Source organism: Canis aureus, chromosome 4 (genome assembly GCF_053574225.1).
Source record: "Canis aureus isolate CA01 chromosome 4, VMU_Caureus_v.1.0, whole genome shotgun sequence".
Taxonomy (NCBI): Eukaryota; Metazoa; Chordata; class Mammalia; order Carnivora; family Canidae; genus Canis; species Canis aureus.
In genome coordinates, this window is record NC_135614.1 from 81,561,606 (window position 1) to 81,633,694 (window position 72,089).

The 72,089-nt window shown below is 34.4% G+C and overlaps 1 long non-coding RNA gene across 1 annotated transcript; it reads right to left on the reverse strand.

Moving 5' to 3' along the window:
- Positions 1–4,453: 4,453 nt before the first annotated feature.
- On the reverse strand, positions 4,454–58,501 carry LOC144313059 (uncharacterized). The gene is made up of 5 exons (XR_013378758.1): positions 54,384–58,501; positions 53,719–53,785; positions 51,074–51,447; positions 4,957–5,079; positions 4,454–4,664 (listed from the first exon to the last, which is right to left on the reverse strand). It is a non-coding gene; the product is annotated as an uncharacterized LOC144313059 (long non-coding RNA).
- Positions 58,502–72,089: the final 13,588 nt, after the last annotated feature.

Sequence of the window (72,089 nt, forward strand, 5' to 3'; positions counted from 1 at the left end):
TGTGTGTATGTATTTTAAGGCAGAGCTTTAGCTCAGGTTTTCAGGGAGTAAGAACATGTCCCTAAACACCCTTCTACTTTGTCCTTTCCACTGTAAGATCCTTATATAAATCTGTGAAGGTGACCTGCAAAGCTATAACTTGCTGAAATGAGCCCTCAGAGTCTTGCTTAGAATCTAGAGCCCACAATGAATGATTATTGATGTTTTCAGCAGAAAAGCTGTCAATTAGATGTACAGTTTACCATAACAGCTCCAGGGTATAAACCTGAACTCTTCTGTGAATTTACCGGAACTTCTGTGCAGCCACAGGGCCAAGCACACAACTCTCCATTTGCTTCAGGAGATCCAGATGTTCACCTTATTTGGTACTGTGCCGGAAATTGGATTGTGAGTTTGATGTATTTTTGTCTTATAGCATTTCAGGGTTTTAGTCTGTTTATTTTTAAATGTATGTTTCTTTTTTTCTGACTATGAAATAATACATGTTCAATGTAGCTAATTTAGAATGTATGAAAAATATGAACAAAATTATAGTTACTTGTAATTCTACAACATAGTGATAATAACTGTTATATTTTCTGTAGGTTGAGAAAACTGCTATTTTCATTAACTTTGCTTTACGATGTAATGTTTTAAAAGCATTTTGTTCTCCCTGTCTCTGTTCCCTCATTTATCATTCACACTTCTCAATGCACTGCCATCTGGCTTTCTTGCTGTCAATCCATTGTAGCTTTGTTGCCAAGGTCACCAATGGTTTTTTGTCACTAATTTGAATGGACACTATTTAGTCTTTATCTTACTTGAATTCTCTCCAATAGTTCAGAATCCTGTCCCAGCACCTAAAGAAGTTTATAAAAGCTGCTGAGTCAGACTGCTTCCAAATTATTGTTTAAGCTTCTGGGACTAAACCCAGTTAACTTTTTGTGCCAAGAATGAATTAGGACTAAGTCTATTTGTCTCATATGCTAGTTTACCTCAAAAATTTCCAAAAGGACAAATGTATTTGCTCAATTCCTATAAAACAACTATCTGTAGCACTGCATTTTGCTCATTATCTCCCCATGGCTATCTTATCTCCCAGAACACATCACTCTGGTAAGGCAGTCAGTCAAATGGTCAGCTATAGCCAATACCAGAATGGACATATAAGTGGGGCACCTGGTGGCTCAGTTGGTTAAGCATCTGCCTTCAGCTCAGGTCATGATCCCAGGGGGGATCAAGCCCCACATCGAGCCCCACATCAGACTCTCTGCTCATCAGAGACTCTGCTTTCCTTCTTCCTCTGCCCCTCCCCCTGCTAGTGCTCTATTTTTGTCTCTCTCAAATAAATAGATACAATCTTAAAAAAAAAAAAAATGGACATAGAACTCACAGCAGTCTTTTTGAATTCCAGTTCTCTAGAGCAATGGTTTCTACAGATGCAGTTTGAGCCCTGAAATATAGCTAGCTCTTGGTATTTTACTTACAAGAAGCCAGTAAACTACTTGTCCTGCTCTCTTTTCCTCCATACCAACCTACATACCTATCTAGCTAGATAGCTAGGTATCTACCTAATCAAGGTGCTAAAAGGAACTGCCCTAAACACTGATCCTAATACCTTCACATAACTTCATATGAACCAACTCCCATCTCTCTCCTTTTTATACTTCATCTGGAAATCCATAATTTAAAAAAAAAAGTATTTATTTTAGATTTTCCTATTCATTTCTTTTCTAAGAATTGGTTGTTCATTTGAGGACCTGAAGTTGCCCAAACTGCTTGGTTTGGCCTATACTGGAATCACCAGGATGGTTTATTAAAATACAAATTGCTGGGCTCCACCCCAGAGTGTCTGCCTATTTGTTCTGGGGTGAGACCCAAGAATTTACATTTCTAAAAAAAAGCAGTATTACTGCTGATCTTGTGACCAAAGTTTTACTCATTAGCATTATTAGGAAAGAGTGAGGACTTCCAAGTTCTTGTAAGCCAGACCAGGAACCCAAAGTCTAAGTCAGACTTTATCAGATTTGTGTGAAGGTTTACCAATGATCTTCTATTCTCTGAAGATATACTATAGAAATGACCACAAATAGAAAAAAAATTCATAAATACAGTAGCCTTTATAAAACTAAAAAATAATAATTTGAACATAAGAAGTTAAGCAATCATCACATTATTTTAAATCGAATATAGAAATTAAAATGAAAATTATGATTCTGTCAGTAATCTGAAGACATACTCATATATTAATAAAACATGGCCTTTAAAACTGATAATATGACTAAACTGTACCTAGCAATACATACCTGTAAAAATAACATTGAAAGTGCTAACCACCTCTTAGGTTTTGTGATTAGGATATTTTCAAATGTAAAATCCTTATATAATTTCCAAACTTTCAAAAAAAAATCCAAGCTTTCTATATTAAGCCTTTTGCTGTTATACTAACAATTATTTCTTTACATGTTAGGAAAAAAATAATATAGTAGGTATGATTGCTCACTCCTTGCATATCTCCAAGAGAACCTGGAATCATGATTGGCCCTTGGCCAACTTCTGGGAACGTGGCCTTTAGGAAGTTCTTAATGCTAGTGATTGATGATTTCGTTATTTAACTGGAACAATATACCGTGCTGTACCAGTTTCTCAGGCTTGCTTTGTACAAACCTCAAGATTGATGATGCCTACTTTGTTTGGTTGTTGGGGGTCCTGACTTTCTGTTGCTATGGCTGAGAGTATAACACCATGTGTCTATGTGATCTGCCCTGAATTAATCCCCAGATTCTTAGACTTCAGTGAGTTTCTCTAAGCAGAGACATTCCACACATATGCCTGTAGTATGCTTCTAGAAAGAATGTTCTGTGTAGCCTTAGGTGAGGAAGTGGGAAGCCTGCGCCTTCTTTCTGGACTCCATTCAATGTGCATTTGTTTTCTGCTGCTTTTGCTCAATATCTGTTGCTTTTATAAACCTTGGCCATGAGTATAACTTACTATTATATAGAATCACGTGTGGTCTTCCAGTAAATCATCAAATATGAGGCGGTCATTTAACCTCCAAACAATAATCGTGTTTGTGTAAGTGTCTGTGTGTATGTGTGTGTGATGAGTACACAACAAATGATTATCTAATAGTTTATTCTCTCTCTGACAGGAAAATTAAATGCTTTATTAGAAATATAAAGGACTAAGTATGCAAATTACTAAACAATTTAATCAGTCACACCTGTAAGTCCCCTGAAAATTCTCATTCATTTATGCATGCATTTACTTATCTAACAAATATTTAACAGAAATATTTGTTAAATATATATACTACATGCTATGTGTTTGATATATAATAAGGAAAAAACAGTCCTGTCTTTACTTTTAGTTCTCGTTTCCAAAGGAAAAAGACACATGCATAGAACACTGCAATTCAAAGTTAAAAGTTACGTCAGTAAAGGAAATCATCACCCTCATTATTGTTAGTGCTAGTCTATATACGGTGAGCAGTTACTCCAGCCAGTCCTGTTTTAGCCCTAAGCATTACTATATAATATTCTAATTAAGGTCATAATAATGTATCTGATGATATCCAATTATGATTCAAATTTTGCAGGTGCAGAATTGAGTCACTAAAAAACTGAGTAGTTTATAAAACATCACAAGGTCAGTAATCTGGGTACTGTGATTTGAACCCAGACAGCTTATTCTGATCCCAGAACCTATATCATTACTACGTCAATGCCACAAGGTGCTTCAGAGATGCAGAGAGGCTTTGAAAAGGCTAGCTGAAAAATATACCATAGATTAATTAACCTGTATATTTGAAAAAAATAAAAGTATGGCTAGAGCAAATTTTACAAAAAGTATTGGAGTTTATAGGAAGGAAGAGGATAAGTATTCCAGGTAGTTGGAAACTCAAGAAAGCAAGGATGGCTTCAGGGACATGTTCTTAAAAGGTCCCTACAATTGGTTATTAGTGATCTAGCATTATCATTCTAAAATGTTTAATAATTTGGTATTTGAATTGTGTTTTAAGAGAAGTTTGCTGAGACAGTGTTAACATTTGATGTGGGCTCCCAATGCTACTTCCCTATCCAGAGTCCAAGACACCTCAATTAGCTTCCCTTTCACAGCCTTGAACCAGTGAATTCTCCACACTTAGATTGTGGTGGGGGCCAGGGCTTTCATGCAGGAAGGATCGGGATTGGCAAGGGGACAATCCCCTGCAGCCAAGGTGCACAGCATGCTGATAGCAGCCATCTCTGCCATGGAATAACAGTGACACAGACATTCCCAGAGTTGCTTGGTGGAAGTCGGCCTGTCACCCATCACCAACCCAGGTATGTGTCCTGGCATAGAGTTTCCAATCTCTTGGTTATTTCTCTGTGTACAGGAAGGTGGAATCATAAGAAAGGGAGATGCCCATGGGTGAGGCAATTTGATTTTAAATAGCAAATGAAAAACATCATGATGGATTGAGAGAGAGGCCTTAGAAGAAAAGAAAAATGTTTATATGTTAATACGATCAGTGGGCATTGTTCACTGGCTTTTGAAGAAGGCTACCACACTCTTTCATTTTGCGCCGAGCCCTCCAAATCATGCTGTGATCCTGTGTGAGAGTCCATGGTATGCCATGCATTAGTAACTGAAAGAATTTCACTCTGAGTGTATCAGATGGCATTTAATGACATGACTGAATTCTAGGGTGAAAAAGAAAAAAAAAACAAATTAATACATATCAAGAAGTTATATTCTAATGGCAATAAAGAGTGAGTGAGGTGTTTCAGGTATAAGAATCAGGTGAACGTATTTGTAAAATAAACGGCTAATTCTCACATCATTGAGATGGATTTTATAAAAACAAGTCTATGATCAGGAAGGTTTATTTGAATGCCATTACTCTCATTTAGATAATAGATTGTTACAAATTGAATGAAGTAATGACAATAAAGGAAAGAGCTGGAGTAACTTAAAAAAAATTTGGAGGGGTACCTGGTTCAGTCAGTTAAGCACCAAGGGTCTTGGGATAGAGCCCCACATTTGGGCTCCCTGCTCAGCTGGGAGTCTGCTTATTCCCCGCCTTGCCTCTCTCCCCAGTTCGTGTGTACTCTTTCTCTAAGGTCAAATAAATAAATAAATAAATACATACATACATACATACATACATACATACAATCTTTAAAAAAAAGATTTTGGAGATGTAATAGACATTTTTGAATGAGAAGATGTGGGGGAGGGATCTTGCAGTGTCAAAAAATAAAATTGTGGCAAAATCTTACCTGAAGATATAGTTTGGAAATTAATTAATAGAAAAATAAGTATTTAATAAGCAATGGGAATAAATTAAATGACCTGGGAATGTGTGTTATTTGAAAAGATAGGAATGACAAGTTATTACCTCTAAACTCATGTTGTCCATTACAGTAGTCACTAGTCATCTGTGGTTATTTTCTTAATTAATTAAGAACAATAAAATTAAAAAATTACTTCCTTAGATGAACTAGTCACATTTTAGGAGCTCAATATCCACATGTGACTACCGGCTACCCCATTAGATAGCACAGATTATAGAACATTTCCATCACTACAAAATGTTTTAATGGACAGCACTGCCTAAAACCTCTGGAATTCAGGGATAGATCAAAAGACAGCAGCTATCATACAAGAATAAGACTCGGTAACTAAAAAAAGAAGGAGAAAAACAGAGAAATGATGGAAAGCTTTTCAAGGGAAGAATGGTCAACCATCTCATATGCTAAGAAGAGTTCAAAAATTAGAAACTAAACTGTCCTTACTCAATCCCAAAACACTTAACTGGTTTTATTACTGATCTTCAAATCAAGCATAGTAACAGGATAAAAGGTGCTTAGGCAAATGAGATTTAGAAGGTAACTTCTGACAATTTTTGCTTCCTCACTAATTTTTCTACACTTACTAACCACTGGTGTTTATACACTTCCAAGAAGATATGAACAGAAAAATACAAACTGTTATGTTTACATACTGACCAGATTTTCCAAGATTGTTGTGTTCCTCTAAGCAGATTAAGATACATGTACAAAAATCCCATTTCTAGGAAAAATTAAGAATCATAAATATTATTAAACAGAAATAACACTTATCATAAAAGTGAGGCTTACATACACACGTATTTTCTTTCTACACTTTAAAAATGTTGCTACAGTAGAGGCTAAACTTCTCATCTCTTTCACTTCAAAATATTGATTTGAAGAAAATAGTTTTGAGAGACACTAAAGTTATTCCACTTGCTTTTATTTTAAGATAAGAGTTCTTGAAAATGCTTTGCATACCTCTTATTACACATAATTGTTTTATTCCTAGAGACTTTTGTCCCTTTTTTATTATACTGATAGTATTTTATTTCCATGTGGGCTTTACATGTTTCTTCTTTCAATATATAATATTGAGTATATCTCCTTTATTTAATATTTCATACAGAATTACCTTCATAGCTACCTGTGAATGCCAAATTCTCCTGACATTTACCAACCATCTCCATTTTTCTCCCGCCTCTAAGATCTATTTAATGTTAGGAAAATATTTTCACATTGTTAAAATGGTAACTTTCTGGGAAAGAACTGAATGTGTAGAAATAAGACAAGCCACGGAAAAGGAGAAAAAAAGAATTAAGAGCATATTAACATATACACAGCTAGAAGCAAAGAAACCGATGTTTATGTATATGTTTATGTACATATACTTACACACACATAAATACATTTAAAATCAACATAAATGAAGACTGAATAGTAGTGATCCATTTCATAAGAAGTATAATAATCGTAGAAGTTCTTGAAGACAAAGAAAATGCAATTAGGCTTCTGGAAACAGATTTAGGATTTATAAAACAGAATTATAATTCAATAAAATCTATATTTATGTGACACTTATTAAAACAGTCTATGATTTCTAGAAATTAACTTGTACTTAGCATGAAAGTGAAATATTAAAATTAATAAAATTATAAGTGCTTGTGAACAATCATTCTGGAACTGATATGCCAAATAAAAAGTAAAAGCTAATAAAATGATATGTATAATCTACCATGTTTGACTTTGAAAAAGTTGCTTAACTTAATCAACATCTTGTATTCTATTAAAACTTTCAACCTGTTTGTTTATGTACATGATTTTTTAAAGTGGAAATTACACACTTTTCACTTAAGATAAACTTTATAATGAGAAAAGACGGCCATAGAATGAAATAATCAAAACATTTATATAAGTCTATATTTCATTATTTTTCTTAGTTGATTTTCCCCTTATTGACATGATGGAAGAAACAAATACTATACAATATTTATTAAGCCAAAATGTGTTTTTTAACGCAGTACTACCTTCAACTGAATATATCTAAAATATAAATATTCTATACAGTATTATGTAAAAATTAGCAACAGATAAAAGCTAGTAAATATTTTTTTTAGTTCTCTTTCAATATTTGTCTTGTCAGTTACTCAGATAAAAAAAAATCTAAGAAAATATCCTTTTGAGTACAGTGCAACTTTCAGTACTCCACTCTACTGTACATTGCACCCTGGAAATTACAGGGTTAGTCTCATATCCTTTGGCTTGCTACAATATGTCTTTGGGAAAGTTTCTTTGCCTCACCTGTATCATTTACAAAGGAAGGACAATAATGCATAACCACTGTTAAGATATTAAGCAATAATACACTTAAAACATTTAGTACAGAATGTTATACTAAATATTTGTATGTCATTTCTCTTGGTATATTCAAAACATGTGCAAATTAAGCTGGTAGGCTTTGACTTTAAGGAATTGTTAAGCAGGCATTTTTCCTAGGTCTAGTGTATTTTTACATTGCTTGCTATTAGTAACAGCAACACTTGTATGTAGTAAAATGTCTATACTATTCATGAAGGATACACTTGTAAAGTGCTAGTGAAGATAGAATATATCTGCATAAAATGGTGATTATTGTGAACATTTAAAAACATTTATAAAAAATATATATAAAAAAATAAATAAAAACATTTATATGATATCATCAAACAATAAAGTTTAACCATATTTAAATTATTTTTTATTCCTGAAGGGGTCATCCTTTTTTTGAAAAAAAAACTGGAGAGGAAAAAAAAATATTAAACAGAATTTCATGAAGACATGATTTCCCAGATTAAAATTTGAATTAGAATGAGATAAGTCACCGAGTTTCCTTAGACTGTCCTTTTAAAAGAACTGTTCACTATCATTTTATATTCATAAAGCAATCCAATTTAATACTGAAAAAGGAAATCAAAATTCTCAAAGGTACAAGAAAACAGATTGTTGATGAGGTTTTTTGTGTATGAAACAGAATATTTTCTGCTGAACAGAATAATCCTGATTGTCTTTTAGTACATAAAGTGTTTTCCTTTGTATTATCTGAATAACACATATATGCACAAACTAAAGAAAACTCTTTAATCACTACGTGATTATCAGATGTACTCACTTTGAAAAAATGATATAATAAATAATCCATTAATTTTCAATATCCCTGAATAGTATGCTTGCTTGAATATATACACATATTTTATTTTATTTTATTTTTATTTTATTTTTTTTTAAATGTTTTTTTTTTTTTTAATTTTTATTTATTTATGATAGTCACAGAGAGAGAGAGAGAGGCAGAGACACAGGCAGAGGGAGAAGCAGGCTCCATGCACCGGGAGCCCGACGTGGGATTCGATCCCGGGTCTCCAGGATCGCGCCCTGGGCCAAAGGCAGGCGCCAAACCGCTGCGCCACCCAAGGATCCCTATACACATATTTTATATATTTATGTGACATAATTTATGAAACATCAATATGAATTCCTAATTTAATCATTCATTCTTTAGCCAGTGTCATGAAGAGGTTACATTTACATTCTCCAAACTCTGTAACATTTTAAATAGATATACTTAGGGAAAAAGAAAATTATCTTGACAAACTATATACTTTGAATTGAGTAACTTGTTACTGTCATATTTTGTATAATTGTTGAGATTATGATATAAAATTAGCATCAAAAAATAATAGAAACATTTTTATGAGATATTCAGGTAAGTAACTTCTAATGTTTAGATATAAAATAATTTGTAATGAAAATATTCAATGTGTTAAAATAAGAATATATGAATGTAAAGGGAATATTTAACAAAATATTAATAATTACTTAATATTATTATTTGTGTTTTAATTTATCTAATATACTGAGAACTTTCCTTTGTAATAGATGTATCTAAACAAAGATCCTATTCAGAACAACATTTCATCTTGTCATTGTGTCTTTTGAGTCTCTTTTAATTTAGAAAAATACATTTCTTTGCAGATACTTGATCTGGTGTAATTTACCATGTTCCAGAACTTTTACAATCTGTACTCATGGAGTCATTTAGCTACTCTTCTCTCACCTCTATTACCTACTAAGCAAAATTTGTATCTGCCAGCATTTTTTTTTTTTTTCTTGCCAGCATTCTTAAATCCAAGTGAAACATTTTTGGCAATACATCTCATGTGATATTATGCATATGCTGCTCACAGAAAAACTAATATTTTTGTTCCATTATTTGTGTCCTAACAAATTTATTAGAAAGGTGTAATTTTTTCTCCCTTGAGAAAATTGTTGAATTCCTCATCAAACATATTGGATTTAATATCAATTGATAATACCTGTGTGAAATAATATTTCATTAGATTTTCAAAATGATTCAATAATTTCTCATTTATTTGTCATTCTTCTAACGAACTCTAGGGTTAGGAGATCTGTGTCACTGTATGATTTTATTAAATTAAAATTTGTAAGTGAAACACACTGTGCAGGATGGTGAGCCTCAACTCAACAAAAAACACAAGAGAAACTGAAATAATAATTTTCTGACTCACAGAGTCTCAGAGACAGTAAATGGCACACGTGGAGGAACCACAGGGGCAGGTGAAGTCAGGGTGCAGGCATAAAGGCCCACAACTGGGGGCATGTGATCCGATTAGGACCCAAGGTGGAGTGCTTTGAGGTTCCCACGCTAGGCTAGATAAGTCAGTTCAAACCAAAAAGAGTGGGTTTTCATAAGCTTCAGGGGGTCCTACCTAAGAAGTGCACGTGGAGAAGGTGCTGGGAGGTGGAGGAGACTGTTTATCACAGGTCTGCTGTAGTCACGTGAGAAAATTACATTAGCTAGTGCTTCTTCAGGCTGTTCTTTGGGTACCTGCTGGCAAGAGGAGGCCGGTGTCCCTTTAAAGCACCCCTGCAGGCCGCTAGATGCCAAGGCAGCAAGCTAAGTCTACATAGTCACCTCCTGTGTCAGCGAGCTTACTACTGTCAGTGTGAACGGCTCATCTCTTTGTCTCCCCTAGTGGCAACTCTAGAGACAACACTTTGAGATGAGAGATGTTGATGGCAAGCAGATCCCTGAATCATATAATCAAAGTGGTTTAGAGGAGTCTTCTATATATTCAAGAGGATATGTCTTTCTCCCTCTCTTTTTCGGTAATATAAGCTGTACATACTTTTTCTAAGCTTCTTATTCGTTAACCTTTTATTTTGTAGCTTTATTTTTTAATCATAGAAAAAATTTCATCTAGTAATTTTGGTTTAAATTTTTTACATTCAAATATTTCATTTTTTAGTTAAGTCTGGTTATGTTATGAGGCACAGATTAAATTAACATTTCCACATCTTTGAGATAGACTATGCAATTTCTATTCTTCTACTAATTCATCTGAATATTTATGTTAATAGGTTTTCTAATAATCTAATAGTTACTAATCTTTTAAATCATGGAATATACATTCTTGATTATGTGTGATAATTTTAAATGCAGTTTATTGTGTTTGAGAGTAATATGGGCATTCTATGTCTATATTAATATGTGACATTGGTTGCTGTTTTAATTCCAACTGGCATTTATTTATATGGATTCCTTCATTAACTACTCTCAAAAATGGTGTAAATGTAGTGGGATTTTTTGCCATTAACAAACTGAGATGAATGATCTAAAATATTCTAGGCTGCTCTTTTTGGGGAGTTATTTTTTAAAAACTTTGTTTTTCATAGGGTAATAGATCCATTAGACTATACCTCCACTACTGTGAATTCTGATAAAATATTTTCTAAAATGTATACTTCAGACTTCCAAATTTATTTTAAAATGTGGTGGCACCAATTAATCACATTATTTATGATTAATTGTACCTCTTTTAGTGGTTATTTTCTCCTTGTTTTATCTTATTTTGAATATGTGTGCTTTCTTTTTCGTGACTAGATGAGCTCATAGGTTTTTTTAAGTTGTTTTTAAATACTGGGTTTTTCCCCCTGAAATCTCTTTCTACTGTGTTCTAATTCATTGATATCTGCTTAAAATGTATTTATCGTTTCTTTCTTTTCTTTCTGTCTACATTGTTGTTCTTCACTTAACTTTTTTCATATATACATAATGTAAATGTAATATATAAATATAATGTACATAAAATAATTAATACATATAATATTGGTATTGACTTTAAGTGTTTAAAGCTTTAAGTATATTCCTGGGTACTGAGTTATCTTTTTCACACATACATTAATATATGATATTTTCAATATGATTATTTCAAAAAATTCTATAATTTGTTTTGCCCAAGATTTTTTTTTTAAGATTTTATTTATTTACTTGACAGAGAGAGAAAGAAATCATAAGCAGACAGAGTGGCAGGCAGAAGAGGGAGAAGCAGGCTCCCCACTGAGAAGAGAGCCCCATGTGGGGCTCGATCCCAGGGCCCTGAGATCATGACCTGAGCCAAAGGAGACACATAACCAAAGGAGCCACCCAGGTGCCCCTGTCCAAGATGTATTTGATAAGAGTTTTTGTGTTGTTTTGTCTTGTGTGTGTTTTGGTTTTTAACCCAAAGTAGTCATAAAATGCTGTTCATATTTTTTTTTTCTAATTTAATAGACTTAGTAAATTGCTCTGTTTTCCTTTTTAGTATACGGAAAATCTCCATGAGTTTCCATTGCTATTTGCCAAAAATGTTTATTTTTTAATGAAAATTACAGCTTTTAATGCATATATATATATATATATATATATATGATTTTTACCTGTTTAGATTATTCATGCTTTTTTTTATCACTTCATTTCCCTTGAATTTAGAAAATGTTTTAAAAATTAGCATATACTAGGTTAAATTTTCTTACATGTCCTATTGTCCTTATTATATTAAGAATATGTATGCTATTTGGTGCATAGATATCTCTACTTTTTTTAAGATTTTATTTATTTATTCATGAGAAACAGAGAGAGAGAGAGAGAGAGAGAAAGGCAGAGTCACAGGCAGAGGGAGAAGCAGGCTCCATGCTCGTTGCCCAATGTGGGAATTGATCCCGGGACTCTAGGATCACGCACTGAGCTGAAGGCAGACATTCAACCACTGAGCCCCCCAGGCATCCTGATATCTCTAAATTTCAAAGTGTCTTTGTAAATTGTATACATGAGCCATAATTTTTCTTTGTAATAAGCACCAGTAAAATTGATAAAACTTTTTTTTTTTAATGAAACGTTTAGAAGTCTGATTAAATGAAAAATACAGGAAAGGAGAAAAAACACATAGATATTGGAAACAAAAAATAATTCTAATATAATACTTCAAGCAACTCTGGAAAAATTAGAAATCCTGGAAGCAATAGTAAATTTTGACCAAAATATAAATACTGATAAATAAAAACCCAAGATTATAATTTTTCCTGAGGAAATAGTTTCAAGCTTTGTAAATTCAGACAACTTATTTCTCCCATCTAATCTTCTATGTTTTTTTATTTGAAAAAATAGTGATTATTATGGCATCAATTTCACAGGATTTTTGTAATAATTAAATGAGTTAGTATATGGAAGTTCTTAAAACAGATCAGCATATTTTAAGTGGCATATACATATATACTGTTATTATATGTATTAATACTAGATAGCTACTTTCTTTGAAACTAGAAATCAATGACAGTATAAATGGACTTTATTAAAATTTCCAATATTTTATTTCTACTTACTTATTTGTTCTTATTTATGACTTTGTAAATCCAAAAAATGACTGAAATATGCATTTTTTTTAATTTTTAAGAAACCAGCAAAGAATTTTTCTTAAAATATACTAAGGTTAGTATCAAGAGGAGAATATTCTATTCTTTTTTTAATGAGCATTTATTCACAAATTAAATAATCAAATTAAAAATTAAGTAATTCGCTAATACACTATAATATATAATAATACACTATATAATATACAATAGTGTATATTATATAATGTATACTACATATTACAATATATATTATATACTATAATATTCAATATACTATAATATATAATACACTATAATATACAATAATGTACAATACACTATAATATACAATATACTGTATTTTAACATAACTAAAATATAGTAATTACATATTGTATGGAAAAATAAACACAATTAACTAAGTAGGTTCTAGTTCATCTATACAAGGGTAGCTTAATACAAAGTCAATTTTTTTTAATTTCTAAAAAATAGAAATGGAGTAGTTAATTGAACAAAAGTTATAACTTATGAATTGGAAGTCTATAAATTGGATTAAATAATTTAGTATTCCAAAGCTAAAAATGGTCTGAGGATTGATAGCCTAGAGACTTCTGAAAACAGCAACATAGTAGAATAGTTAGGATGACAAATTCTGGAATCAACTTTCTGGGTTTAACTTCTGAAAATACAAACTGGTACTATTTCCCTCATCTATAAAATAGAGATGATGACGTTGATGATGATGGTGGGGGTGGTGATGGTGGGGGTGGTAGTGTGGTTATCACAACATAAAATGGGATTTTATGAGAATTAGTTAGGAAAATGAATTGTAAAAGTCTCAGAACAGTGCTTGGCACGTAGTAAGGACAGATTGCTGAGTAAATAAAAATTTAAAACTTATGTCATATAGGCTCTGGACTTAAAATGCAGAAGTATGATTAAATAATAATGTTAATGGCATAGAGGCCAACAACATTATTTGTGAAAGAGATCAGAAACACCCCAAAGTAGTTCACTTGACAAGCCAGTACATCATCACTTGCTTACACTGAGATCTATCCTCCTCTACTCCCATTCCTGCTCATTACTTCTTTGGCTAGCGTCTACCCAGGGATCTTTTTCCCACTCATGTTCAACACCACTAGTTATTGAACTATTATTTGATAATATATTAAACTACCATTTGATAGTACTAAACCATATGAATGAGAAGCATTATAGTGTACTACCATTCCTGTTCATTATGAATGAAATTATTGGTACATGTATATATTAATTTTTATAAACAAATAATGGCAAAAAGTATCTTACTCCCTGGTCTTAATTATTAGTTATTATTTTGAAATAAAGTGAAAGTTTTGTTTCCACATTCTATAGATCAGTACAGGAAGAACATCTGTATGCTACAAAGACTATTCCATTAAGAATGAATAAATCAGTGTTACTATTCTTGGTATTGCTGTCAAAAAAAAATTACGATTCTTCTCTTTAGGAAGATCCAGCTCTTTGTATCAAACGAAAGGTTGAACACACAAAATAAACTGTAACAAAATTCTCTAGGGGCTTGTGATAGTGACTAGGTGTCAGAGAAGATGGTATTTCTCATTCCCATTTTGGTTAGATTAAACTCCTTTGACTGAGTGAATCCTAGCTAATGAGATGAGGGTGGAAGAGATGTACAGAACTTCCAGGCCATGGGACCAGGATACCCTCATTAACCATTGTACCACCACCACCCTCCCTTTCCCCATTTTTCAATGACTATAAGAACTGTGTACCATAAGATGGAAGAGGTCACAATTACCTATCTAATTTTAGAGAATTTAAATACACTAACTGGAGGAGTACCAAAAAGGACAGTGATTCAACTTGCCTTGAAAAGGGGTGTGAAGCAAAAATAAAGTTTTGTTGAGATTTCTTTACCAAGACTGAGGAGTATTTGCTACAAAGAGCTACTATTGCTAATTATGCTACACAATACCAAGACATCTAACTTAGTATGATAGACACAAATATTTTTCCTTTTTTTTAATATTTTATTTATTTGAGAGAGAAAGCATGAGCAGGGAGGAAGGGCAGAGGGAGAGGGAGAAGCAGACTCCCTGCTGAGTGCAGAGCCCAACACAGGGCTCAGTTCCAGGACTCTGAGACCAAGACCTGAGTCGATGCCAGACAGTTAACCAACTGAGCCACCTAGGCAACCCAATGGACACAAGTATCGATCAGTATCCACCAAAAGTGTTTAAAAAGAAAAAAATAAATAAATCATTTTACATTAACTAATACATATAAAAATGTATCTATTTATTGGAAGATAAAGGCTCAATTTCTTTTCTTGAAAAATGGATGTTCTCCATTAGTATGCCTTTTTTCCCCTATATAAATTAACTTGATAGTGTAAAACTGACAAACTTTGATTCTTTAAAGTGAAACAAGAAGTCAAAGATAAAGAGGAACAGTTTGAGTGAATAGGCAGGTTTATATGAACTGCTTCCTTTTATTTTTATATTGTCTCATCCTAACCTAAATAGATACCATCTTTTTATCATCTTGTTTTCAAAGAGATTTTCCCATAAATACATTTTTCACACACATTAGATTATTTAATGTTTAAAAATGAACGATTTTCTATACACGGTTCATTCTACCACCGTGCTTTCTTCAAACAGGAATTTGCTCTAACAGTATTGATATACTAGGGAATATTTTGAGCACAAGGCTAATTTCAAATTTGTGTGTGTGTGATTTCATATCCAAGAACCACTTGGTGATCAAATAAAAATGCACCCAGCAGAACTGAGCCTTTTAGGAATATAAAAGCACACACACATACAAGCATGCACAGACACAGACACACACAAACATCTACCACTTACCACAGTTCATTGTATGTGCAATAAGCCCTGCCCATGGGCATCAGACATTACAATTTCCTTCCGATTTCAGGTAACCCTACTACCACCTTTTCATAACAACTAGAAAGACACAACTCTCTGGTACTTAAAAAATTTAAGGGCTTTCTCAAGGTGAAATGCCGTATCTATCATATTTAAGCATTTAACTGTTAACATGTATAAATCTGTGCTATCATTTTTATTACATTACACTCAATTTTGCATGTGTCACTGAAAATGTTTCTGATGGTTTGGCCCCCACCCGATTTTTCACTGTGCACAACTGTGCATAGTAGGATGACCTTTAGGAGCACATATATTATAATATAATATAACTGAATAGAAATATAACTGATCCCATCTGTCTGAATATCAAGAAGAAATTGAAAAGCATTAGTCAGCCTGGAAAGACAAGTAATTGAGATTTGGTTTAGAAATTCTAATGTAAAACAAAACACAATTGTATGAATAAGATAGCACTCCTTACTCTGGAATATTTACCCATAATAGCTGTGCTTCCAGAGCTGAGTGTGTTGTCATGGATTTTTCCTCAGTTATTCCAAGATCCTGAAATTTGTCATCATTTCAAGAAGCCACAGAAAACCTTTTTCAGAAGGTTGCCTGATAGGTGTATACTTCCCTATACTACCCTCAAAATTCAATTCACAATATTTACATATGCCAGTATGTGTGTAGTATACTGCATAAAGAAATGTGTGATGTCAACAAACAAGATAATTTCAGGAATTTCAGGACACCAGTCATAATGGATTAGGGCCCATTGTAATGACTACAAATAACCTTAATTACCTCTGTTCTGAAATTAATAATGATTATGAGTTCAATGTCTGAATTTTTAGGGGTACAAAATTCAGCCCATAATACCATATCACAAAATTATTATTATTATTACTAACTACATAAAATAAGCATACACTTTACCAAGGGATGTGGGTTAAATACTTCATATTTTTCTCATTTATTTATAAAATTAATAATTTAATAATTTAGAGAGTTAATCTGAAGTAGATTGTCTCTAATCCAGAAAAAATGTTTCACTTTGATTTTTATAACATCGTTATCCTCACTTCATAAAAGGAATTAAAGTAATTTATTTTCTTTGCTCCTTAATCACAAAAGAACACCATACTATACAATATTTCTTGAAGAGTTATTTTTTTCAAATGCCATTACAATCCTTATTTTCTGAATTTAAATGTTGCTACAGGGACATACGGTCTTCTAGAATGCATTCTATCTTTTTAGAGATTTGCTTCTTCTGTGAAAAAAAATACTATCTCCTTAGTTTTTTAAGTTTGTTATTTTCCTTAATTTAACATTTAACCTTTTAACTTATATTTCCCTAACTCATTTAAGTGTTTCCATATTTAGAAAATATAATTGCACCTCTTATATTCATTTACTTCAAGAAAGCATTTTAAAATTACATCTTAAACTATTTTCATATATTATGTAATGCTATTTTATTTTTCAAGAATACCAGTTCTCCTCATGTGGAATGCCCATTTATCTGAATACAGTTATTTTCTAATAATTTTCCATTTTGTTCCTTTTTCATTTTACACCAAATTCTGAAACATTTTATGGCCATGAATTTATTTTTAGCCAAGTCTGTTCTTTCTTTCTAGAACATGTGGTTTTGTTAAATAACTAAAATAGGCATATCTTCCATTTCTTTTTTGAATCTTTTCAGTGCATTTTAACTTCTTTTCTTTATTATTTATTGTTTCTTACATATCTTACTTAGATATTTGTAAATTATTTTATTTTCTTCATAACGAGTTATAATTTTGTGCTTGAAATTTTTTTCAGTCATGAAAACATTCTTCCTGTTATATATTCATCTAGCACTTTTTAAAATTTTTGTAGTTTATTCCATTTTCTTTATAATATCTATGCATGAATATACTTTTTGCTTAGTAGCAATATTAGAATGGGTACATATTTGTCTACACCTCTACTCACTCAAGGAAAATATCTGTGTTTGAGGCAGTGGCCTCGCAGGTAAGAGACAAGGTAGCTGGCAGGTTTAATTTTGGTTTATTTTTTAGAATAGATTATCTCTCATCATTCAGCTATTCCTTCATTGGAGCCATATGTCTCTCTGCACTTCAAGAACTCCTTTTGGGATGAGCATATGCTCCAGGTAGGAGATCATCATGATGACAAACTGTAGTCAGAGTGCTCTCTTTGGTGATGTAGAGTACATTTATTATTCTTCAACCAAGTTGCAGAAATAATTACAGAGGCCATGGAAACTGATCTCTTTTCTTCCATGATCTCACTTCCAGGCCATTTTTCTTGGTTTATCTTGCCCATGATGTGGTAATGGGTCAAACTAGAAGAGTTCCTCCTCCTTGCCATGTCCCAACCACATCTTTGAACCAAAGAGCATCATTGGTGTTTGCTTGCTTTTTTTTTTTTTTTTTTTTTCTTTTCAGGACCATTTCACTTGGCTTTATTCTAATTTCATCTGAATTTCAGTTATTTGATAGCTATTATTAAGCTTTATTCTTTATAGTTGTATCATTTATAATATGGAAGATTTTTCTAATTTTGTAATTTGTTTTCAGAAAAATACAGAAAAAGAATAAAAATTGCTATGTTTTTGCTATCTTTATTAAAATATTGCATATTATAATTTTAAGGTCTTATTCTAAAGAACTATAAACTGTATTTGGATTCCTACTCATCAGTTACATTTTATGAATATGATTAAATCTATCTTTATAAAACATAAGGGAAGAAGTATATAATGTTAATGCATAGATATACAAACAAAATAAACATAATTTTCATAAATGTCTTCTAATCTTCCCATTTGTTCTTTAAAATACAATAGAGTTGTGTACATATTTTTTTTTAAGAAACATTTCCAAAGCACTGTATTTTTGACCAGCTATATTCCACCAATCTTCCCTCCTGTGCTTGGTTACAGTGAAAAGAAACTATGTTAACTCTTTAGAAATTAAGACTGCATAGAAATGCTTTTCTTTATTATATCCAATAATATAAGTAAGCAAGCTCTAAAGTATAATCACTTTAAACAGTGTCAGAAACCGATAACTTAGTTTATATAGGATGTCCCTATTTACTTAATTGTAGGATGTTACTGAGATATATAGCAACCGTCTGATTAATAAGCACACATTTTCCCTAGTCCTTGATTTCTTCAAGAATAGACAATTATCAGGAAGTTTTATTAAGTCTGAACCTAACAAACTGAAAGTTGTTGTAATTGTGGTTGGAAAATTTGCTCACTCTCAATTCCTCCTAGATTTCTTCCTCTGAGGAGCCCCCCCCACACTACAGGCAACAGAGTCATGGCAGCTGTATGGACAAGCAACTTTCCTTCCTGCCTCCAGGCTGACTTCAGGCCGACTTCAGGCCATGCTCCCTTTGAAAGCTAGCACATTCTATTATGGGGTGTGCAGAGAAACCCCCATAACTGTGCTGTCATTACATGGCAGAAAAAATCATTCCCTCTACATACTGCTCCTATTACTACCAATACATGACATGAATAGCCTCACCTTTTTTTTTTTCCTATACATTTATAGTTTTGGGAGTGTTTTCCGTATTTCTATTAATTAAATAGAAATTTAAAAGCACAGACAAAAATGGAAAGATAGTATACCAAGCATCTATATGCTTGCCATTTAATCCAAGATTTACCAACAGTATAATCATCTTATTTGTTCTACTTTCTGTGGTTTGCAATTGTGCTGGCATTTTTTAAAGCAAGCCCGTGACTTTTTTTGTTATTCAAATAAATGCCTCAAATGAATTATCTACCTGATAAGGATCTTACTATGTGCTAACAGCTAAATCATGTAATTTCTCCCACAGTGTTCTCTCTGACTTCTATTTTTCACCCAAGTTTGGACCACCATTATTATACTTAGTTTCCTGAAACAGATGGCTAGCTATTTTTTTTTTTTTCTTCTCTGGTAATGTTTTTCTGTAATCTTCTACTTAAAGAGCACCTGCTGTGGTCTTTTGAAAAGCAGATCTGATCATGTCACTCCTAAGTTTAATAACTTTTAAGAGTTATTACCTTCTAAATAATGTCTAGACTCCTTAATATGTGTCATATGGTTCTTTGTAACTTGGCAACTGATAACTTCATCAGCCTTTCAACTGATTCAATTTAATGCAGTGTAGTCAATATTTTCTCTCTGTTAGTCACTGGATGTTTACATATCCTATTTGTTGGCTGGAATAACTGATGCCCAGTCATGAGCCTTTTAGGTTTAGCTCAGATGCCCCTTTCTGCAGGACGTATTAACTGGCCTTCCAAGTCCTGGTTATCTGTCCTTTCCAAATGCTCACATAGCACATTATAATTACCTCATCACTTATACTGCAAAGCAAGGTCCTAAGCACTTGTCTCTATCATTCTTGATTTATCTTTTAACTCTACAGCTGTTCAGTTAGTAAACTTGCTTGATCTTACCTGCAAAACAAGTTCAATGTTTTCACTTCTCTGCTTATCCACTGTTTCTAACTGAACCAAGTCACCAAATGTTATGACTGAATTACTGGTCTCTCTGCTCCATTTCTTACTTTAACTCTACAAATACTATCTACAATTAAAAAAAAATCAAGGGAATCTTCCTATCAAATAATTAAAAAATCCCCATGATAATGATTCATCTTGGAGTAATTTATTTTTTTCCAGTATGATCTTTGTGGCCTGGCCCTTGCTAAATCCCCTTACATTATCATTCTAGGTCATTGTCTACTTTCCACATACTGTTCAAGCCCAACTTTCTTTGTTACTGGAAAGTGTTAAGATTTTCTTTATCAATTCAAGGGACACTACTACTTCTCTAGAGTGTGTTTCCAACAACTTTTGCAAAGATGGCGCCTTCCTATCCTATCCTTCATGTAAATGTTATGATGAGAGAAATCTTTGAATTCTGCCATTTTTCTCAATACTATTAAATTTGCGGACTAAAGGATACCAGGTTTCCTTTGTTGTTTGTGAGTATTCTGCAGATCCTTAAAAAGAAGGAGTATTCTCTTTTACTGGAGGTGAGCATTAGAGTTCTTCAGAGAAACAAAACAAACAGGAGGTGTATAAATACAGAAGCCGACTTATTATAAGGAACTGGCTAACAGTTACAGAAGCTGGCACATACAAAATGTGTTGTGTGGTCCAGCAAACTGGAAACCCAGAAAGGCTGATGTTCCAATCCAAAGGTTGTCTGCTAAAGAACCTTCTCTTCCTCAGGGGAGGGTTAGTCATTTTATTTATAATGCCTTCAAGTGATTGGATGAAGCCCACTGACATTAGAGAACAATCTGTTTTACTCAAAATCCATCAATATAAATGTTAATTTCATTCAGAAACACTCTCACAGAAACACCTAAAATAATGTTTGGCTGTACCATGGCCCGGCCAGGTTGAAGTGTAAAATTAACCTTCACAGAGTCCAAGTGCCATAGTTATACGTAAGACTCCTTTAACAATTATGATTATGTGGTGTAGGTCCACTTGACCCATATATTTGTTCCCATACTTTTCATATTCAGATTGGGAGAAGTGTAATGAAGATGTATATTGTTACTATGTTACTTTTTTTTCCTTTGCATCTCCTATGGTTTCAGATTTATGAAAATTGGGGAGCTGGTTTAATAGATAAATAATTATTCATATTCTCTCTATGAACTTCACTGTGTATATCCTATACTATAAAAAATCCACTTTTGTCTCCTTTACTGATACTATACTTAACTCTATTTTGTCAAATATGAAGAGTATGATCCCTATTTTTGTATTTTTCTGCTATATATTTGAATGTTACTTAGTTTTCACCTTTTAAATATCCCTATATGTGTTGCTTCTGTACAGAAACATCTTAGACATCTTTAACAATCTGAATTTTTTATCAATAAGTACTACATTCTTATATGTGCTGTCTTTTTACAAAAAAAAATTAAGATTTATTTATTTTAGAGAGAGAGAGAGAGAAAATGAGTATGAGTGGGGGGGGCAAAGGGAGACAGATAATCTCAAGCAGACTCCACATTGAGCACAGCATCTGATACATGACTCGATCTCATAACCATCTCATAACTCTGAAATCACAGCCTGAGGCAAAACCAAGAGTCATACCTTTAACCAACTGCACCAGACACCCCACCCTGGTGCTGTCTTTTTTAAAGCATGTTTTTGTTTTTGGAGACGGTTTATATATTTATTTATTCATGAGAGACACAGAGAGAGAGAGAGACGCAGAGACACAGAGGGAGAAACAGGCTCCATGCAGGGAGCCTGATGTGGGACTTGATCCCAGGTCTCCAGGAACACACCCTGGGCAGAAGGTGGCGCTAAACAGCTAAGCTACCGGGGCTGCCCTCCTCACACAAATTTTAAGTTGTACAGGGTCTACTTTGTCAGACACCTATTGTATATTGTAATTACATTGAATAAGGCACTGGTAGAAATATTTCCTGTCATCTTATTACACTTGACAACTTTTCCTCTTGTCCTGGACAGGGTTCAACTCTGATCTACTAAAGCCTCTAGTTCTTAAATTCCTTTCAAACCCTTGCACTTACTTCTATACTTTGAAGTAACACTACAGAGTTCAGTGAGAGTAGGTTTTTCTTACTGAATCTTTGCAAGGGAGGTGTCCATTCATTTCTCCAACCAACACATCATCCAACCAAATAAATATGTGTGTACATATAAATGCAATTATACCCATGTGTGTATGTGCCTGTATGTGCATGAGCATGAGAGAGAGAAACTCCCTACCTGTCAACCAATAAAAATACCACTGGTTATCTTTCACTTAAAATCACTATGCATCTCACAAGAAAGGCGTCCTTGAATGTAAATGAGGTAAACACCACAAAAGTTTGAAGTATCTTCAGGGAAACAGTATCAGAAAACAGGAAAATGAAAAAAAAAAAGAAAACAGGAAAATGTTGTGATTAGCCAATGAAGAAAAACTCTGGTATTCATACTTAGAGAACAGAAAGGAGAATAATCAAGTAAGTAATGACACAGGAATGCAAAGAAGAACCAGTACATTACAGCACTCTGGGAGCCATGGCAAATTTTCCAAGGCCACCTAGCTTAAGACTTTTCATACAACAGTAAGTTCTACCTCTTGTCCTCACTTACTTATTTTCCACACAACATCCAGAGGGCATCTTTCATAATTTATGTCAGATTGAGGTCTATTGTGCTTAACCTATAAATGACTTATTTCACTCAAAATAGAATCCAAAATTCTTCCTTTGTTCTCTTCTTTCTCTGAGCTCAAGTAACTTGGCCTCATCCCCAACATTCTCTCAACACTTGGATTCTCTGAAAGTTCCCTGAACAGACCAAGCTTGCTTGTGCCTTAGACACATCGTCTCTACCTTCCCTTAGGAGAACATTCTTTCCCACAGATTTTGGCTGAAAAATTGCCACAAGAGAGGGGCCTTCTGGTCTATTTACAAGAGAACCATCCATTCTTCTACTTTTTGGCCAGGTTTTGTTTATCTATAGTGCTTATTATCAGCTGAAAGATAATTTCTATTTGCTCAAGTTCTACCCACCTCATTTGAATGTAAGTTTTCTAAGCTCAGAATGGTCAACAAATGTTTATTGAATGCATGAATGAATGATGGTGCCATTTTGGTGGCTTCTATATAAATGTAACATCTAGAACAACAACTTTAATATAGTGATAGGCAATAATACACATTCTGAATAGTTTGTGTAAGTGGTTAACTTGGATCAATACTATTTGTTTCATAACTACAGTTCATTAGCAAGAAGGAGGAATGTTAATTAACAGTATAATCATAGATAAAAGCCTGTTAAATACATTTGATGGAGGAGGAGTTTGATTCACTGCAGATTAAAATGTGATGGGTCAAGAACAAGGTATTAAGTGACTAATTGGTCAAACAAGATATTTATGAAGGCTAGAAACAAATGTGAGTCAAATAAGAGGGACTTAAGATAGGCAAAAATATAGGTATTTTGCAGTGGAGAGAGAAGTGCTAAAGGAAAATCCTCAGATAACCTAAAAGTACTCAGGAAGATAAACGTTTCTTCCATTGACATACAGAAAGACAGAACACATTTAGAATTGACCACATGAGGAACCCAAGAAAAGAGTGTAGACAAGAAAAGTTTACCTATAAACACTATATATGAAGGAAGACCAATCGTATTTTGTGGACCACTGAAGAAAAATGGAAAGAATCCTGGCATGAGAGCCAAAGTGAATAGTGTAATGTAACTGTTAAATATCAGCCTAGTGGTGCCAATGGAAGGATGAAAGATAAGTACCTTGACTGCAAGGCTTAATTATACTAAGATCACATGCATTATCTGATCCATTATTAGGAAACCTAAGTTTGAATCAGTCAATCATAAACAGTTGTTACATTTTTACAGAAGTGAAATAAACTAGGGAAGTGTCCCTCAAGAAACTATTGAATAATCTTTTATCTTTACCATAGTAATTTCACATTGTCTGATATTTACTCTCTTCTCTTGTACAGATTGTTAGGCTGGGAAAGATGTACAACTTGCTCCTCCCCACACACAGAGCTTCACAAATACACGCACACACCATAACTAACCTATCTCCAACATTTTTTTACTATTGCTTCTCAGAAACTTAACTTGCTTCAGCCTTTGTGCACCCACGTTCCCTCTCATTCTCATACATGTGTGTAAATGTTAAGTAACCCACAATATTTTCATACTAAAGGCTGAATCCAGCACTGGTTGAGTTAGGATACGCTGAGATGGTATCATGTGATGGGGTTATATGACAGAAAATGAACACAGCATCGATTCCTTGATCCATTCTTATACCCCTTGTTAACACCTAAGGCTTAAAATGGGCAAGAGAGGTTAGTTTCATATAAATTATGGAAGTATCTGTTTTTTAATACATAAAAGTCTTATGCTTTAGCAACTCTTGGCTTCTGGTGGTAAAGTCTTTACCATTTTAAATAAAATAATGCTAAAACTCATGCAAAACCACAGGTGGTTCAAGAAACATTTGGTACTGTAAGAGGGTAGAACTCTCCTAATAACAAAGATTATTTTTTATTTATAGTAAGAATTATAAGTAATGGGTTCCATTATATTCTGTTAATTTCTCCTGAAAAAGAGTAATTAAGTTGATCTGTAAAATCATTCTGAAACACTTTTCACCTTTATTAGTATTCTTTTGAAAATATTATTTAGCTCATATTGAGTTGAAGATCAAATATATGTTCATGAGTTCTATTTTCTAGAAAAATTCTTCTAGTGCTATATTTTAAATATTTGAATTAGCATAGTGCTAGTTTCTAAAGGTTCCATTTTAAAGGTTCCATTTCTTAAAGAGTGGATGTTAATGTAAAATGGGATGGTCAATGATGATATTATCGTCCATGCAGTTCCAACTGTAATTAACATGTTCTAGAAATCAAATATTCTGTCAAACAAGTAAAAAACACTTACAGATCACAATATGTAAGACAAAGTGTTGGTTGTTTGTTTTCACAGTATAAATGATAAAGAAAAGTATTCTCAGAGTATGGTAGAGATTTGGCAGTGAATGAAGAATGAAAAAAACAACCAATTGCAAAAGTAACGGACATGCTGCATTTACAAGCTGAAGATCTTTAGAGATTTTCCATGTCTCGATAGATCTCAGAGTTATTATAAATAATAGGAGTATGTAATCCTATTTAAGCAGCTTAGATAAGGGCATGAAATGTATTGACCAGAGTAATTCTTGTGAAACTCCATACCCTGTCACTTCACATGTATCAAGCCCGATCTAGACACTCCTTTGCAAAGATGTCTGAGAAAACAGCCTGGAGATCAGTATAGCAACAAATCTATACCAATCTACATCTTCAAGAATTTTACAGCATTCCTCTTCAGCTTCAGTTGAGAGTGTTCCTGCTTAGACTCCACTAATAATAATGCCTTAAAAGCTCAAGTCCACAAGTATGGTGGATATGCTTTGTGGTTTCCTTGATAAATGTCAGACCAGTTGAAGTCAGGTCACATGTTTTCTCATTTCATGGGAGAACTTGGTCCTTTTTACAATGACACAACATTCCAAAAGACTTTTGCATGGCTTCACATGGGGTCTGGATCATGTTGCACATATGTAGGCATGGCTTTCCATGACAAGTATACAATATGTTGAATTAATATATTATCTTTTCATGGAATTTGTATCAATTTAGTACATGCTATAAAAGTTACATTATATGTTCAAAAGCTTTGCAACTTCTAATATGCTATAGTTCTATGCTCTCAGGCCAAATAGAAAAGATCAAGGTCCTCAAAGTAGTTTTTGTATTCAATTGCAGGATTGTTTTTAAGTATCATATGACTAAAATTATTTTTAGAAAATTACCATATGCCTCTAGGTTTCAAAAGGACTCCTGTATTTCTGCTTTCAGTTCATTTTTTTCAACATCAAAGTTTTTCAAGTTAGAGGGTATTTTTTAAAGTATATTTATTTTCTGGAGGCTCAGCCATTTTCTGTATCCCCCAAATACTATACAATTCACAGGCATTTTTACATAATTTGCTAGCTTCTTCTGTATTGATGACAATTAGTCCTTATTATTCCCTATTGGGGTAATCAAATTTTGGTGAGTATGTTAGCTATCTAAAATGTTGAAATTATGTGGGTTTTTATACTAGTTTCATAATAGATTTGCTTATTTAGCATAATGATATAATCTACTGTTGTAATTGGTATTCAGTTAAATTTGTTTCTGGTAACCTTTGCCTGTCTAAAGCTTTTTTCATTTCTTTTTTCACTGTACCTTTTTTATTAGCTGTATGTTTTTCCTTGCAAATGCCTCATCAGTTTTTGAAAACACTTTCTTTATAAGTTAAAGAAAATTGCCAATTTTAGAAAATCTCTTAACCCAGTATAACCTACTTGACCGATAACCCTTTTATGTTTTGATTATAGTTTTCTTGTGATCATTACACACTGCCACTGAGAACATTTTCTGAGTTCCTTCTTCAAAAAACAACAAAAGAGCAATGACAAACATAAGGCAATAACTTCAAACATAAAGCAAAGTGAAATAACGAAATTTTCTAAAGACATTGGAGTTTAAAAGCAAAGTCAGAGAAAATACAATATAAAAAGCGAATATGTGGAGATTAAAGATGATTAAAAGATACTTTTAAACTCCCCAAAGGGAAATATCAAAATATTCATACTTGATATTTTACTAATTGTGTGAGCTTGCCTATGAAAGAGACTAATGTATTCAGAGCTGAAGTTATTTGAGAGTTTAGTTTTTATCTTATTATTTGTAGGCAATTATAAAAACTCCCTATAGAATTATTTACAAAAAGCAACCCGAAAACATCTGAAGACACACAGACATATTCTGTGTATACACACACACACACACACACACACACGCACACGCACACAATGATGGACCTAAAAATAATAGACCAACTCATAAATATTTTTCTCTTATTCTCAGGGATGAGCTACTAATAATGGGACTAAATGTCAACAGCTGGGGCATCTGGGTGGGGCTCATAGGCTGAATGTCTTTGGCTCAGGTCGTGATTCCAGGGTCCTGAGAATCAAGTCCCTGCATTGGGCTCCCTGCAGGGAGTCTGCTTCTTCCTCTGCCTATGTTTTGGCCTCTCTCTCTCTCTCTAATGAATAAATAAAATCTTAAAAAAAAATGTTAACAGCTACATCTACTATCCTAGATTTAAATCTTACCTCAATTGAGTATCTTTAAACCTGTTACTTAAGGCTATTCACATTTACTTCTATACTTTATCTACAAAGATACACTGGTTGTAGATATAAAAATTCTTAATCATATAAATAATTTTTATACAATTCTTATATAAAAAGCACATATTTTGTATGATATTTGAGTCCATTTCTTTTTTTTCCATTTCTTAACCTTGAAATCCATGTGCTGATTTATCTTCATTTATAGGAGTCTGATAATTATATTTAACAAAAAAATTAAACACCATTAAATAGTACCCTCATAGTCTAGGAAAAGCCTGAATAAGCTAATTTGAGGTCATGTTAAATTATAAATGCATGTTGTATTTCAGGATTAGCAAGAGAAGAAAGCCAAAATGAGGAGAAAGCTACTTTTCAGCCAATGGAGCAACATCAGTGAAGAATACTGTCAGCTAATTACTAGGGCAATTTGTAGGGAAACACATTAAAATCACAGTAGAATATACAGTGGAAGCATAGATAAGCATATTATAATAATGGAATGTGTACAGTCTTACTCATTCTATAAAGTACAGTGATCCAGAAAAGTAGCTTCTTTGCTATTTCCCTTTAGTGATTTGGCCTCTTGTTTTCCCCTCGATGATTCTCCCACTGAGTATCTCTTCCACTAGATGTCAGGCAAGAGGAGGGAGTGGTAATGAATCTAAAACCAAGACCACAATTACTTTCTAAAGCATTAAAATTGATGACTAAATGCAGCCAAACTGAATAGTGATCAGCGTAAGGAAGATAAAAAACTCTGATAATTAGTTTGAACTAAATATTAATAACAGCAGCTGCAGGAGAGACTATATTCTCTTAAGGTTCCATCAGTCTTTATTTTATCTTTCTCTGGGAAATATTCCCTATTTAGAAAGTTTAGCTTCACTTATGTTTTCCTAAAACAACATGTGCATCGCCTCTGTAGTACTCAACACAGTTCTGACTGAATAATTTCTCAAGGTTAATTTAACGCACACCTCCCCACCAGCTCCCAAATACAAATCTTCTAAGATAGGGACTTAGTTTTTTTAAATTTCTTCATCCACAGACTCAGCATAATGCACCGGGAGACAGTATATGTTAAAAAATTATGTATTGATGAGCACTGAGCAATGTACAGAATTATTGGATCACTATATTGTACATTTGAAACTAATATAACACTGTGTTTTAACTATACTGGAATTAAAATTAAACATACACAAAGTATTTAAGGAGTAACTAAAAAAAAAAGGAATATAATTAAATTAATGGCATTATACTGTTTGGGCTCAATTTATTCATTTATCTTAACCAGTAAAACTCATGAGAATGATACATGGAGACTTTATAGTCTCTTTATTAAACCAGTTATAACATTTAAGTAAGATATGCTCAGAAGAATGCCCTAATGATAATATTGATACCTAAGGGAAGATACCCACAAAAAGAGGATAGAAACACAGATATATGGGCTCTCTAAGCATATGAACGGTATTTTACCATGTTATAGTTCATTATGTGGCATGCTGAGAAATTTAAAATTGCATATTAGAAGATAACACTGTCCTTGCTGCTCTTGTCCAGTTCATGTTCCATGCTCTTTCTGCCTTGAAATCTATCTTCCTCGTTCTTTACGGCTGAGAAGATTCTGTGCTGATTCCTCAGGGAACATCTACATATTACCTGCTCAATAAAGTGTTCCTCAGTTTCCTAGGTATATAATTGTTCAGTTCTCTCTGTTCCCATTGCACATTTTGTAACCTCTGCAATTTAACAAATTTTATTGCGCTTAGCAGTTTACATGTATGTTTCCCCCTATCTCTTGGATCTCCTCACAAAATGAACTATCTTTTTTATCTATAGTAGTTTTCACAGTACTTGACATGTTAGACTCCTAGAAAATTTGTCAACTAAAGTAGTAAAGTACATTTAGGTTGAAGGAGAGCTAAAGAGCTTTATCATTGAGAACAGATATTGAAATAGTATAATCAAATAAAGATTAAGTTCCATTAAGTAATATAAGACAAAAATCAATTTTTAAGAGTTATATCCTTCTTTTACTTCTATGATTTGATATTTAGCTATTCACCTCCGTTGGATGGTTCTAAAAGTATTTTAAGTCTTATCACTATAAATATGTGTTTCTTTAAAAAAAAAATTTATCTATTGATTCAACTGAATCCCAACCATAACCCCATCAAAATAATTTGATAGATTTTGAATCTAAAATTTATATGGACTATATTCCTCTAAAAAGAGCCAAAATATTCTTGAAAAAAATAGAGGATTTACTCTACAAAATTTTATTAAAGTTATAATAATGAAATAATGTGGGTTTGTCACAAGGATACACTTATATAGCCCAACACATAAAGAGACCAAAAGGACACCAATATTTATAAAAATGATATAATGAAGATAAATCAGCATATGGATTTCAAGGTTAAGAAATGGAAAAAAAAGAAATGGACTCAAGTATCATACAAAATATGTGCTTTTTATATAAGAATTATATAAAAATTATTTATATGATTAAGAATTTTTATATCTACAACCAGTGTATCATTGTAGACAAAGTATAGAAGTAAATGTGAATAGCCTTAAGTAACAGGTTTAAAGATACTCAATTGAGGTAAGATTTAAATCTAGGATAGTAGATGTAGCTGTTAACATTTTTTTTTAAGATTTTATTTATTCATTAGAGAGAGAGAGAGAGGCCAAAACATAGGCAGAGGAAGAAGCAGACTCCCTGCAGGGAGCCCAATGCAGGGACTTGATTCTCAGGACCCTGGAATCACGACCTGAGCCAAAGACATTCAGCCTATGAGCCCCACCCAGATGCCCCAGCTGTTGACATTTAGTCCCATTATTAGTAGCTCATCCCTGAGAATAAGAGAAAAATATTTATGAGTTGGTCTATTATTTTTAGGTCCATCATTGTGTGTGTGTGTGTGTGTGTGTGTGTGTGTGTGTACACAGAATATGTCTGTGTGTCTTCAGATGTTTTCGGGTTGCTTTTTGTAAATAATTCTATAGGGAGTTTTTATAATTACCTACAAATAATAAGATAAAAACTAAACTCTCAAATAACTTCAGCTCTGAATACATTAGTCTCTTTCATAGGCAAGCTCACACGATTAGTAAAATAGCAAGTATGAATATTTTGATATTAAATGTCATTTCAGAGCAGCATAAGAAAGAGCCAGTCTTTTCAATAAAGGGTAATTATTAAATGAAACATCCATATAAAAATGTAATGACACATACCTTAACTATTCACAGTAAGTAATCAGATACAGGCAGAATTTATATCTAAAAGAGAATTTTAATTTTCCCAGCACCATTTATTGAAGAGACTGTCTTTCTTCCAATGGATAGTCTTTCCTCCTTTATCGAATATTAGTTGACCATAAAGTTCAGGGTCCACTTCTGGGTTCTCTATTCTGTTCCATTGATCTATGTGTCTGTTTTTGTGCCAGTACCACACTGTCTTGATGACCACAGCTTTGTAGTACAACCTGAAATCTGGCATTTTGATGCCCCCAGATATGGTTTTCTTTTTTAAAATTCCCCTGGCTATTCGGGGTCTTTTCTGATTCCACACAAATCTTAAAATAATTTGTTCTAACTCTCTGAAGAAAGTCCATGGTATTTTATAGGGGTTGCATTAAATGTGTAAATTGCCCTGGGTAACATTGACATTTTCACAATATTAATTCTGCCAATCCATGAGCATGGAATATTTTTCCATCTCTTTGTGTCCTCCTCAATTTCTTTCAGAAGTGTTCTATAGTTTTGAGGGTATAGATCCTTTACATCTTTGGTGAGGTTTATTCCTAGGTATCTCATGCTTTTGGGTGCAATTGTAAATGGGATTGACTCCTTCATTTCTCTTTCTTCAGTCTCATTGTTAGTGTATAGAAATGCCATTGATTTCTGGGCATTGATTTTGTATCCTGCCACGCTACCAAATTGCTGTATGAGTTCTAGCAATCTTGGGGTGGAGTCTTTTGGGTTTTCTATATAGAGTATCATGTCATCAGCGAAGAGGGAGAGTTTGACTTCTTCTTTGCCAATTTGAATGCCTTTAATGTCTTTTTGTTGTCTGATTGCTGAGGCTAGGACTTCCAATACTGTGTTGAATAGCAATGGTGAGAGGGAGAGAGGGGAAGGGAAGATGAAGCTGATCCCTCTCTCTCCTGTCTCCACATTGGAAATAAAGAGAAGCAACGTGTCTGGAGTTGCAGAGCTGGAGTCTGACCTGGGGTGTCCTGGGTGCCAGCTGGGAGCGTGTCCTCCTAGCATGAAGAGCTCGGGAACTACTCTGTGTCTATATCCCATCTTCACCACTTCCTAACCTAACCCTATGTCCTTTGGTGGATTGCTGCATCTCTATGCATTTCATCTCCATGCAGTTGCTTCATCTGTAAAAGGGAAATAACACCTCCCGCCACCCAGGGCCACTACTAGGGCTCAGGGAGCAATGTAAGCAAAGCACTTAGCCCAATGGGTACTTAGCACTCATAACATGGACGTTCTCTTTGTAATCTTGGTTAATAGCCCTTTTACTCCCGGACACTAATCGGGTTCTTGAATCCAGTTGAGGGAGTGAGAAAATTAAGATAACCAAGCAGTTTAGTGACAACATTATGTAAAACTGTCTCCCTGTGGATCTTTCTAAGCTAAATAGAAAATGACATTTGAATTTCCATAAGTAACAGTAAACTCTCTTATCATTGGGGAATGAGGAGGCTGGTTAATCAAATACAGAGAAATCAGAGTTAATCAAAGAGTTACTGTGTTGACTGAAAAAAAAATAGAGAATTTTAAAAAGTGAAGATTAGATTAGATGATATATAAGAATATTTTCACTAATTTGAGAAATACATATTATTAACCCAACCTTTTGGCGTATGATTTTGCATTTCTTCCCTAAAGATGTGAAGTATATTGACCTACTGTCCCCTTTTAACTTTTAGTGTGACAATTTGGCTTATTTTGTTTATTAAGATAAGCCAGAAATGACAGGGTGCCATTTGCAAGCTCAGGACTTAGAGGGCTTTGAGTGTTTCCTCTTCACTTTGCTCTTGCCTAGAGAACATGGGCCAGCAAGCCCTCTGGTCCTGGGACAAAGATGAGAGGCACATGGAGAGCCATTCCATTTGAGCTGAAGCCTAAAGCAGACACAACTGTACCACATATGTTTGATGAGAAACAAAGCCACCCTATCAACACTAATTCCCCTGTAAACTTGTTAGGATAAATTAAATATTGTTGTTTGAAGCCACTGAACACTGGGATGCTGTGATATTAGAGCACTACTTTCAGAATACCTAACTAATCTGGGGAAGAAAAACTCTTTTTAAACACAAATCAACACTCAACATAAAAAATATTAATAATTGAGTTACATTAAAATTAACAACTTTTGTTATCAAAAACCATCATTATAAGAGTGAAATTTAAAGGGGAACTTTTTTTCCAGAAAACATAAAAGTACTTTTACAAATCAACAGAAAAAAAGACGTTAAAATTGAAAAACATGCAAGATATTTTTAGACATTTCATTAAACACTCTATACAAATGACAAACGTTTGAAAAGATGCCTCATTTTATTATCAATTGCACTGACAAAAATTTCAAAAAAATAATAAAAATTCATGATTCATTAATGAAAATTATGAAAAATATGAGATATCATTACATACCCCACAGTTAACAAAATATAAAGGCCCCAAAACAACAGATGTTGGGTATGAGGCGACTTAAACTCTCATACATTGTTTCAGTAGAACTGTGAAAAATCATTTGGCATTGCCTAGTAAATTTATTAATACATGCATGCATGATTGATCATTCTACTCATACGTGTACATGGAACAAACGCTTCTACGTAATTGTGAGTTATAAGAAATATTAAAACAAAATTAAACGGACAATGAATAAACACCATATAGACACTTATCAGGTGCAGTTACACTTTGCTCAGAGGATACTTCATAGCCATTCGTGCATGTATTTATATCAAAATGCTGAAGAAATTCATGGACTAAATACCATCTCAAGATAAAAAAAAAAACCTTAAAAATTCAAAATGGAGGAAATAAAAAAAGCACATAACTTAAAAGGACAAATAAACTGCATAATATAGTAAAACTGAAATGAAGATTATAGTTATTTGAAAATATTAATTTTGATAATTCTTCCATAAAAATTATGAAGAAAATTTAAAAAACACAAAGTACCAATATGAGCAATGAAAAAGGGAACTTCTTCATACATTTAATGAGACTACTTAAAAAATTTAGTCAATAAAGCAAGCAATTCTTAGTAAATGGAAAATTATTTTTAATAAAATTATAATATTATATAAAATTATTTTTAAATATAAAATTATAGAAACCATTAAAGCTATTGAAATCTAAGTGGAAGAGTGCTGAACTTTAAATATACATTTATGTGGAAGAAAAATAGCAACAAACATATCTTCTAAAAAATGAGCAAAACAATAAATAAACTTTTTCTACAAGAAGTTTTATGAATTGGTTTTCTCAATCTGGTTGAAATGATGAGTGAAATATCTTTTAAAATGGAAGTGAAAAAAAATAAATAAAATAAAATGGAAGTGAAAGAGGTTTTAAGGATGTGATAGTGTTTTCTGGAAGGGGAAAAAAACTGTCCTCTCTCATGGCTTAGTACAACTTCAGTTTCCATTTTAAGAAATGCAAGTTTTTTAAGCAATACACACTCATTTTAATACATCTTTATGAACATCTACAAGTTCTCAGCTTCTAATTACTATTTTAATTGTTATACAGGGAAAGTGCTATCTTCTGAAACATATTTTCCTATATTAAACTGTATTTTGTGTTTTCCAAGGAAAATTAATCCCCAAAGTAACAGTCAAGATGATTACTATGACTTAAATGACACCAATTTTAAGAAACACAGATTTGTCTCTGTGCTAAAAAGGACACTCTTTTCACCAGTTAAGATACAAAAGGGAATAAAATTAAATAATATCTTGATCACAATTTTTTCCAAATATTAATATATTACTTCAAAACTTTGAATCCAGCCACACAGAGGTAACTACGTCCAATAATTATCATTCAAATTAATTGTGGCTCTATTCATTTTGAAGTAATTAAATACAGGATTTTTTTTTAGTACTCATAGAAAAGTTGACACTATCTTGACCAAAGAAATTCATAAGATGTATAATTAATACCATGTAGGAGATACTTGAAATGTAACTTATCATTATATGATATGTATTTTGCACCTGAAAGTGTAGAAAAAATAAAATTTTATAAAAGTTTTTAATTCTAAAGATCAACTTCAAAATAGAAAAATATAGTTGAGACAAAATTTATGTTTTTCAAAATAATTCAACAACAAATATGCAATCTATTTCTGTATAATGATAAAATATGTTTTAACTTTATATTAATATATTAGAGATAGTTATATCATAATATACATGTTCGGATTATTTATCAAACACTGCTAAAATAGAAAAACTCTAACAAACTACAGAAGTAATTTGATGTCTCCGAAACATTAATATGAAGTAGAAATGCAGCAAGCAATGATTAACTATGTTCATACACTATTTTAATACCCCAAGAGGTAACTATAAATACAACTATTTGATTTTTTTTAATTTAAAATCAATTTGCCAACACTTGTTATAACTCCCAGTGCTCATCTCATTGGGTGCCCTCCTTAATACCTGTCACCCAGTTACCCTATCTCCCTACCCACCTCCTGTTCTGCAACTCTGTTCCCCTGAGTAGGAGTCTCTCATGGTTTGTCTTCCTCTCTAATTTTTCACCAATTTCCTCCCTTCCCTTATGGTCCCCTTTCACTATTTCTTAAATTCCACATATGCATGAAATCATAGAATAACTATCTTTCTCTGACTGACTTATTTCACTCAGCATAATACCCTCCAGTTCCATCCACATTGATGTAAATGGTAGGTATTCATCCCTTTTGATGGCTTAGTAATACTCTCGATAGATTGATAGATAGATAGATAGATCACATCTTCTTTATACATTCATCTGTCAAAGGACATCATGGCTCCTTTCCAGCTTGGCTACTGTGGATGTTGCTATGAACATTGGGATGCAGGTGTCCCATTGTTTCACTACATCATTGGGGTAAATACCCAGTAGTGTAATTGCTGGGTCATAGGATAGTTTATTTTTAACTTCTTGAGGAACCTCCACACTATTTCCAGAATGGCTCCACCAGTTTGCATTCCCACCAACAGTGGAAGGGGGTTCCTTTTTCTCCACATCCCTGCCAACATTTGTTTCCTGTCTTGTTAATTTTAGCCATTCTCCCAGGTGTGAGGTGGTATCTCACTGTGGTTCTGATCTGTATTTCCCTGATGGTAAGTGATGTGGAGCATTTTTTTCATGTGCTTGTCAGCCAAGTGTAGGTCTTCTTTGGAGAAATGTCTGTTCATGTCTTCTGCCCATTTTTTGACTGGATTGTTGAGTTTGATAAGTTCTTTATAGATCTTGGATACTAGCCCTTTATCTAATATGTCATTTGCAAATATTTTCTCTTATTCTGCAGGTTGCCTTTTAGTTTTGTTGACTATTTCCCTGGCTGCACAGAAGCTGTTCTTGATGAAGTCCCAATAGTTCATTATTGCTTTTGTTTCCCTTGCCTTTATAGATGTGTCTTGCAAAAGTTGCTGTGGCTGAGTTCAAAAAGGTTGTTGCCTATGTTCTCCCCTAGGATTTTGATGGATTTTTTCTCACATTCAGATTTTTCAACCATTTTGGGTTTACCTTTGTGTACGGTGTAAAATAATGGTCCACTTTCATCCTTCTGCACGTGGCTGTCCAATTTTCCCAACACTGCTTATTGAAGAGACTGTCCTTTTTACAGTGGATATTCTTTCCTGCTTTGTCGAGATGAGTTGACCATAGTGTTGACGGTCCATTTCTGGGTTCTCTACTCTGTTCCATTGATCTATGGGTCTGTGTCTGTGGCAATAACATACTGTCTTGATGATCACAACTGTGTACACCTTGAAGTTGGGCATTATGATGGCCCCAGCTTTGGCTTCTGTTTTCAACATTCCTCAGGCTATTCGGGGATTTTCTTGTTCCATACACATTTTAGAATTATTTGTTCCAACTCTCTGAAGAACATCCATGTTATTTTGATAGGGACTGCACTGCTTGTGAAAATTGGTTCTGGGTAGCATAGACATTTTCACAATATTCATTCTTCCAATCCATGAACATGGAATGTTTTTCCATCTCTTTGTGTCTTACTCATTTCTTTCATAATTGATCTTTTTCACATAATTTTGTTAATGACATTATTTGAAACATCATTTGAAAGTATGAATTTTAGCAGGTCTCTATGAAGGTCTCTGCATGGTTACATTTTTATTAATCCCTCAATGTATTTTTGTAATGGGCAAAAAAAAAAAAGACAATATCTTGGGTCAGTAAAACAGTAAGTGGAATTATATACACACACACAAACATACACACACAAGCAGTTATGGCTAATGAATTATAATGAATGACATTAGTTTGGGTATCAAAATGAAGTTGCAGGTGTTCATTCACTTTCCCATCCCTCAATTAATTTTAGTTGATTTTTCTACTTAATTATCTCTTTCAAAGCTCTGGAAGATACTTGACTCTTGTAGTTTATTACAATGTATTTTCCTCCCCCCATGAGCTCTTGGCAGAGTTGTATGATATATGAACCAGTGAAAGCACAAGTTGTGGTATTATATATACTCAGAACAGAGGTCTCTCCTCCTAGCCTAGATATGCTCCCTCTTTAATAATAAGAACCATCTCTTATTATTTTTCCTTTGTTAAACATAGTTCCTGATATTTTTAAAGCATTTGTTGAATATATGTTTATACAGGAAGGAGAACATGAATGAACAAAAATGTGTATGTTCACTAATACAATTAGATTCTGACAACTTATGTTTTTGTTTTTGCTGGTGCTAATGCTGTTTTTAAAATAACTCCACAAATTCATTGACCATATCTTAATATTTAATGGTTTATTTGTTACTTTTCAGGGACTGACCTAGAGGATGCAGATGATTTTACAATAATAGCAATGAAGATGATAATGAAATAAGATCATATTATCTTCCTATTTAATGAACATATTACTATAGAAATTAAACACAAAGAAGGGACGCTTGGGTTGCTCAGCAGTTAAACACCTGCCTTCGGCTCAGGGTGTGATCCCAGAGTCCCTGGATCAAGTCCCTGTTGGGCTCCCGGCATGGAGCCTGCTTCTCCTTCCACCAATGTCTCAGCCTTTCTGTGTGTCTCTCATGGATAAATAAAAATCTTTTTTTTTTAATAAATAAAAATCTTAAACACACAAACACACATACACACACAAAGAAAAGACTGATATGCAGTGTAGCCTGAGAAATATCATGGTAATATATAGTAGTTGTATTTCTCTCTCTCTCTCTCTGTCTCTCCCCCCACTCCTGATATCAATAATTATTAGAAAAGTCTGCCTAACTGAAGTAATGAACCATCTTATTCTTAAAAATGAAAAATTATTAGTTCTTCAAGTCATTGGTGGATAAGGAGGAGTAGGAGATCAAACTGAAAAAGGATACCAGAATAAGTAGTGGAAAGTTTTATGTCAAATTAATTAGCTTAGATTGTTCTCATAGCTGCTGATTGATTTTAAATAGAGCAGTGGCAGTGGAGATGAGTATTTTGATTGACAAAATTAAAGAATATATTAATTTTAGTTGATCAACATTCCATGATACTTTTGAAAACTAGTCAGTGATATAATACATAAATACAAAAGTGAAGCTATATTTACCAGCAAGTTTACCTTTATTATACCAAGTTGGTATAATACCTATATTGTCTTTAAAGAAAGGTAATTCTTCCTTTCTCGAATGTTCTTTAATTCCATTTTATTAAGATGTAATTGACATATAACACTGTATAAGTTTAATGTGTACAGCATAATGACTTGACATGCATATATACTACAAAATAATTACAGTAAGTTTAGTTAACATCCATCACCTCATAGAGTTGAATTTTTTTTTTCCTTTGTGATGGGAACTTTTAGGATCTACTCTTTTACCACTTTCAAATATACCATACAGCAGCACTGTTAACTACAGTCATCATGTGGTACATTATATATCTGAGTATTATACAACTGGAAGTTCGCACTTTTGGACCACTTTAACCTAATTCTTCCATCTCCAACCTCTGGCAACAACAAATCTGAAACCTTTTTTTTTCCGTAAGTATGCTTTCATTTTAGATTCCACATATAAGTGAAATCATACAATATTTGTCTTACTTCACTTATGTGAATAAGCAGAATAGCAACAGGTAAAATTGTTGGATCATATGGTATTTCTCTTTTTTAATTTTCCAAGGAATCTCCATACTGTTTTCCATAGTGGCTGCACATATTTACATTCCTCCCAAGAGTGCACAAAGCATCCTCACCATCATGTGCTATCTCGTCTTTTTAATGGTAGCCATTCTAACAGGCGTGAGGTGCTATCTCATGGTGGTTTTTATTTGCATTCTCCTAATAATTAGAGATGTTGAGCACTTTTTCCTGTACTTATTAACCATTTAAATATCTTCTTCAGAAAAATGTCTCTTCAGGTCCTTTAGCCATTTTTTAAATTGCATTATTTGGGAATTTTAGTACAACTGAGTTGTGTAAGTTCTTTACATATTTTGGATATTAACCCTTTATCAGACATAGGATTTGCAAATATTTTCACCCATTTCACCCATATCTTTTCACTTTGCTATTTATTTTTCTGTACAGGAACTTTTTTTTTAATTTTTTTTTATTGGTGTTCAATTTACTAACATACAGAATAACCCCCAGTGCCCGTCACCCATTCACTCCCACCCCCCGCCCTTCTCCCCTTCCACCACCCCTAGTTCGTTTCCCAGAGTTAGCAGTCTTTACGTTCTGTCTCCCTTTCTGATATTTCCCACACATTTCTTCTCCCTTCCCTTATATTCCCTTTCACTATTATTTATATTCCCCAAATGAATGAGAACATATAATGTTTGTCCTGCACCGACTGACTTACTTCACTCAGCATAATACCCTCCAGGTCCATCCACGTTGAAGCAAATGGTGGGTATTTGTCATTTCTAATAGCTGAATAATATTCCATTGTATACATAAACCACATCTTCTTTATCCATTCATCTTTCGTTGGACACCGAGGCTCCTTCCACAGTTTGGCTATCGTGGCCATTGCTGCTAGAAACATCGGGGTGCAGGTGTCCCGGCGTTTCATTGCATCTGTATCTTTGGGGTAAATCCCCAGCAGTGCAATTGCTGGGTCGTAGGGCAGCTCTATTTTTAACTGTTTGAGGAACCTCCACACAGTTTTCCAGAGTGGCTGCACCAGTTCACATTCCCACCAACAGTGTAAGAGGGTTCCCTTTTCTCCGCATCCTCTCCAACATTTGTTGTTTCCTGCCTTGTTAATTTTCCCCATTCTCACTGGTGTGAGGTGGTATCTCATTGTAGTTTTGATTTGTATTTCCCTGATGGCAAGTGATGCAGAGCATTTTCTCATATGCATGTTGGCCATGTCTATGTCTTCCTCTGTGAGATTTCTGTTCATGTCTTTTGCCCATTTCATGATTGGATTGTTTGTTTCTTTGCTGTTGAGTTTAATAAGTTCTTTATAGATCTTGGAAACTAGCCCTTTATCTGATATGTCATTTGCAAATATCTTCTCCCATTCTGTAGGTTATCTTTTAGTTTTGTTGACTGTATCCTTTGCTGTGCAAAAGCTTCTTATCTTGATGAAGTCCCAATAGTTCATTTTTGCTTTTGTTTCTTTTGCCTTCGTGGATGTATCTTGCAAGAAGTTACTATGGCCGAGTTCAAAAAGGGTTTCGCCTGTGTTCTTCTCTAGGATTTTGATGGAATCTTGTCTCACATTTAGATCTTTCATCCATTTTGAGTTTATCTTTGTGTATGGTGAAAGAGAGTGGTCTAGTTTCATTCTTCTGCATGTGGATGTCCATTTTCCCAGCACCATTTATTGAAGAGACTGTCTTCTTTCCAATGGATAGTCTTTCCTCCTTTATCGAATATTAGTTGACCATAAAGTTCAGGGTCCACTTCTAGATTCTCTATTCTGTTCCACTGATCTATGTGTCTGTTTTTGTGCCAGTACCACACTGTCTTGATGACCACAGCTTTGTAGTACAACCTGAAATCTGGCATTGTGATGCCCCCAGATATGATTTTCTTTTTTAAAATTCCCCTGGCTATTCGGGGTCTTTTCTGATTCCACACAAATCTTAAAATAATTTGTTCTAACTCTCTGAAGAAAGTCCATGGTATTTTGATAGGGATTGCATTAAACGTGTAAATTGCCCTGGGTAACATCGACATTTTCACAATATTAATTCTGCCAATCCATGAGCATGGAATATTTTTCCATCTCTTTGTGTCTTCCTCAATTTCTTTCAGAAGTGTTCTATAGTTTTGAGGGTATAGATCCTTTACCTCTTTGGTTAGGTTTTTTCCTAGGTATCTTATGCTTTTGGGTGCAATTGTAAATGGGATTGACTCCTTAATTTCTCTTTCTTCAGTCTCATTGTTAGTGTATAGAAATACCATTGATTTCTGGGCATTGATTTTGTATCCTGCCACGCTACCGAATTGCTGTATGAGTTCTAGCAATCTTGGGGTGGAGACTTTTGGGTTTTCTATGTAGAGTATCATGTCATCGGTGAAGAGGGAGAGTTTGACTTCTTCTTTGCCAATTTGAATGCCTTTAATGTCTTTTTGTTGTCTGATTGCTGAGGCTAGGACTTCCAGTACTATGTTGAACAGCAGTGGTGAGAGTGGACATCCCTGTCTTGTTCCTGATCTTAGGGGAAAGGCTCCCAGTGCTTCCCCATTGAGAATGATATTTGCTTTGGGCTTTTCATAGATGGCTTTTAAGATGTCGAGGAATGTTCCCTCTATCCCTACACTCTGAAGAGTTTTGATCAGGAATGGATGCTGTATTTTGTCAAATGCTTTCTCTGCATCTAATGAGAAGATCATATGGTTCTTGGTTTTTCTCTTGCTGATATGATGAATCACACTGATTGTTTTACGGGTGTTGAACCAGCCTTGTGTCCCAGGGATAAATCCTACTTGGTCATGGTGAATAATTTTCTTAATGTACTGTTGGATCCTATTGGCCAGTATCTTGTTGAGAATTTTTGCATCCATGTTCATCAGGGATATTGGTCTGTAATTCTCCTTTTTGGTGGGGTCTTTGTCTGGTTTTGGAATTAAGGTGATGCTGGCCTCATAGAACGAATTTGGAAGTACTCCATCTCTTTCTATCTTTCCAAAACAGCTTTAGGAGAATAGGTATGGTTTCTTCTTTAAACATTTGTTAAAATTCCCCTGGGAAGCCATCTGGCCCTGGACTCTTGTGTCTTGGGAGGTTTTTGATGACTGCTTCAATTTCCTCCCTGGTTATTGGCCTGTTAAGGTTTTCTGTCTCTTCCTGTTCCAGTTTTGGTAGTTTGTGGCTTTCCAGGAATGCGTCCATTTCTTCTAGATTGCCTAATTTATTGGCGTATAGCTGTTCATAATATGTTTTTAAAATCGTTTGTATTTCCTTGGTGTTGGTAGTGATCTCTCCTTTCTCATTCATGATTTTATTAATTTGAGTCTTCTCTCTCTTCTTTTTAATAAGGCTGGCTAATGGTTTATCTATCTTATTAATTCTTTCAAAGAACCAACTCCTGGTTCTGTTGATCTGTTCCACAGTTCTTCTGGTCTCGATTTCGTTGAGTTCTGCTCGAATCTTTATTAACTCCCTTCTTCTCTTGGGTGTAGGATCTATTTGCTGTTTTTTCTCTAGCTCCTTTATGTGTAAGGTTAGCTTTTGTATTTGAGTTCTTTCCAGTTTTTGAATGGATGCTTGTATTGCGATGTATTTCCCCCTTAGGACTGCTTTTGCTGCATCCCAAAGATTTGGATGGTTGTATCTTCATTCTCATTAGTTTCCATGAATGTTTTTAATTCTTCCTTAATTTCCTGGTTGACCCTTTCATCTTTTAGCAGGATGGTCCTTAAGCTCCATGTGTTTGAGGTCCTTCCAAACTTCTTGTTGTGATTTAGTTCTAATTTCAAGGCATTATGGTCTGAAAATATGCAGGGGACGATCCCAATCTTTTGGTATCGGTTCAGACCCGATTTGTGATCCAATATGTGGTCTATTCTGGAGAAAGTTCCATGTGCACTTGAGAAGAATGTGTATTCAGTTGAGTTTGGATGTAAAGTTCTGTAGATATCTGTGAAATCCATCTGGTCCAGTGTATCATTTAAAGCTCTCGTTTCTTTGGAGATGTTGTGCTTAGAAGACCTATCAAGTATAGAAAGAGCTAGATTGAAGTCACCAAGTATAAGTGTATTATTATCTAAGTATTTCTTCACTTTGGTTAATAATTGATTTATATATTTGGCAGCTCCCACATCCGGGGCATATATATTGAGGATTGTTAAGTCCTCTTGTTGAATAGATCCTTTAAGTATGATATAGTGTCCCTCTTCATCTCTCACTACAGTCTTTGGGGTAAATTTTAGTTTATCTGATATAAGGATGGCTACCCCTGCTTTCTTTTGAGGACCATTCGAATGGTAAATGGTTCTCCAACCTTTTATTTTCAGGCTGTAGGTGTCCTTCTGTCTAAAATGAGTCTCTTGTAGACAGCAAATAGATGGGTCCTGCTTTTTTATCCAGTCTGAAACCCTGCGCCTTTTGATGGGGTCATTAAGTCCGTTCACATTCAGAGTTACTATTGAGAGATATGAATTTAGTGTCATCATGATAACTATTCAGTCCTTGTTTTTGTGGACTGTTCCACTGAACTTCTTCTTAAAGGGGAATTTTAAGAGTCCCCCTTAAAATTTCTTGCAGAGCTGGTTTGGAGGTCACATATTCTTTTAGTTGCTGCCTGTCTTGGAAGCTCTTTATCTCTCCTTCCATTTTGAATGAGAGCCTTGCTGGATAAAGGATTCTTGGTTGCATGTTCTTCTCATTTAGGACCCTGAATATATCCTGCCAGCCCTTTCTGGCCTGCCAGGTCTCTGTGGAGAGGTCTGCTGTTACCCTAATACTCCTCCCCATAAAAGTCAGGGATTTCTTGTCTCTTGCTGCTTTAAGGATCTTCTCTTTATCTTTGGAATTTGCAAGCTTCACTATTAAATGTCGAGGTGTTGAACGATTTTTATTGATTTTAGGGGCGGATCTCTCTATTTCCTGGATCTGAATGCCTGTTTCCCTTCCCAGATTAGGAAAGTTTTCAGCTAGAATTTGTTCAAATACATATTCTGGCCCTCTGTCCCTTTCGGCGCCCTCGGGAACCCCAATTAAACGTAGGTTTTTCTTCCTCAGGCTGTCGTTTATTTCCCTTAATCTATCTTCATGGTCTTTTAATTGTTTGTCTCTTTTTTCCTCAGTTTCCCTCTTTGCTATCAACTTGTCTTCTATGTCACTCACTCGTTCTTCCACCTCGTTAACCCTCGTCGTTAGGACTTCTAGTTTGGATTGCATCTCATTCAATTGATTTTTAATTTCTGCCTGATTAGCTCTAAATTCTGCAGTCATGAAGTCTCTTGAGTCCTTTATGCTTTTTACTAGAGCCACCAGTAGCTGTATAATAGTGCTTCTGAATTGGCTTTCTGACATTGAATTGTAATCCAGATTTTGTAACTCTGTGGGAGAGACGACTGTTTCTGATTCTTTCTTTTGAGGTGAGGTTTTCCTTCTAGTCATTTTGCTCAGTGCAGAGTGGCCAAAAGCAAGTTGTACTGGGAAAAGGAGAAAAAGAGGAGAGAAAGAAGGAAAGAAAAGAGAAAGAGAAAAAAAAGGAAGAAAAAAAAAACGAAAAAAAAGAAGAAAAAGAGAAAGAAAAAGAAAGAAAGAAAAAAGTGGGTGGGGGAAGGAAACAAATCAAAAAGCAAAACAAAAAAAAAAAAAAAAAAAGAAAAAAAAAAAAAAAAGAACCACGGGGGAGTATCTTCTGATTCTGTGTACTTTAAGTCCCTTGGCTTCCCCTGGAAGTTGTCCCTCAGTCTAGCTGGTGTTCTGGGGGAGGGGCCTGTTGTGCTGATTTTCAGGTGTTAGCAGTTGGGGGAGCTGCTCTGCCCCCGCCTGGTGCAGGGCTCAGGGGGGTTGTTTACCCCGTGAGGTCCCAGGAGCAATAGCCCCAGTGGTGGGGCCAGCTCTGCAGCCCTGGAGTCAGCCCCCGCAGTAACTCCGGAGCTCTCCGTCTGCAGGGCCTGGAGGCTCCGGGCGGGGCCACTGATCTGCTCAGCTGGGGCAGGAGCATCCTCGCTGTCCTGGGCCCTCCCGGCCTCTGCCTGTCCCGGGGGAGGCTGGATCCTGGGCTGTGTCCGGGCGCCCTGTGCTCCGGAGCCTGCGCTGGTGGATTCGTGCTCCCGGGCCACGCAGCCCCCTCCGCGGAGCCGCCCCTGAGCCCCCCGAGCTGCTCCTGGGACCGCGCAGCCCCCTCCGCGGAGCCGCCCCCGAGCCCCCCGAGCTGCTCCAGGCCCCCCCGTGCGCGCTGCAGCCCTTAGGGAGCTCGGCGCACTCTCCCGGGGCGCAGGTGCCTGTTAGTGTCCCGGGGAGCCCGAGGGCATCCCCGCCTTCCTGGGTCCTGCTCCACCTCCCTGCGAGCCCCTTTCCGCCCGGGCAGGTCAGTGCAGCTCCTGCTCCTCCGGGACGGGGCTCTCCTGTCCTGGGGACACTCGCCCCGGCCTCAGCCCGGCTCCTCGCGGGGCCCCTCCCCCTTGGGGGCCTTTGTTTCTTTATTTCTTTTTTCCCGTCTTCCTACCTTGATAGAAGCGCGAACTCTTCTCACTGTAGCATTCCAGGTGTTCTCTCTTTAATTCTCAGGCTGAATTAATAGATTTTCAGGATAATTTGAAGGTTTTCTAGGTAATTTGGTGGAGACAGGTGATTTGGGGTACCTACTCTTCCGCCATCTCGCCCCTCCCCCCTCTCTGTACAGGAACTTTTTAATTTATTGTAATCCTTGATTTTAAATTTTGTTGTGTTATAGGTGTTATTATCTAAAAAAATCATTGCTAAAACTTATGTCATGATGTTTTTTCCCTGTTTTCTTCCAGGAGTTTCACTGTTTAAGGCCTTACATTTCTGCTTTTAATCCATTTAGAGTAAAATTTTATGAGTGATGTAAGACAGGGGTCTAGTTTCATTATTTTATATGTGAATATCCAATTTCCCCAGCATCAGGAGAAATTTTTTGCAACTCAGGCTCAGGTCATGAACCAGGGGTCCTGGGATTGAGTCCCATATCAGGCTCCACACAGGGAGCCGGCTTCACCCTCTGCCTATCTCTGCCTCTCTCTCTGTCTCTCAGGAATAAATAAATAAATAAATAATAAATAAATAAATAAATAAATAAATAAATAAATAAATATCATTAATAATTCCACTGATATTCTAAATCCTCTGACTTGAGGGAAGTATTGACCTCAACCATTATCTGTTTTTAGGAGGTAAGGAACATCATTTACTGATACCACAAGGGGATTTCACTATTACAGGATTATTTCAGAAAGGTGTATGGCAACACTCTTCTTTTGAAACTGCATTTGATTGTGTGCTGAAATTATATTTTTCTATAAATTCATAAAGACTTTATCTTATTCTTTTATAATCTATTCTTAAAATATACTGTCCCTCTTTAAAAGTTATTTTAAAATTTGAGTTTTAGTCTCAACATTTATTTTTCCAAAGATGCTGAGAATAGCACATTATAATTTACCATTACTTTATCTAAAATCAAGGAATTATGGTAATAATGGAAGCAGGAACTTATATATCTCCCCATGTAATCAAAGCATTTTAACATTATATTATGCTCAATTTTACAGGTTTCGTCTGAATTCCTAAAGGAAGTAATGTTTCTTTTTATTTTTACCAAATCCTTTGACTATATAGATACATCTACCCAAAACATTGTAAATTTGTTTCAGACTACGTTTTGCTGTCCTAAGGACCAACTAACTATCTGTATAAGCCATGATGATTTAGAACTGGACAAGAAGAATGATTAAGATACAGAATCATAACTTTAGTAACATAAGTCTTTAAAAAATCTATTTGTGGTAGCATATAAATTCAAGAAATGCTAATCTCAAGGTAATGGATCTATAACAAATTTGTTCAATATCCATGTTGGACTGGTTGAGTAGAAAAGGTATTGAAAAAGGTATTTTCTCTTACCTTCAAAGAAACATGAATTAATATTAACATAAATTTAGAAGTTAAATTAGGAGTGCCCACAGAAAAGCCTGTGGTAGCTACGGTAAAGTTGTGTTTCCATTAAGTCTGAGGATTTCAGTGGATCCTTGTCTTATTTAGAAAAAATAAATTATATATGAGTAATGAAAATACAAGATAATTTATACAGCTATATCATCATAATGAAACTCTGACACTATAATTTATTCCTTAAAGTCCATACCTAAAGTAAATTACTGTAACTTCTGTATGCTTATCTATGTTATATGCATGTAGGAAAAGCATTATCTACTGGGTAAATTACTATTACAATGAATAGATAATGATTTCTATATATTTTCAAAGACAAAAGTATTATATATTAAATGTATCGCATTTTTAGTTCCCCAAAATAATGTTTCTGTTTTATTAAAACATGTCAAGGGAATTTTTTTTTTTTTAAACCCAGTACTGAAGACTTATTTGGGATTTCAATTAAGATAGAAGAGAACTGATGTTTCTGCCCATCTCCCAGGCTAAAATGTACTATGAATGAAGAAATGAAGGAAAAGCAGAAAACAAAGCCACATATCCTATAAAGCAAGAAAATACATAATTCTAACAGATTATATATGAAGAAAAAGTGTTAAGAGATGAGAATTACAAACTAGAAATGGAGATCATGCAGTGAGGAAGTATGTATGTAGAAGTCTGGGCAAAAAACAAAAATAGTACAAGAGATACAAATTAAAACCCACAAAAATTATATCATGAAACAGCCATATAATAATTACAGACATTAATGTTTCATATTATAATTATATATATATATATAGTATATGTAATAATCATCTGTTATGTCTAACAGATATAAATTACAAACAATGGGATGATGTCCTAGAAGTGGGCAGAGTAAGAAGTTCTAAGAATCAGTTTCTCCACTGAAATAACTATTGAGCTAGCAAGAACTGTCAGTATAAACCATTTCAGAACTCTGTTGTCTGGCTGAATACTTGCAGTGTCCAGGGGAGAGCTTAATGAAGAAAGAAACTGGTATATTTCAAATTTTGGTGTTTCACATATCACCTACCACTTCCTGATTCCCAGCCTATGGCAGACAGTCCTGGAGAAGGTAATTTGCATTCTTCCTGTGGTTGGCTACTGCCATGGTGAACCTAAAGACCTTGTCCTCCAAAAATACGGGTTGTGTGTTTTGACCAGCCTGAAGGTTCACTGGCATGCAGGCTGGACATTGTTTCAACCACACTGGGCTGAACTAACTTGTTGGAAGGCATCTATCAAAATAATTTAAAAAGGCACTTTTTTGTTTAGCTTTTCTTATTGAATTCAGACATTTAAGGAGATCTCTCTGAGGTCATTAAGTGACTGCCAAGTTAATGAAACAGATATTTGAGTGACCACAAAGAACAAGGAACATAGTTATTGCAAAAATAGTTTGGAAAGGTCACTAAACCAAGGGAAGTTGGATGACTGTAGCTCTCAACAAAACAACAAACACTAGGGACTGAGAAAATCTGATTTCCAACATTACCAGATATAATTTTCAGTATGTTAGTTATTAACAAAAACAAAAAATTACAAAGCACACAAAGAAACAAAAAAAGAGAAAAAGAATGAAGAAAAATAGGGGATCCCTGGGTGGCTCAGCAGTTTAGCACCTGCCTTCAGCCTAGGGTGTGATCCTGGGGTCCAGGGATCGAGTCCCACATCCGGCTCCCTGCATGGAGACTGCTTCACCCTCTGCCTGTGTTTCTGCCTTTCTCTCTGTCTCTCTCACGAATAAATAAATAAAATCTTGAAAAAAAGAGAAAAATGACCTGAGCTGGACCCCATGGGATATCTTTAAAGGTACCAATATACATATTATGTGAGTTTCAAAGGTGAGGCGGGTGCAGGACATTTGAAGAAATGATGGTTTGAAACTTTAACAGCCAAAGACAGAGTGCATCTTGAAAGTAGCAAGAGGGGTGCAAGAGGCAGAGGGGATTTGGCTAAGTGCCTGCCTTCGGCTCAGGTCATGATCCCACAGTCCTGGGATGGTGTCCTGCACTGGAGTCCCTGGCTCAGCAAGGAGCCTGCTTCTCCCTCTCCCTCTGACTGTTCCTCCCTTTGCTTGTGCTCTCTTGCTCTCTATTGAATAAATACATAAAATCTTAAAAAGAAAGAAAAAAAGAATCAAGAGAGAGGTGATTCAATAAATACAGGATACTTTACTCAAGGTTATCCAGAAAGAAAAAAAAAAGGATACAAGAGATGATATTGATATGGATATAGATATAAACATATGATATCTGCCTAAATATTGAGATCTTTTGGACATTTTTCTCAGGATGGGATGGATGGGGGGCACTAGCACATGTGCAGGGGCATCCTGGCAAGCTGGAAATTCAGGAAGAAGCTGATATTGCAATCTTAAGCCTCAATTCCAGAATGCAGAGATAAGAAAAACAGGCATGGTCAACTGAATTTTTCCAAGGGTACCAATGGGAAAAAATAGTCTCTTAAAGAAATAGTGCCAAAACTTGGTAACTACATTCAAAATAATGAAATTGGACCTCTATCTAAATCCATATATAATTATTAACTTAAAACTGATTAAAAGCCTAAATATAAGTTTTAAAACTATAAAACTCTTATAAGAATACATAAGGGTAAATTTGACACCAAGTTATAGGAAGGAAGGAAGGAAGGAAGGAAGGAAGGAAGGAAGGAAGGAAGGAAGGAAGGAAAAAGAAAGAAAGAAAAAGAAAGAAAGAAAGAAAGAAAGAAAGAAAGAAAGAAAGAAAGAAAGAAAGAAAAAGAAAGGAAGGAGAAAGAAAAGAAAGAAGAAAAGAAAGAAAGAAAGAAAGAAAGAAAGAAAGAAAGAAAGAAAGAAAGAAAGAGAAAGGAAGGAGAAAGAAAAGAAAGAAGAAAAGAAAGAAAGAAAGAAAGAAAGAAAGAAAGAAGAAAGAAAGAAAGAAAGAAAGAAAGAAGAAAGAAAGAAAGAAAGAAAGAAAGAAGAAAGAAAGAAAGAAAGAAAGAAAGAGAAAGAAAGAAAGAAAGAAAGAAGAAAGAAGAAAGAAGAAAGAAAGAAAGAAAGAAAGAAAGAAAGAAAAAAAAGAAAGAAAGAAAGAAAGAAAGAAAGAAAAAGAAAGAAAGAAAGAAAGAAAGAAAGAAGGAAGAAAGAAAGAAAGAAAGAAAGAAAGGAGAAAGAAAGAAAGAAAGAAAGAAAGAAAGAAAGAAAGAAAGAGAAAGAAAGAGAGAAAGAAAGAAAGAAAGAAGGAAGGAAGAAAGAAAGAAAAAACATAGATAAAGTGGATGGCAAAAAAAAAAAATTCCAATTTTTGTGCATCAAAGATTATTATCAAGAAACAGGAAAGAACCCAGAGAATGGTAAAATACTTATAAACTATGTATCTGGTAAAAATATAACATAAAGAAGTTATAAAGTATTATATCTTATCAACAAAATGACAACCCAAATTAAAAATGTACAAAAAACTTGAATAGACATTTCCCAAAGAAGATAGACAAAAGATCAAAAAGTACATAAAAAGATTTAACATCACTGGTCTTAAAGAAAATGCAAATCAAAACCACGATGAGATGGCTCACTGGAATGGCTAAAAGAAATATAAAGAAAGATAGCAAATAGTGGTTTGTCCCCTCCCTCCTCCCATTTGATTAACTAGATGAATTATTAACAATCCTCATTCTGTACCTCTCCAGTTTTCAGATTTTCAGGCATCAGTGATCATGAACTCTACAGTCACCTAGCTGAAAAATGACCATCTAACTTTGAGCTTTTTGGCCCTTGGTTCTGTGAACTCTGTATCTGCTAATGGTAACCTGTAGTCTATATAATCCAGCCACCTAACCACAAGAACTGTTAATTTTCACTAACCTGTCCTCTCAATAAGCATTAATCACCCACTGACAATGTACCCATCTCATTCCTGGCTTTTCTGAACAAATTATCATGGGGGCCCGTTCAATTCCTTCAGCCATCCATACAATGGCATAGACTCCGCTTCATAGGAGCAGTCACTGCGTGTTGCCTATGAATACCACCGACAAGTTTCATATGAAAGAATTAGGCTGTCACTCACCAGCAAGAGTTAGCGAGTACATGGATACCATTCTCTCAACATCCTGTGAAGAAATATCCTTCGACTTGAAAACAAGTGTGTGTACTATGGTTCTAGAGTCCAGCAGAGAACCATCTCTTTGTGGCTCTTTCATTTATAAAACATGCTTGAGAGGTGGTAATCAGGTTGTGGGAGATACTTGTTTGGGGTAAAGGCATCAAGCAGTTTGAGCTTAGGGGACACCTTGGTGGCTCAGTGGTTGAGCGTCTGCCTTTGGTTCAGGGAGTGGTCCTGGCATTGAGTCCCACATTGGGCTCCCTGCATGGAGCCTGCTTCTCTCTCTGCCTGTGTCTCTGCCTCTCTCTCTGTGTCTCTCATGAATGAATAGATAAAATCTTTTAAAAAGAGAGGAAAAAAAAAAAGCAGCATGAGCTTAGGAAACCACATGTTTAGTAAGTTCTTAGAAATACCCAGAAAAAGCAATTTTAATTTTAGTGCCATGTGAAGTTGAGTCTAGGTAGAAGTTGTGAGGAACGGGAAGATTTTGTTGTCAGGCAAAAAGGATGGTTCAGCAATCACATTTTTCTCCAAAATATTCCACTGTTGTATGCGAATTTAATTTTTCCATTATTGTACAAAAACAACCATGTACTTTAAAAATCAGAATAAATCAAAATTTTAATTTTTTAAGACTTTAAACTTTTTATAGCTTCAAGCTTTGAGTTGCCTTTAAACAGTACTAGATATCTAGAATCTTTTGATAATTTAGTAAAGTATTAATAAAAAGTAAAGGATTATAGACACTAGGGAGGTGTATCTAAAATAAGGGAAAGTAAATTAGTTTACTCTTTGGGATACTCAACTTACAGTATAATTGAATGCACTTTCCTTAGCTCTGAGGCCTGGTTCTTTACAGGGCCTCCAACTTTCCACTTTTAGTGCAGTGAATGGGAAAACAGCATGGAAACGCAATGACTCAATTCTTTTACCCTGAACCACTTAAATAAGTGAAGGGATATTTACTCTAGCTATTTCTGATCCTGTATAAACAGGGCTTTTGATAGGGCATTGCAATTCACTCACGTTAACTACAGAAACCATAAAATAAAACTAACTTAGAAGCCAGGAGGAAAGGAACTAAATTCTCTTCAAATGTAGTATTATCTGAATAACTATCCTCCAGAGACAATGCTGAAAAGAGGCCTAAGTTTAAACTGTGACACTGACACATACTCTTCTTTAGAAAAATTTCCTACATCTCCAGATTTGGTCTTTAAATTGGCAGTATGACTCTAGCTGTCCTGTATTATTCAGACTTCTCCAGAGAAACAGAACCAACAGGGTATGTATACATACAGAGAGAAAAATTTATTTTAAGGAATTGGCTAACATGATTGTAAAGGCTAACTAGTCCAAAATCTGCCAGGTGGGCTGGCAGGCTAGTGATGCAAGGAAAAATTGATGTAGCTTGATTCCAAGGGCAATCTGGAAGCAGAATTCTCTCTTCCTTAGGGGATCTCAATCTGTTCTCTGTTAAGGCTTTCAACTGATTGGATAAGGCCTATTCACATTATGGAGGGTTTACTGAAAGTTGGTTGATTTAAATGCCAATCTCATGTTAAAAAAACAAAACAAAACAAAAAACAAACAAAAAACAAAAACAAACAAACAAAAAAAATGCCTTCAGACTGTATTTGACCAAATGTCTAGATGCCATGGCCCAATCAAATTAACACATAAAATCATCTATCACATATACCTAATAATAAAGTAAGGTGGACTAATGAATAACGGGTTTTCTTCTCTGGATCTTTAGTTTGCAGAGCTTAAGGGATATACATAAACCTACAGGTGAACAGCTAGTTTTGACAGAACCTTCAGTCATATTGCTAAAAGTAAGTCAGAGAACGACATAAAGTACCAATGGCAGGCAATTCTGTGGTAAAGAAAAAGAAAACAGGAGAGAAAAAAAAATCGCTGAAAAGAAAATTTCTTGAAGTTTGGGAGGAAATGTACCTATATTAGTGAATCAAATTAAGTCAAAAATTTTTGGTCTTGTTATGAAAGCTTGCATTGTCAGCTTTTATCTTTCTTTTTTATACTTCTATGTTATTTAAATTTTCATAGCATACAAATAACTTTCAAGCATTTTTTTTTTTGATACATGAAGGATTGATATTGACTGAATTAAAACTTCAGTGGTTAGGTACTTCTGTACTTTAATAACCATATCAGCTTTAAGCAGATGCTACCATCTGTTTTAAAGCCTCTAGGAAAATTTAAACTAAGTTTAAACTATAAACAGAGGATGACTTATTTCTCATTAAAGGGAGGGAGAAGCTGATGATGTAGGTAAAATCATTTAGAACAATTTGCCAATGTTCCTCCAATTAAAATAGTGTCAATCAAAATTGGGGGATCCCTGGGTGGCGCAGCGGTTTGGCGCCTGCCTTTGGCCCAGGGCGCGATCCTGGAGACCCGGGATCGAATCCCACATCGGGCTCCCGGTGCATGGAGCCTGCTTCTCCCTCTGCCTGTGTCTCTGCCTCTCTCTCTCTCTCTGTGACTATCATGAATAAATAAATAAAATCTTTAATAAAAAAAAATATCAAAATTGGTTATAGAGATTCCACAATATGAAAATTTTTACTTTGTTTTAGACTCACTCGTTTGCAACCTTTTGCCTTTAGCTCTGAATATTCTTGAAATCTTTCCTTTCCATGTATTTGTGTGCTATAATAAAATAGAGAGAAAAAGAGAGATAAATATAGGATACCCAGGAAAAGGAAAAACAATTGGGAAAAGAAATGAGGGAAATATCCTACAAAAATGTAAGAGTATTTTGGAGAAATACATGGAGATCAACCCATGCAGAAAACAGAAAGACAAAGAAATTTAGAAGAGATTAAAAAAAAGAAAACTTGATATAGACTATTTCATAGATGTCTCAAAATTCTATCAAAGAGCTAGAGAGAACTTCATGAAAAAAATATGTATACATATATGACTACATAGGGGAATGATTCACTCCAAGTAACTGTACAAGAAAATGATATTACTTCAGTTATGATATTACTTCAGTTGGCAGTAAACGGTATTTAAACTTAAAACAAATAATAAATACCGATATAGCCAAAAGCTGTCATTGTATTGTGAAGACAGAAACAAGTAAAATGAATGTTTTTGTTTTTATTGAAACATGCAGAAGAGAGAAAAATTCAAACTAACTACTGGAGAGATTCAACATATTATATTTAATAAAAGAAAAATAAAAAAAATGTGTAAGTTAAAAGGAGATAAATAGAAACGAGGCAGTGTTATTAAAGGTTACCTCCACTTCCTATAAGTCTTGTATAAAGCAGTAAATTTCCTCCAATAAGTTCTATATTTAATTTTAGTGGGAGAGATCCAGCAGTTCCTGTTTGGAAAGACAAATGGTGACTGCTCTTCACTGAAGTCTTTTATCACCCTCAAATCTATCTTGGCTTTGTTCTTCATGTTTATCCCACAATCTTAATGACTACGAGTATATAAATACTCCAGAATTTTGTGTTACAGATAGATCATGATCTTACAGGTGAGTTACAATTGAAGCTTTTCCAGTAATTTGTCTTTTAATTAGCTTTTTTGGTAATTAGAGGAACAGCCTGAGATTATTTCCAGAGTGGCTGCAAATCATTCTTCTTTACAGCAAATGTCCAGAGAAGAATAAATGCAGAAGTTCAGACTGGAAAATTGTAGCCTTCCCTTCTCCATTCTATGTGGTAACTTTATGTGGCTTTTTGTATTGAACATTAATGATCTCTTCATATCAGATTTTGAACTCTACATTTTTTGCATATATATATATAATATAAAAACTTTTATAGATTTATATGTATAAATATTAACTTAGTTACATATAACAAAAATAGCTTTGATTAAGGTTGTAGAAGTTCACCTGTTTGAAAATGCCTTATGAAATTTCTTCTAAGATTTTTAATGTTTAATAATAAATTCTTCCTTGATTTTACATAAAAGTTTTTTCTACAACAAAAAGTAAGGTATTCAACATTAGTCATCATCAGGGAAGTCCAAATCAAAACTACAATGAGATTATTACCTCACACTAGTTAGAATGGCTGCAATTAACACAGGAAACCACAGGTATTGGCAAGGATGCAGAGAAAGGGGAACCCTCTTACAGTCAGTGGGAATGTAAACTGGTGTATCAACTCTGGAAAAGAGTACAGGGGTTCCTAAAAAGTGAAAAATACAACTACCCTGTGACCCGGCAATTGCACTACTAGGTATTTACTCAAAGAATATAAAAATACTGATTGGAAGGGGCACATGGACCCCAGTGTTTATAGCAACATTATCAACAATGGTCAAATTATGGACAGAGCCCAAATGCCCATCGAATGATGAATGGAGGGACGCCTGGGTGGTTCAGTGCTTCAGAGCGTGATCCTGGAGTTCCGGGACCAAGTCCCACATCGGGCTCCTGTGAGGAGTCTGGCTCTCCCTCTGCCTATGTCTCTGCCTTCTGTGTCTCTCATGAATAAACAAATAAAATCTTAAAAGAGAAAAAAAGAATGATGAATGGATAAAGAATGGAATATTATTCAGCCATAAAAAGATGAAATCTTACCATTTGCAATGACATGGATGGAGCTAGAGAGTATAATGGTAAGCAAATTAAGTCAGTTAGAGAAGGACAGATACCACATGATTTCACTCACAGGTAGAATTTAAGAAACAAAACCAATGAATATGGGGGTAAAAAACAGAGAGGTAGACCAATAAACAGACTCTTTGGCAGCCCCAGTGGCTCAGCGGTTTAGCACCACCTTCAGCCCAGGAAGTGATCTCGGAGACCCGGGATTCAGCCCACATCAGGCTTCCTGCATAAAGCCTGTTTCTCCCTCTGCTTTTCTGTCTCTCTCTATGTCTCTCATGAAAAAATAAATAAAATATTTAAAAAAATAAAATTAAATTGAATTAAAAAAAAAAAAAAGAAACAGACTCTTAACTATAGAGAACAAACTGATGGCTACCAGAGGGGAGGTTGGCAGGAGCATGAATTAATGGGTGAGGGGTATTAAGAAAGGCCCTTGTTGTGATGAACACTGGGTGTTATATGGAAGTGATAAATCACTAAATTCTACACCTCGAACTAATATTACACTGGATGCTAACTAGAATTTAAACAAAACCCTGAAAAGAAAAAAAAAAAGTAGCTACTGATTTAAAATAACTTTAAAAACAGTAGTCAACCATTTGCTGCATGTCCATTTCACTATGATGAATTTGGGCCGTTGTCTTCTGTAGGATTAATATTACGTTTATACAGTTCAAATTAAGAACCACAGACTATTTTTAACTTGACAAGTTAATCAGATTTTATTACCTGATAGGATGGTAATTCTGCATAGAGGCAGAATTTTACCTTACTCATTTTATGGAAAGACTCTTTGCTTAACCTATTTGGAATGCAAAATATCTTTTTTTCTTCGAATTTCAGTATGCCATAATAAACTACAACATATTTTCAAATTACATGCAGATCAGCAAGTATAACAAGGGAAAATGGAAATGGGAAAAATGACCAAATGTTTTACCTACCATGTATCAACACAATGATTATGTTCTCACAAAAGAAGCCTTACACTTTTACTTTGAAGTACTGAATTTACTCACAATCTTATCAGGCTGACCATGCTAGAATTTTTATAAAATTCTATAAAATGGCAGAAGAGAGTTCCTTATCCATGTCAGATAGTATATTCAATGGTTCATTTCATGATTCAAAGATTAAAATCTCAAAGACAGACATAACTTATATGATTTGTACTAAAAAATCATTTTCCCTTTCATTGTTTTACTCAAGATAGTGCTTCTTCAGACTTGGCCATTATACTTCCTTTCTTTAATTTTTTCACATATCTGAGCAGTGACGATCCCTCTCACCAAGAGTAGCATTCAATATGGATTCATTTCTTGTGATTGTCCACGGCTGAGTCCTTTTTACTTTGGTTAGTAAAAGCAAAACCACCACTGAAATTAGTATTTTTAAGAAAAAGAAAAGTTTATTAGATTTACATAAAATGGTAACATTCAATTAGAATACTGTGTGTGCAGTAGATATTAAATAGTGTATTTTCCCATCTAGCTATTTTTTCCTCCTATTCTTGTTTGACACTCAATTGTTGGTTCTGTTTCTGCTTTCCAGTACATCTGTCTTGGAAAAGAGGCTGAGTCAAAAGAAAACTAATTAATCTAAGCAAACCCTAACATAGCCTTTTTTGTAACTCAGTGTTGAAATAATGTGAATTATGGTGAAATAAATGTGAGTCATTTAACTTAAAATGATTATAAACCTATAGGAACTATCTTTTTGATTGGCAAGAAAGACAGTTTGCATCTGGAATACATATAGGAAAAAATATATAGAGATATAGTTTATATGTATATATAACCGGATATACATATATATACAAATATAACCAGGCCTTAACCAGAAAGGCCTGGAAAAGCCATGTCTTAAGTGTTTGAAGTTTGGACTCCATAATGGACATCAGGCTCTACAATAGTATCTAAGAAGCAAGAAAAATATCTCAATGACATAGGCATATATGCTGAGAGAAATGAAAGAAGTATAGCACTATTTTTGGTAAATGTACAAATAAAAACACTCTGCGTCTTAATCAAGGACTTGCTTTTATCTGCTTGATATGTGCATAGCCCAGTTTGATTGGAAGGTGGAGATAGCATCACCGAAAACTCTTGGTAGAAATATTCCAGGACCCTTAATATATCCTAATAAGTCCTAGTAGGTTTGGAAATAGATCTTATCACTTGCAGTTCAATCACTGCACAGGTATCTGGCCTACAACTTTTGACACTCATGGTTTTCATCCATGGACACATTCTTCAGGAATTTCTTCCTTCCATTAAACTGGAAGCTCAAACATTCTTGAGCTATCTACCAAAAATATTTAACAGAGACTGTAAGCTCATGAAAAAGCACAGTGTTGAGCTTGTAAATTTTTTCCAGGATTATTGAGATACAGTGTAAGTTTAAGGTGTACAATGAGTTGATTTGATGTACTTATATACATCAAACTGAACTGCTTTTTAAAAACTTATTTTGGGGATCCCTGGGTGGCGCAGTGGTTTAGCGCCTGCCTTTGGCCCAGGGCGTGATCCTAGAGACCCGGGATCGAATCCCACGTCAGGCTCCCGGTGCATGGAGCCTGCTTCTCCCTCTGCCTGTGTCTCTGCCTCTCCTTCTGCCTGTGTCTCTGCCTCTCTCTCTCTGTGTGACTACCATAAATAAATAAAAATTTTAAAAAAATAATAAATAAAAAAATAAAAAATAATAAAAAAAATAAAAACTTATTTTGGAGCACTTCTGGATTTTAAAAATTTAGGCAGTGTCATATATATACAACATGCATAATTCAGTGAAAGTAACAGAGCTGAGCCATGAGACTTTTTTTTTTTTTTTGGCTTAAAAGTAAAATTTTCAGTGGGAAATGGTCACATAAATATAAATAATATTGGAGTAAAAACTACCAAATAAGAACTATAAACTGTATCACAACAGATAAAATATTCTGAAAATTGAGCAATACCTGGAAAATCAAATTGCAATTGGGTTAAGGTTAGCTTGATACATGAGTACTACATATTCCTGATTATTCAATAAGTGTTAATTCTGAAATAGCTCATTAATCAATCCTTAATTACCTTTTTAAATATTTGTTTATTTCACTAATTAATTTATTCATTCATTTATTTATTTGAGAAAGAAAAATCACTAGTGGGAAGGGGAGGAGGAAGGGCAGAAGGAGAGGGAGAAGCAGACTCCCTGTTCAGCAGGGACCCCAACACACAGTTCCATCACAGGACCCTGAGATCATGACCTGAGCCAAAGGCAGACACTTAACCAACTGAGCCACCCAGGGGCCCCTAATTAATCAATTTATGAATATGGCTTCAAAAAATTAAACTTTAAACCTTCTCAACTCTTTTCTTTTTTAGAGAGGGAGAAAAAGAGGAGGACAGGGTTAAAGGGAGAGAGAGAGAATTCCAAGCAGGCTCCAACATGCAGTGCAGCACCTCTACATAGGGCTCCATCTCATTCCCCTGAGATCATGACCTGAGCTGAAATCAAGAGTCAGACATTTAACTGACTGAGTCACTTAGGAGACCTGAGTCTTTTGGAATTCTTGAATTACGTTTCCTTTGAAGTCATGTAATTTAAGAAATTTTAAAATGTGATATTGAATTTAAGTATCTTGAATTATAATAAACAGACTTCCTATCATAAAAGTCAGTTCTATATCACTACCTATACACAGTAGCATTTTGGTAAATTCCACATTGTCACATATCATGGGTTAAGAAACTGGTTCACTTAGGGCAAGAGAAAATCATAGAGTCAGTTAAATAAAGAAAAGATGCATATTCCCAACTTTCCCATTGTTTCCATAAAGAGAAGTGTCAGGATTGAGGTAATTTGATATAAAGAAAGTAAACCCGGTACCAGCTTCTTCTTATAGGTTCAGGTACCAGCAGTTCACAGGAGTTGTCTGGCATCAGCTGTTGCCCACATCCTGAAAGTCTTGGGGATCACTGGATATTGAAGCCCTCCTACCAGAATGTGAAAGTCACAGGACATATGGGAAATAGAAGTAATGGGCATGTTCTCTGACTGTAGAAGTGAAAGGCAAGTTCCCTTCAACTAATATTGTCCAGGCAACCCAAATCAAGCATGGAGCTATGGATCAAGTAACATCACTGTTAATCGTGACATATCTTAACAACATTCTGTTATTAAAGCACTCTACTCACTAGTATGTGTAACAAACCACCCCAAACTTAGCATCACAAATCAACATTTGATTATTCTTATGAATTCTATGGCCTGGATTTTAAAGTAATGTGTCTCTGCACCATGACTTATCACCTTAGTACCAGAATCATATGGAATTGTCTTTAATATGTCATAAATTGTATATGTGATGGAATCTGCAAACTCAAGTAAGCTGTGAACCCTAACAACCACAAATAGCTATTCCACGTGTGCTGTGTGTGCAGACTAGTTTAAGTTTCCTCATACAACTGTGTCTAGGTTCAAAGAATAAGCATCCTAAGAAAGACAGGTGAGGGGCACCTGGGTGGCTCAGTCAGTTAAGCGTCTGCCTTCGGCTCACGTTGGGAGCCCAGGGTCCTAGGATGGAGCACACATCAGCGCCTGCTCAGCGGAGAGTCTGCTTCTCTCTCTTCCTCTGTCTCTTCCCTGGCTTGTGCATGCTCTTTCTCTCACTCTCTCTAAAATAAACAAAAAAATAAAATAAAATCTTAAAAATAAAGAGAGAGAGACCACCACAGAAATGAAAAATGACTGGATTCTGAAAGTGCCAAGCACAGTATATTCTGTACTTGTCCACTGACAAACACTGAAACTAACCTAAAACATATTAACTCAGGTTAGGGGGTGATAAAACTTCCTTCCCTTCCTAATTTTGTTTCTTTTTGTGCAAATAAAAAAAAAAAATCCTTCAGCCTTTTTGACTTTGGAGTTGTTTTTGGACTTCTAGAAAAACTCATGAGAAACTTTGTAAGAAATAGATATTTTGTCATCTGGGATCCTGTGTTGTGCTTGTTTTTTTCTTAGCACTTAATCTTCAGTTTTTGGGTTTTGAAAGAAACAAAGCCATCAGAATCTTTCTTATGGGAGTTAATTATGTAAGTTTTGTTCTAGTTAGTATGAAGGTAGCAAATAAATATGTGTCTGATGAATCGTGTTCTCTAGGTGTCCTTTCATACTGCTTGACTCAAATCAGTTGGGAGGAAGGCGGACAATGATTGATTCTATTTATCCAGATCACAGAATTTAGTACATAAAGGTAGAAGCATAAGAAAGTCTAATAATATTTAAAGACAATATGTAAATATTATTGAATATTATTATTGAATATATTAACAAAAAATCACTTTACATGATAGTTATACTGTAGAGGTTTGGTGTAGCATTCTAAATATTTTTTATACTTTTGATCAAAATGATCAGATTTCAAGCGTTTGAGTCAACAATATAATTCCACTTGATAAATTCTTGGTATTTATTTATTAATTACTATTTTTTTTAGATTCTTGGTATTTAAATTTGAAAAGAAATGAGGATTGAATGGCAAATGATCAAATACATCCAAACAGAAGTAACAAGAAATTATTTTAAGAGGGGGTTTTTAAACTGGAGGGTATTATGCTGAGTGAAGTAAGTCAGTCGGAGAAGGACAAACATGAAGGTTCTCATTCATGTGGGGAATATACATAATAGTGAAAGGGAATATAAGGGAAGGGAGAAGAAATGTGTGGGAAATATCAGAAAGGGAGACAGGACGTAAAGACTGTTAACTCTGGGAAACGAACTAGGGGTGGTAGAAGGGGAAGAGGGCGGGGGGGGGTGGGAGTGAATGGGTGACGGGCACTGGGGTTTATTCTGTATGTTGGTAAATTGAACACCAATAAAAAATAAATTAAAAAAATAAAAATAAAATAAGAGGGGTTTTTACTTCAAAATAATCTGTATAGTTTATTCTTCAGTTATTTAAATTTCTTTTAACATAAATGATAATATGTAACCTCTGTAATCCTATATATTTTAAAACCTAAACTCATACTAATGGATACAACCTGACCTCCTGGTTTTAACTTTCTGTAGTTACGTCAGAGTCTTACTTTCAAGTAGGGTAGATAGTTGACCCTAGTCACCAGGTGGCATGCATACATTATTATGTAATTACAGGTTAAAGAATGATTTATGTCTCTGCTACTCTAATTAGATGTTTTGACATTACAATATCTCACTGTGGATTATGACAGGGATATATTTTACTAAAATACTATGCTCTATTTTGATCCCAATTTAGCCTAATATTAATTTTGGTTTGAATCAAAATATATTTTGAACACCCTAACAGTACATAATTCCATAAGAAAAAAGCTCTACCATTTAGAAAAAAAAATCTTTCATATTTTTTATTCCCACAGAATCATCCAAGGAAAATGTAAAATTTTTTTAAAATATTTTATTTATTTATTCATGAGAGACACAGGGAGAGAGCCAGAGACACAGGCAGAGGGAGAAGCAGTCTCCCCACAGGGAGCCCGATGTGGGACTAGATCCCAGATTCTAGGATCATGCCCTGAGCCGAAGGTAGACGCTCAACCACTAAGCCACCCAGGCATCCTGGAATACGTAAAATTCTCAGAAGGGTTTTGGGAAAGAAGGCATTCCTATGAGCCAAGATTTGTCTATTGTTCATCAAAATTAAAAGAAATACACAAAAATAAAACTAGGAAGAAATGAAATATTGAATAGAATTTATAATGTTGCCTAAATTTGCCAAAGAATAACTATTTTCTGTAAACTTGTATTTACAATGTGGTACATAGGTTACCTAGATTATCAAAGATAAAGCCAAAGTATTTGACTAAAAAATTTAAATCATGATCAGAAAAAAAATGTAGTATAAACTAACAAGATATTATTATAACCTTCTGAAGTTCCTCCATTAAAAGCAAGATTCCCTTCCAATTATAATGGCACCAGATAGTTTTTGTTTTACCTTACACTAACTCCCTCTTCCGGATTTCTCAGGATCCTATCTTCCCTAACATTAAGTAATCCTGATGCCTCCAGTGATCATTTCTAAAGACATAAGGATTGTATTGAATTATTTCATCTCTCAGAAACATTTAGTGGGTTTTTTATATACTATTAAAGAAAAAAAATCCTCTCTTCATCAACTCTAGTGCAAAACAGAGTTGCATATAAAGGCACTGCCTACTTTCTATGCCTCCATAATCCTTTCTGCCAAATCTGCGTCTCAAGAATCCATCTCACTATGTTATTGAGTTACCGAACAAAGGGATTCCAACAGGGCTAGTGTTTCTCTACCAGTAATTAGTAATTTGGTCACAGCAATTCGAGTCTGTCTCATGAATATTCAGAGGGCATACAGCAACCTGGAGTAAGCACTTTGCATTTATTGTATAGAGAAACACTAGACCATTAAACTATATTTATTGAGCAGCCAAAATGTGCCAAACATCATATTAAACGGTACTAATACAGTAGTACCCTCAGAACAGTATCTCCCTTTTTAATCTTGTGCCAACACCCAATCCTCAGACTGTAAAAACAATGTAGTAACGACTAAGAAAGAAGGAAGAGTGAGAGTTTTGCTAAGCAGGTGAAAAATCGTAGCTGGTTCTCTAGTTTCTGGTTGCTTTCCAGTTTCGTGTACCAATCTGTCATTAAGTCTGGCTTAAGCTGTTTCCTTCATGTTATTGGTGAAACGCCAGAATTCCATTTCACAAATGAGCCGATTGTCCACTTACCCATCTGAGGATATGCAAGATGTTCCCAGTTTCACTTACATTGATGTTTCCCCTGCTGTATATCAGTATTGCTACAGCCAGTGAGGGGATATAGCTGAATAGCTTTTTGACTTTGAGGCTTTTGGATGTCCACTCTATTATGAATATGTTATTTTGTAGCCAGATTTGATTTATGTCTCACAATGTGCTGCCTAACCAGCCAGCCTCATGCCATAAACGCCAAGGCTTAAGAGCTACATTTTCCTCTTAAAATATTGTTTTTTGGCAACCTGCCTCCTCTTTTCAGGTGCAAACATTTAGTGTAACTAATTAGCCATAAGAGAATATTAGAGAGTTATAGCAATGAGACATAGAGACATTTAGGATCCCATAGACAGGGATACCGGACCTTATGAAATCAAATACGTCTTCATTAAAAGTTAGTAAAGCTTGGTCATCAGAGATCATCAGCCTAACAAAGAACTATTTATTTAATTTTTTAAAAATTGTTGCCTTATAACCAAGCAATTCCTGACTACAGTATTATTTAATGTTATCAGATTACTATTAGGATATATGTTCTCCATAAAGTAAGTTAAGAACACCGTATTATCTTCCTGATACTGTATACCTGTCTTTTTTCACTAATATGAATCCTACCTGTGCCAAAATTAGCTCATCTTTCTAGTCACTGATTTCACCCAGAATATGTATTTTGTCTATTTCTTGACTAGTGCTTTAATGGGCTAACTTCTACTCTTCCTTCACTTTGCATTCATAAATTTTGATTAAATGTCCTTTCCATACTTATACCAGAATAGTGATAAAACGTTGTATGGATTCCTTATTTTTTTTTTTTTTGCTTATTTATATCACTAGACTGAGATAGTATGGAAAATGAACTATACTAATTCTTACATTATCTGCATAAGGTACATTTGGCAGATTGGTATTTGGTAAATATTTGTTGAATGATAAAACATTCTGCCTCAATCACATTGGTCTAAGTGAAGTCATTGCATCTTTTTATCAGTAAATTCTATATTGCTACCTTTGGATTAACACTGCCTTGATTTTGAATTTCAGCACAGCAACTAACTATAGGGGTTTGAGTAAGGCTTTTACCTCAATGAATCCTAGTTTCATCATCTATAAAAATAGACAACTAGTTTTGATTCTTTTGTATCTGAGGCGATCAAGACACCAATCAATGATGGATGGGAGAACAGAGAAAAGGAACAATATGAAGTATATAATGTAAAGCTGCAAAATAATTGAAGCACTACCCCAACTCTTATGTGAAAAGTCCTCACTTTACAAGGTTTATAGTCATAATGCAGTAAGGTAGAGGATAAAGGATAATGATGGATAGATGGAGATAATATAAGAAAATCAACAACAGAACACTATCATCCTTACCTTTTCCCCATCACTAACCCACATCATCCTTATTATTGTTTTACATATCCTCTTATTCTTTATTGCATTCTTCATTTTGCCTTTAAGGTTTTCTAAGAATGACTAGTACTAGTTCTTTTTTGTTTTTCTAAAGATTTTATTTATTCATGAGCGACACAGAGAGAGAGGCCGACCGGCAGAGGGAGAAGCAGGCTCCATGCAGGGAGCCCGATGTGGGACTCAATCCTGGGACTGCGGGATCACGACCCAAGCCGAAGGCAGATGCTCAACCACTGAGCCATCCAGGCGTCCCTCGTACTACGTCTTTGTATAAAATATTTTTCTTTTCATTTTCCTTTGCTTATGTACTTACATATTCAACTTTAATTTCTTTTGTCTTCTTCTTGTACTTTCTTCCTATTTTCCATGTTACTGAGAAACAACTTAAGAGCTTTAGCATGCATAGTAATTAAAGAAGTAAGAGAGTATTATGGTGAAACCACCTCTTGGTATACTGCAATTCCTCAAAGAATCTTGTGTCCCTATGTATTTGAAAAATCAAGTGCTGCATTTGATCAGATTGGAATGATTATTAGACTTATTTATACTACAAGTATTTCAAAATAAAATCTACAAGAATATTTAACATTTCACAGTAGTATAAAATCCAGCACATAAAAGTTGATACTGAATTTTTTTTCTTATTTACAAGAGCGAGAAGACCAATAGTCCACAACAAAATAATTTTGCTTATTTGCTATTAAAGAGTAAATATCATTTTACAAGATCATTTAACATCTGAAAAGGCACTTAACTTTATTAATAACCAGGAAAACACAAATTAAATTCACCATGGGAGTCTGCAGTACTGATCCTGACTGAAAATATGCCAGCATTAAACATATGGTACCTAAGCTTTCATTTAGAGTCCATACTGTTTTCCAATTCTTCACCTCCAAAGAAGCCATACCGTTAACTTGTAGTTCTAGGAGGCCTCTCCAAATTATCCTCACATTTGTATCTATACTTTTCACTATTAATTAATTTCAGATGACTGTCATATTCCCCTCCCTAGCTTGTAAAATCATCTATTTAGTAGAAGCTAGCTATGTCCTTACACTAAACAAATACTGATTGAATAGTGACTAACTACTTTATCCATCTTTTTGAGTTAGCATGATTAAAATTTTCAGTTAATTATTCATCTTTCCACAAGAGCTAATCTTCATTCCTGTCTTATGGCATCCCCAACCTACCATGCATTATTTAATTTTCTCCAAGGCCACATAAATAAACCTCTAATAAATCTCTTGGATTATACTTATCACTCTCCCATTAACATGCATTGTGCCTAAGCAATAGGGCAGATATTTCCATGAAGAGGATCCAAAGGTAATATTCTCACTTTACAGCTTTCAACCTCCTTTCACATTATCATTTTGTTTCACCTCCACAGAAATGAAGATTATTATTCCTATCTGTATTCTGCAAAAGAAAAAATCTTACTTTTTAAAAGTACCTACTTCCAAACACATACTTATTTTTAAGGCATTTCTTTACTCTTATAATAATGTGTGAATCTAATATAGTAACTCACGTATTCCTTTGAATATTTTGATCACTTATTTTGCTAAATCTTTTCATCAAGATATTAAGTATGAATGATGGCTTCTTTGTTTTCTTTTAAATGATAATAGTTTTTTTGGTAATCTTTGTCAATATGAAAAGTTTAACTAGGTTAAAGTCCAATCCAAGTAATTAAGGGACATCACTTTGGGAGTAATTAAAAGATAACTCACGTTAATTCTGAAACCAAACCACTGAAGTCTGTAACTTAATAAGTGTCCACTTTTATAGCTACATAAGGTGCTAATTATTTAGAGATTTAACAACACTAGATCATGTCAAATTCCTCAACGGTTACAGAATCTTGGGAAATAAGTTAGGGAAATCCTTTTAACTTTAGTATGACTGTGCTCTATACTAAGAGTCAAATTGGAGTCTAGAAACCAATGAGTTAGTGTAATGCCAAAAGAACATAAAGATAGGTTCTGTAAATTTCCCATGAGAGACGATTCATTATTTTGAAGATGTCAGATTTAGATTGAGTTAGTTCTAGTTTCTCTTTATCCCTCACTTGTCAGTATATGTGAGAAGTAAGTTTTTCTGGACTGATACTCCTCTCTAATGTCCATCTTTTGCTCTCAGTTCTTAGGGCTTTGAATATTCATGCACCTATTTTTGCAAGGAAATGATGGCATAATCTTTAAATAGTAATATTCTCTGAATAATTATTCAGTAAGTAATCATCTAATATTATTCACAACTGTATACATATATTTGTAAGGGAAACAATAATATTTTGAAATCTTGTCTGAGGCACCTCAACACATTAAAAGTGAATCATTTTATGTGTTAAGCCTACATTTGTTTACAATTTCAGTTTTTATTTCATTGTATTAAGGATATTTATTGTGCTCATTATCTTCTTTCCCTAGGATTTTTGTTCTATTTCTGTCAAAAATGCTATTGGGATTTTGATAGGGATAGTACTGTATCTGTAGATAATTTTTGGTAGTATGGACATTTTAATAATATTAAGTCCTCCCATCTATGAACATGGATGTCTTCCTATTCGTGTCCTCTTCAATTTCTTTCATCGAAATTTTGTAATTTTCAGTATACAAGTCTTTCAGTTCCTTGGTTAAGTTTATTCCTAAGTATTTTATTTTTTTGGATGCTATTGTAAATGGAATTGTTTTCTTAATAATTTTTAGGTTAAGGTCATAGTATATGGAAATATAACTGATTTCTGTATGTTGATTTTTGCATCTTACAAATTTATTGAATTTGTTTATTAGTTCAAATAATATTTTTGTGGAATTTTTAATGCTTTCTACATATAACATCATGTTACCTGTAAACATGCAATTTTACTTCTTCCTTCCTAATACGAATGCCTTTTATTTCTCTTTCTAATTTAGTTGCTCTGGCTAGGACTTCCAGGACTACACTGAATAGAAGTGGTGAGAGTGGGCATCCTAGCCTTGTTCTTGATCTTAGAGAACAAGCTTTCAGTTTTTCAGCAATTGAGTATGACATCAACTGTGTACTGTCTCATATATATATATGTTGACAGTTTTTCTCACAAAAGGGTGCTAAATTTTGTCAAATGCTTTTTCTACATCTATTGAGATGACTATGTGTCTTTTATCCTATATTCTATTACATGGCATATTGTATTATTTGATTTGCCTATGTTGAACCATCCTTGTATCCCAGGGGTAAACATCACTTTGTCATGATGTATGGTCCTTTAATGCACTGGTGAATTTGATTTGCTAATTTGGAATCACAAAAGAAAGGTGAAACAAGCTTGAGGAAAAAGAGAACAAAGCTAGAGCTATCATATTTTCTGATTTCAAAATATATCATAAAGCTACAATAATTAAAACAGCATGGCAGTGGAATAAAAACAAACATATAAACCAATGAACAGAATAGAATATAGAAAAAACTCATGAATATATGGCTTACCAATTGTTGACAAGAATACCAAGAATACATAATGAGGAAAAGGAGTGTCTTCCCTACTGCTGTTGGAAAAACTCCACATCCACATGCAAAAGAATGTAATTGGGTCCTTATATTACACCATACCCAAAAATCAACTGAAAATGGATTAAAGATTTAAATTAAGACCTGAAACTATAAAATTCCTAGAATGTTATCCGTTAAAATTTATCAAGAAAACTTCATGACATGGGTCCTGGCAAAGATTTCTTGGATACAACATCAAAGGCAAAAGACCAAAAGCAAAAATAGACAACTGAAAGTATGTCAACTAAAAAGCTACTGCACAGCACAAGAAACAATCAAGAGTAAAAAAGAAAACCCTACAAAATAGAAGAAAATATCTGCAAACTATAATATCTGACAAGAGATTAATCTCCAGGGGCACCTGGGTGGTTTAGTCAATAAAGCATCTACCTTCAGCTCAGGTCATGATCTCAGGGTCCTGGGATCAAGTCCCACATCGGGCTCCCTGCTCAGTGGAGCATCTGCTTCTCCCTCTCCCTCTGCCCCTCCACCCTGGTTGTGTTCTCTCTCTCTCTCATGCTGTCTCTCTCTCTCTCTTTCTTTCTTTCTCAAATAAATAAAATCTTAAAAAAAAGAAATTAATCTCCAAAATACATAATTAACATCTACAACTTAATATCATAAAAAAACAGTAGCTCTATTTTTAAAATGTGCTAAGGACATAAAGAGACATTTAACCAAAGAATGCATATAAATGACCACAGTGTGTGAAATGTACTAAATATAGCTAGTCATCAGAGAAGTGCAAATCTTAACAATGAAACACCACTTCCCACTTGTTAAAATGGCGAAAGAAAGGAAGAAAGACAGAGTTGGTGAGGGAATAAAGAAAATGGAACATTTTTACACTGTTGGTAGGAATGAAAAATGGTACAGCTATGGTGAAAATTAGTATGGAGGTTCCTCAAAAATAAAAAATAAAACTATCATATTATCTAGCACCCATTTCTGGGATATATTCCAAAAAAAATTGTAATCAGAATCTCTAAGAGTTATCTGCACTCTCACATTCATTAAAGTATTATTCACAGTAGCCAAAATACTGAAACACTAAATGCCATCAGCAGATGAATAAAGAAAAAGCGATACACACATACCATGGAATATAAATCAGACTTTAAAAAGAAGGAAATCCTGCCATATATGATAACATGAGTGAATTTGGAGGATTATTATGCCAAGTGAAATAAGCCACTCACAAGACAAATTCGGAAAAACTGCTCTTACCATAAGTGATCTAAAATTTTCCAACTCACAAAAACAGAGTTAGAGCAATGGTTTGCAACAGGTGGGGAAGGAGGGAATGGGCAGATGCTGTTCAACAGGTATCTAGATATGCAAAATGAGTAAGTTATAGGTGTCTGCTGTACAACACTATGTATACAGTCAACAATACTGTACTGTACAGTTAAAATTTGTCAAGAGAGTATATCTCATGTAAAGTATTCTCTTCCTAACAACAGAAGTCATCCATGCCTAGCCCAGAACAAAGACAGAATGTTATCCATTAAAATTTATGAAAGAATATGGTTTTAGCAGTTAGTGGTTTTTGGTACCACCAAACATAAGTACTTATCCTAAATTTCACATTTGCTAAAATATAAATCACACTGAAATACCAGTTATTCAATTAAGGTGTGTTTCAGAAAGGAGCAGCAGTATGGAAATTAGGCCAATCCTGAGGAAGTTAAAGTTACAGAATAAAAATTGAACAAGGCCACCTGTTTCCTAAAGTTACAGAATAAAAATTGAACAAGGCCACCTGTTTCCTAGAAGTAGCTGAAGCTAATTTCTAAAGGAGTCCTCCATGTTCTCACTTACGCTTTTATAATTGAGGCTGTTGATCCAAATTATGTCCAAGAATCTTTCCCAGATGATAGTTTTAGTTTTCTAGAAAACTGTTTGTATAATTCATCCTCATATGTTTTTAATCAACATAAAAGTCATTTAAAAAATCTATATTGAATTGAGTTTGCTGAACCGAATATGGATCATATGAAATCTCTGTCATAATGGAATGTGTTTAGAAACTTTAAATGTTTCTCCTCAACAAGTCCACCATTGAAAGAGCATGCACCTGGGACTATGGAAATGTGTGTTTAAACCACAGCTTTGCTACTTGTCTGTCAATGTATTATACTGAACAGCTTACCCTTCTGAGACTTAGGATTTTATCTCTAAACTAGAGAAAAGAAGGAATACATTTTACAGGTACTCAGAAGACCGCAGTATTGTACATGAAATATCAGAATAGAATTTATGTTATAAATGATTACAAAAATTAATTATCTGGGTCCTGAATGTATAGAGGCTCCCTGAAGACTGAACCCTTATAAAATGAAATTATTTGGTTTGGATTAAGAAATTCTATCTCAATAACCTTAAAAGCTATAAGAATATCTATGCCAGACAATCTTACCTATGTTAATAATACTATCTTACGAGTAGCTATATGGAATAAAATCAGGAAAAACAGCAAATCACCAAATATAGCTCATCTCCTCACAGCATGCACTCCCCACTACAATCTGGTTTATTCACTATCCAGAGCCTTCAGGGAGTTTGCTTTTTATGCTATATTCAGAATTTATAGTTGTTATCTGCAAGGTCTATCTGATAAGACCTTACTCAGCCCTCACTGGGGATAGAAGTTCCACCGATCTCTTCTTAAAATGTAAATGTGATCATTCTTAAAAGACACGTTGTTCTTAAACTAAAGCTCGAAGTATTAGATTTGCCTGATTCTTAATAATTCTAATACAGCAGAGGCTTTTGCTTCCCCCCTGAATTTCTCAACATGATTCATTTATGCTGGCCTTCTGCCTTCTTGTAATCTCCTTCTATCTCTCTGTCTGAGGCTTTCGTGTATGTAGTTCAATTTATAAGAATGCCTTCACCTTTCTTCTCCACCTAACTGCTTTGTTGAAATGTCTTTTCCTCAGAAAAGTCAACATTGTTCTCCCATTCAGATTAGGATCCATTCAAAATTTCCTTCACAGCACTTTACAGTTTTTCCTCAAACTTGTTTGGTTTTTTAGCTAACCCCTTATATTTACATTTAGGTATGGTCAATCACTGCAAGGAATGTATTTATTATATGTAGTTGCTCTTACTTAGTAAAAGCATAATAAATATTTGTGAAATGAATGAATGATTGAATCTTAAATAAGACTACATGATTTTACTTCATGTGCTAATTTGCTTAATCATTACATATGGTTTGGTTTTATATTTCAACATTACTTTTAATACATTAATACACTTAAAGAACTTTGGGTAAAATGACTTATCAAAGCTATCCTTCTGGCTACCTTTCCCCTGAAAGACACTGAAATAAAATAAAGGTTTGGGGTGTATTCTATACTCTCATATTTTAATATTCTACTTCTATAGAAACTTAGGGCAAAATTAAATAATTACTTAAGTATAATTTAAGTAAAATAAGGCTGGTTTAATTTATCAGTAAATTTGGGAGAATAAGATCATTTTTATTTCAGTATCACATTTTTTAAAAAGTTATCAAATTTTCAAGTATGTTATAGGAAATTAATTTTATTTTTTTAAGATTTTATTTATTTATTCATGAGAGACACAATGTGAGGGAGAGAGAGGGAGAGGCAGAGACATAGGCAGAGGGAGAAGCAGGCTCCTCAAGGAACCC